Here is a 71,709-nt window from a genome sequence, read left to right as displayed (position 1 = left end):
AGATTCAAGCTTTTGAAAATGAGCTTTCCCAAGCATCCATTGACCCTAAAACTGGTGATTTAGGAGATATTAATGCTGATGACCTTCCTGGAAGAGAACATCTTAAGGATCCTGGTAAGTTATTGCACTGTTGTCAGGTTAGATATACCTCCAAATGTTAGTTTTGGGTTACTGAAACTTTCCATAGTTTTCAAAATTTAAGCTTTGATCCCTTTCAGAAGAGTCACTGAAGAAAACAGCTTAATTTTGCTCTACTATCCTTTCATTAATTCTTTTGAAGGCAAGGCTTTAGTTTAAATATACGGGGTGTTTTTTTGTAGACTAAAATGGTATAAGATATTTCTCTTATGAGAGTTTAAAAGAAGGTGGAATTCAGGATACTGTAGCGTGTTTGAGATGTTTTAGATCTGTTATGTCATCTGTGCCAGTAGTATATGAGACAGTTACGTAATTTGCCAAAAGATTACTGAATGTGGATTTTTTATGCAAACTGTCTGCATTAGTTTTTGGCTTGCAAAAGTTTGTCTTACCTTACTTTACACTTTTGAGGTACTTGGGAGATTACTAGGAATACAGTGGAAGCAGTGGTAGTTAAGATTACTCTTAAATAGACAAATACTTTTTCCCAAGGCGAAGTAACCAGTGACCTCAGCCCTTGGCTCTGATCAGCAAGTGGCATAAAAATTACAATCGTATGAAGCTTCCCATCATGTTAGACCATGGGAGAATATCACCTTTCTTGATTGTCATCTCCCTGGGAAAATGGTAAACTTTTGAAATACTTGACTTAAGGATTGCTTTTGCAACTTAGTCTGGTGGCAGTTACCATTACTGTAATTGTGAAACGCTGATGTCGAGATTTCTGCTATTCTTGTTGTGACATCTATTATCTAGTTACTTCCTGTGCCGTGACTTTATATGTTGGTGAACTATCCTTTCATCTTTAAATGTGAGCTGTATTTGAACACTTTTTTCTCTTTTAAAGTAAATCATGTTCTTGAATTTGTTCAAACTCTTAAACACTCCTGTCTACAGGAACAAGAGATGGACAGACACGTCTTATTAAAGACAATGGGAAAGTAGAAGCATATCAGTGGAGCGTTAGTGAAGGAAGATGGATAAAGATTGGTGACGTTGTTGGTTCTTCTGGAGCCACACAACAAACATCTGGAAAAGTTTTATTTGAAGGAAAGGTATATGCGAACTTTAATTGATTTTATTGCTCTCTATAAGATACTAATTTTATCTCTCACCTGATTTTAAAAAAAACTTAGGAATTTGTTGTGGTTCAATATTTGAAGCGTGCTTTTAAGACTGAAGTTTTTCGAGGCATCTGAGTGCCCTAGAACTTTGCAGGCAGCCAGAGCTGTCTGTGAGAGTTGTCTGACACATCTGTTATTGTAATGTATCTGCACGCACCTTATCATAATAGGTTGTTCTAGCCTGCTCTTCTTGAGACAGAGAATTCTGGAAACACAGGGTATGGTGTATGTATTTTTTACTTGCAGCCTGTGGAGGAGAGTGTTATTGATAAAATCTCCAAGTAGCAGCATTAAAGTTCTTAGGCTTAGCCCTATGCCATTATTAGTCTGCATTTGATACAGCCTGATGTAAAAAGTGTTGACAAACTTCTATTTTGTTTTTGTTTTTAATGTCCTTAAAGGAGTATGACTATGTTTTCACTATTGATGTAAATGAAAGTGGGCCTTCCTACAAACTGCCATATAACATCACTGATGATCCTTGGCTGACGGCATACAACTTCCTGCAAAAGAATGATCTAAATCCTATGTTTCTGGATCAGGTGGCCAAGTTTATTATGGACAACACTAAAGGGCAAACTCTGCTGAGTACAAGTGCTCAATATTCAGATCCATTTACAGGTAAAAATTATAAACTTAAATTATGACATCAGGTCTCCTCCTGGCTTTGTGTTATCAGCAGACTTGCTGAGGGTGCACTCTGACCCATCTTCCAGATCGTTAATTAAGATGTTGAACAGGACCAGATGCAGTACTGACCCTCGGGGTATGCTTGGCCTCCAACCAGGTGTTGTGCCACTGATCACCACTCTCTGGGTCTGGTTGTTCAGACAGTTCAATCCACCTCACTTATCTGCTCAGGCAGATTTCACTGTTGTAGCTCGTGCGCTTCTGTAGGGCTTTTGTGTCCTTAAATGTTTGAGGGCAAGGTGCAGATAGATCTGACAAAACAAGACAAACTTGTGAAGTATTTGTAAGAACAAATCTTCAACAAAACTGTAATCAAGCCAGTTGTATTTTTCAGTGTAGTATGGGTTTTTTTTTTTCCAGTGGAAGAAAATGCCACTCTTCATATTCGTCGAAGTGGTGGCTAGGTGCTGTTAAGGCAATCAGTTAAATACAAAAATGTAGTTAGAGAATGAACTGAAACTGAGTGAAATACATAAATGACCCTTTTTCAGGGAGGATATGGAATGAGTTAGTTACTCATAAGCTGAACCATTTTGATCAATTACATCCTGTTTATCACATTTACAAAAGAAAGAAGTCTTATTTCCACTGGTTTCACTAAGATGAAGGTAGGAATAAAATATCATAAAATAATTGAGCTAAATCATTTTATTGCAATGAACTAGAAATGCGACCAGAGGCTGATTGGGTTCAGATGTATCTCATGGAACTGCAGTCATCTGGACTTATGTGCATACCTTTGATTTGGCTGCATGCAAATGTGTACTATGTATGCCCCAGAAAACAAATTCCTGACTCTCAAATAATTAGGAAGAATTTGTTCAGCATCAAGGGACTCTTTTGTGGATAGGATCAGATTTCTTTTCATAAAAACTTAACAATAAGACATATTTGATGTTTGGCTTTATTTTTGAGTGTTTCTGTCTGAGAAGTATTGACATTCTAATAACATCAAGCTCTGTATAGTAGTCATTGCTTTTCTTACTGTTTTACCAGGTGCTGGACGTTATGTTCCAGGCTCTTCATCTGGATCAAGTACAATACCTGGAGCAGATCCATTTACAGGTAATGGTAAATTCATAATCTGTCTCGTTAGCATTTAAGATGCATATTTTAATCATGTTCAGTTGCATTCAGTGTTCAGCACGAGAGCACTGGTTTTTGCAGTTCTCCACTTGGGCCAGGAGTGTGGTACAGACTGATAAGGTGGACTCCACCACTGTCGAAGCATGTCCAGCCCTGCTTAGGAGAGCCCTCTGCTGTCTCATCTGCCTCCTGTCACTGTTCTCTACAGCAGAGCAGTAGGTCTTAAGCCTTATGTTTTGTCAAACTCTCAGATGCACGGCCAACACGGCAATCGGTATATTCATACAGTAGTTTTCTTTTTTCCTCTTATTATTCCTTTTCTTATTACATTACCTTTATTGGTACCTTGCACCCTAAATTTTAGATTCCAGCTCTCCCTGCTCTCCTAGCTAGCTTGAAGTCCTACTCAGTAGTTTAACAAGCTAGTTTGCAAAGGCATTCCAGCCCTGCTTTGTCAGACAGATGCTGAAGTCCTGCCTGCAAAAGCAGCAAGGCAGTGAGTTGCTGACCCACTTGATCAGCTGACTTCCACTTGATGTGGAAGAATACCAGGGTAACAGTCTGAAGGCCAGGCAAGCTTTGCAAGCCTCTCTGCAACATCCTGACCTCCAGCAGACACAAACCTCCCATGATACCAGGTCATGCCTCCATACCTTGCAGGAGGAAGCCTCCCATCGCTGCTACTTGCCTTTCCCCTTTTTTCAGCCATGAGGTGCCATCTCAGCTGGCCTGATGCATCCATCCCCTGTTGTGTGGCCTCACCAGTGCTGGGGCACTGTGCTTGTTCTGCATTTGCAGATCTACAGGTGGAGCAGAAGGTTATGCTCTATTGCCAAAAGCTGTAGCCTACAGTCTTCCCCATCTTGACAGTCTTTGTTCCTGTTCTGTGGTCTCCATCTGTCTCTCCTCCCTTGCTTCATGTGGCTCCTCAGGCTGTGGTCTCTGCACATGCCAAGACCCTGCAGTTGCTTCATGTGAGGACTCAGTGCCACAAACAGAGTACACCTCCCACAGGAGAGGCCACTGCTCGCCCCCGTACAGTGAGAGGCCAAGCCTGGGCAGCAGTGCCATCCCCCTGTAGCTTCTTGTGCATAAAGTATCTACTGTGCTGGTGGCCTTTGCACCAGTGGGTGCCAGAGACCATGCCAGAGTGCCTCACAGCTACAGGTCACTGAGCTTGTGAATGCCATCATCACCCCCAGCACCAACCTCATACACAGGCATAGATTTAATCCCTACATTTCAGGAAGTGTTGAAGACTTCTCTTTAATTCCTTTAGTGCAAAATAACACCTTTAATAGTGATGTTTGAAAACTGGTACCTAAATACAAATATATGTTACCCCTTTACCAGCGGTGGTGTTTAAAAAACCTAATGTCTCCGTGCAGGTGCTGGCCGCTATGTTCCTGGTTCAGCATCAAATGCAGCCACTCCAGTGGGTGGGGTTGATCCTTATACAGGTAAGAGATGATACCTGCCAATGAAAAGCATCCTTGAGCTTTTGCTTCAGTTTTTCCTTTGACGTGGAATTTTATTGATGCAAACCTATACTTAATTAAAAATAATTAGCAGGTTGAAGCTGCTTAGAGTCTCAAAATTATTCAGAAAATACGGAAAACAGAGCCTTCCTTTACACGCAGGAGTCACGCACGGAAGTTTTAAAATATATGATAATAATCTGTTTACAAAGAGAAATTTTGGTTTCCTACTTGTTATGTTGTTGATCAAAGAAATCGGTATATCTAGTTAATGGAAATTATACAATATCAGCCACTAATTCACCTAAGGTTGTAGGAAATTATTACAAGCAATGATTAAAGCTTTTTATTACTCTCATTCTGAAGAGATATTGGGCTACTATTGCATGTGACATAACTTGGTCATATCTGCAAATCTTTCAATATATAAAAACTTCGCCTATTCATTATGAAAATAATCCAAAGATTAGATTTCAGGGACAGGAGGGATCTTTGCTGTAAAATGACCCTTGCCATTTTTGTGCTTTAAGTGCAATACAAATTCCTGTGAGTGACTTTGCATTTAGTTAATATAATTCAGAAACCCCTGTTAATAATATACACTTGTATAGTAAATTTTTACATGAAAGGAGAACAGTTTATGAAGGTATTGCCTTAAGCTTTAACCCTTGAATGTAAAAATAATGCAAGGAATGGCAGCTATTTGCATAAGCAATCATATCTTTTTAAAACTACTTTTCTGACTAATGTCCAGCAGGAGAGACTTACTGGTTGGATATTGTTCTATGTCAGACACTTTAGTACACCGTTGAACTTCTTGTACTTCCTTTATGTAGGAAAGGGTGCCTACCAATCAGCTGCAGCTAAAGTTGAAAATATTTATTTTCCGAAGATGGATGCTGTCACATTTGACCAGGCCAATCCTACACAGATACTTGGTAAGTTTAATTTCAAGGATGTTTTTATTTTTCATCTGTTTGAAGTAACTTCACTTTTGATCTTTTCAAAAAGCTGATTTCCCATAGCTTTCCTACTATTTCTTGGTTTTGACCTTTTCGAATTGCATTCATCATTTTAATGGTGCATGTATTTGAAGGCTTAGGAGTGTGAGTAAATTTCACAAAATCTCTAATACAGGACACCCTTTTCTTTTTCCCTCAGCTTATATCTGCTGTTGTTTGGCATCTTTTTTTCTTTTTTATCAAGCTGGTACATTTAAATAATGTACTTTTTTTTTTTTTTTTCCCCTAGGTAAGTATGCAGGTCATGTGCAATCCCTTTCTGATTTTGCTTATGAAAGTTTTAGTTCGCCAGATAACCATACAACGTAATCTATGAAGTGCTTGTAATGCCTACAAGTATCTCAAGGACGGGCTGAGGGAGGAGGGAACCAGACTCTTTTCAGTAGTTGCCAGTGAGAGGACAAGGGGCAATGGGCACAAGTTGGAACATAAAGGGTTCCACTTCAATATGAGGAAGAACTTTTTCATGGTGAAGGTGACAGAGCCCTGGAACAGGCTGCCCAGGGAAGTTGTGGAGCCCCCTTCTTTGGAGATTTTCAAGACCCGCCTGGATGCAGTCCTGAGTGGCATGGTCTGACACACTCTGGGTGGTCCTGCTTTAGCAGAGGAGTTGGACTAGATGATCTCTATGGTTCCTTCCAACTCTAAAAATTCAGTGAAATTCAGTGAAACTCACTGCTAAAGTAAGGCACTCTGCTATTTCATAGAATGCAATGATGACTTCTGTATTTAAGCAGAACTCTCTGCATAACAGAAAAAGGAAAACAGTGTGCAATATTTACTAATTGTACACTTTTTTTTGGTAAACTATATTTTTGCCTTGTTTTTCCCTCTCAGGCTTCATTCCTATTATACTATCTCTTCCTCTATTTTTTCTGTAAATGTTCCACAAAATCTCTACCCCATTTGTCACCAGTTTATGTTTCTGAACATACATTAGTACATCTAAGGGTTTTGTAAAACTAGTTTGTATTCACAGTGTACCTGCCTTGAACATCTCCAAATTAAAACTCTCTTGCTTCCTTCTCTCCCCTTTGTATACAGAGCTTGAAAGTGTTGTAGTTATCCAGATAGTCTGATAAGGAAACTTAAAACAAGAGATTCTGCTTTTTGGAAAAAGTATACTTTCACATTTATCCAACTTCTTGAAGAGGGCAAGCTTCTGGCCTTACAGTCATGGAATCATAGAATGGTCTGGGTTGAAAAGGACCTTTAAATGTCATCTGGTCCAAGCCCCTTGCTGTAGGCAGCAACATCTTTCACTAGGTCAGCTTGCTGAAAGACACATCCAGCCTGATCTCAAACACTTCTAAGGAGAGAGCAGCCACAGCTTCTCTAGGCAACCTGTTTCAGTGTCTCTTTGGTTTAAAACCATTACTCCTTCCTGTCCAGTCCTGCCACTACAGACCCAGATAAAAAGTCTTTCATATAAGCCCCTTTTAGATACTGAAAGGCTGCAATAAGGTCGCTCCAGAGTCTTCTCCAGGCTGAACAACCCCAACTCTCTCAGCCGTTCCTCACAGGAGACGCATACCAGTCCTCTGATTTTTGTGGTCCTGCTGGACCTGCTCTAATGTCTTGCTTGTGCTGGGGACCCTGGAGCTGGACGCAGTACTCCAGGCGAGGCCTCACAAGAGTGGAGAATCGCCTCCCTTGACCTGCTGGCCACATACATTTGGTATATGGTTGACTGTTTGGGCTGAAAGTGCACATTGCTGGCTCCTGTCCAATTTGTAATCCACCAGTATCCCCAAGTCCTCCTCTGCAGGATGTCAGTCCATTTGTTGCCTATTATTGATACTGGGGATTGCCCGGCCCAGGTGGAGTACCCTTGGCCTTCATGAAATTCATGAGGTTCACATAGCTCCACTTCTCAAGCCTCTGGGGCCTTCTGTATACAGTACTGCCCTTCTACATATTGTTCAGGTTTCATTTTCTGTTTAAAAATACCATTCAGAATCTTCAGTCACCCTCGTCCTGTTTCCCTGAACTTTTTTGCACTCTGGTAATTTGTTTGTTCAGGGAGAAGATATGGGGTTCACAAACTGGATTTTTTTTTTTTTCTGGAAGTTGTTGGTAGTAAATAGATTTAGCCTCCTCTTAGTTTTGCACAGACTTTACACTAAAATTTTGTTCAAAACTTCTTAAGAGGGAGAACGGCAAGGCTGGCTGATTTTGCTGATTTTCATTCTGCTATGTTATAGCAAAGCAGAGACTTTTATTTACTCTTAAAAGCATAGTGTATCAGTTTATTTTTGTCCAATATTCTTGAAGGGTAAACATATTAGCCACAGGCTTAGTGGGTTGTTTGGTTTTTTTAAGCTTAGAATCTGAAACCTAGGTTCACTGAGTTTCCTGTGGTTTTGTTACAGCACGTGGTTAAATACTCTTTTTAATATGGCTGGACTGGGATAGATTTAATAGCTATATGGGGTTTTTAATAGGAAGCCTGCAGTTGATTTTTGTGCATACTGTAAGACTCATTACTAATGTAATGCTGCCTGCTTGTGTGTTTATTGGCATGACCGTCATCAATTCTGGAAGAACAATGATTGGCAGGTGCTTAAGGCTAGGTCTATTTTAAGCAAAATTCTGTACATTACAATAATTTTTCCAATACTTTGATTTTTAAAATTACATTGAAATTTGAATATAGGATGTGGTACAATCATATTTTTCTTATGGCACTTAAGTGAAAATATAAAAACTGATCACGCTAAGAACATACAGTTTCTTTTTTGTTTCTACTACTTAATAATAGAAAACAGCAAAAAAGGAATCACATTTCAGTTACGAAAACTAATGGTCTTGTTTTCTGCATTTTTGCCTGTGTGTAGGCTAAGATGTGAATTCTGAATCTTTGTGTTACAGTATTAGAGGGAGCTTAACAGTAGCAAACATTGTGATGATTAAAACCTTGAAATTAGAAAATGATAAAACTGGAAAAAGTAGGGTTTAAAAATCTAAATCCCTCCTAAAACAACTACAATAATTGTAACTTGTTTATAAAGTGCTTTTGTAGTATTTCATTCGAAATCTGGATTTGTGAAGTTCTGCTGTCAGTAAGCCATGCCTCTTCTATTGTCTTACAGGCAAATTAAAGGAACTCAATGGCAGTGCAACTGAAGAACATAAGCTTACAGAAGATGACTTGATAATCCTAGAAAAGTTACTGTCTACAACATGCAACAACTCCACAGAAACACCTACAGCACAGCAACTTGAGACTTTATGGAGAGCCATTAACTGGCCTGAAGGTAGACAATTACAATTATTTTTTGTATCATCTTCACCGTGAACCAAAAGTTGTCTTAAGCTGGCTCTTCCATAGAGTATATTCCAAGCAGTTTATAACCCAAGTAGAAACTAGATAAACGTATGCTAATGGCTCCAATCGGTAGCAGGGGCTGTGACATGAATTGCACAACTGGTAATTGGTCTTCAAGTTTTGTTTTTGGCACAACAGTAAACACCAAGGAGAAACCTGATATGAACATCATGGTTATTTCATTAGCAGGAGCATCCTCAAGAAAGAAGTGTGAGGCTTGTTTGGAGATAGAGCAAAGAAGTGTGAAGTTGGAGACCTAATTTTTTATCAGATGAGGGATGGAATTATGGCGATAAATTATTAAAAAATCCCCAAAGTAGCTTCTGCTTAATATAGTAGTAAATAAGTTACTGAAGCTAAGTTATGTGGTCAGAACTGCATTAGTGGAATAACATTCTGAACAAACACAAGTAGAAGTGATAACATTTCAATTGATAGTATGTTGTCATGAGCACCGATGGATTGGAAGGGCTATTTTGGTTGTTACTGCACATTCTGGAAAAAATGGATACATTGCATATACAAATGTCTAAGCATGCAGCTAAAACGAACTGCTTTCTTGAAATTGCAGTTAAAGATTTATTAACAGGAAGAATATTTTGGTGTTAAAAATTCACATTCATTATATAACATAACTTAAACTATGTTTCGCACAGCTGGGAGCTGGTGATAGCTAATGTCATCATACCTTTCAGATTCTTTATGTTGTACAAGGCATTAATTCTCAAGATTCAGCATATCTGCAGGCCAAACTGCTCAATAAGTAGCTAACCAAGTTCAACTCTGGTTTGGTTATAAACATGGGTAACCAATAGTAGACTTAAGGAGCCAGGTATATTTGACATTTGGGAACATGATGGGGAACAACTAAACAAACTCTTCAGTTTGGTTTCCTTAAAATGATTTCCAGCTGATCGGTTGAGGACATCCTTTTTTTTCTTGTTGTTCTTTGCAAATTAAGTCTGAGAGTTGAAGGTAGTCTAAATTTTTTTTCCTCATTTTTCTTTCTGTAAGCAGTTTTGTACCTATGTATATTGTAAGATACGGAAGGAGGACAAAGGGAACTTGTAGGGGTGTTCAGTCACTGAGAAGTTTTCAGAGACCTTTTTGGATTAGTTACCATATTTTCTACTTGTCTTCACTGTTATCAGTTAGAGCTTTTAGGAAAGATTTTAAGATTTTTTTGCAAAGCACTGTGTTTATCCGAAATTAAGGAGCATGTTTTTTATGATTGAAGTGTTACTAGAATGGGTTTGTCAATACTTGTGTTTATGAATTTCAAACAACTTGTGCTTTACCTGGATCTCTTTCTGCATGAACTTGTTACTGTCTGTTCCCAAAGCAAGGGGTTTAAGAGTGTCTGTATCTGAAAGAAACTCACCAGTACATTTGCACATAACGCAATATTAATAGAATTTTTTTTGTTGTTTTGTTTCTTAGATATTGTCTTCCCAGCCCTAGACATTCTTAGATTGTCTGTCAGGCATCCCACTGTGAATGAGAACTTCTGCAGTGAAAAGGATCACGTACAATTTATCGTCCTTCTCCTTAAATTTCTGAACCCTAAAGGGAAGCAAGCAAACCAGCTGTTGGCACTTAGAGCTCTTTGCAATTGTTTTGTCAGCCAGGCAGGCCAGAAGCTCATGATGGAACAGAGGGGTGAAATCATGACTCAAGCAATAGAAATGAAATCAGGCACTAATAAGAATATCCACATTGCACTTGCCACGCTGACGCTGAACTACGCTGTATGTTTACATAAAGTCAACAACATTGAGGGCAAAGCTCAATGTTTGTCAGTAATCAGCACAGTTATGGAAGTCGTTCAAGATCTTGAAGCCGTTTTTAGACTGCTTGTCGCTCTTGGGACGCTAATCAGTGATGATACAAGTGCTGTGCAATTAGCTAAGTCTCTTGGAGTTGACTCTCAAATAAAAAAGTATGCCTCTGTATCAGAACCGGCTAAAGTAAAGGAGTGCTGTAGGTTTGTTCTTAATCTGCTATAATTGTTTGTTTTCCTTAGCAATTGGGAGACACAATGTATGCCGAAAAAAAAAAAAGATACTTTTGTTCATATTTTGTGACAGACTATAATTGGGGATGAATTACACTTGATTTGTTGCAAGATACAGAGCAAATAAAACTTTTTTCACTGTTTGTCATTTGACTGCTTTTCTGAAGTCTGTAGTGCACAGGATCTTTGCAAGAAGTACTTCTAACATAGCTTAGATCAAAGTAAATCACCAGGATGTCAAACTGTCTCAGTATTTAAAGGTCATCTATATGGAAATGTAGGAGATGGCTGTGATTGGGTGACTGTCAACTCCGATGCCTACCCCAACCATGTTTCTGTGTTTAAGTGCCATGAGTCTGTTTCTTGACTGTGTTTTTTTTTGTTAGCAGACAAGGGGCCCTGAGAACTGTTAAGTTCAACCGTGCTTTTCACAACCAACCTTTTTCGTTAATACTGGTTAATATTAACCCTTGTCAAATATCCTGGTAAGAGAATGGCTTGTACCTAATTTTTCATCAGCTTTTTTTCCACTTCCTTTTTGAAACCTAGCTGTTTTATGACTCTTACTGTTTTTAACTTAGAATTAGGTGACTTTTTGAGGGGTAGACTCTTTAACTGCCGTATAGATGTCATGCTTCACTGATAAGTGAATATCTTTTAGCTTGTAAAATGGCGTGACCTTCTACAAAAGCTTTTACATGACTTTTGACTTAAACGACAGGAATATTACATCAGTTGATAGCAAGTGTCTTACTCTATGTTGTAAAATATTAGATGATGTAAAAGGAAAAAAAAAAAGAGTCATCCTGAAGAGTGGGAGAGAAATTTAGGTATGGAGAACAGATTGAGCAGCAGAAACTGGAACAGTCTTCCTAAAGAGATGGTTGATGTCCCCAGCCTGTCAGCGTTTAACAGGCATTTGGACAAATGCCTTTCATTTGTGTTAACTTTTGGACAGCCCTGAGTGGTCAGGCAGTTGACTAGATGATCATTATAGGTCCCTTACATCTGAAATACTCTGTTTTAAACTGTAAAAATGTAAAGTCAAGTTTTATGAAGTAGCTTTAATATTACTGTGGTGACTATTCGAGCAGATCTAAGAAGTTCAGCTCAAAATGGGGATGTTATTTCTTACTACTGTAAATGTTACACTTTGGTTTAGAATTAAGATGAAGCCAAGATGTCCATGTTCAAAGTTACATTCTTCATTGACTAATAGAATGGCTTTTCTGGCATGTGGGCTCTTCATGACATGGTACCTGTCTGCCTCATCAGTGTCAGACAGGAAGGGTTTTGTGACCAAGAGCTCTAACTTTTTTTGTTCCATCTAACTGAACTGTCTGAATTACTGCACTTGCTTCCAGCAAACCTTGCTTGTCAAACTCTTAGTTGCACACTTGTACTGTTATACTTCTGATGAATTTCCAGATGCATACCCTCAGAGTCTTGATCATGGCTTAGTTGCAGGTTTTCTCATTTGATCCATTGCAGGTTGATGTATGAGGCAATCCAAAAGATTATTCAAGATTTACAGTGCTTAACAATAGATCAGTCCCTTCCTGGGAAAACATCTAAGAAGCTACCTTTAGGAAACATGTCTGTGAAATAATGTGCCTGTCTGTTGAATTTTGGTTGCCTACTATAAAATTGTTCTTGAAGCTTTAGCTTTTTAATGTTGTGCTCTTTAACTGTGTTTGTACATGTGCTATTTTAAGAAATTATATTCATCTAACATTTTGGTTTTGTTATTGTGGGATTGCTCTGTTACAGATTACCTCTTTACGTGATAATTGTCATTAATTTCCTAGACCAAAAATTATGTTTATATTAATAAACATATTCTGGCAACTCAAAGAAATGGTATATTAAGAGATATTACGAAATTCACTTAAATTTGCAAGGAAATGATGGGACGTAGCAAAAAATCCTTCATCTGGGGACAGGAGCACTACATGTTAGGCAAGGTATACAAAGCAGGGCATGAATACTTGATAGCTGCTGCTACCAGGGTACTTTGATTCCAGACCATTCCATGATTTAGCATTGTCTGAGGGAACTGAGGGAGTTGGGGATGTTTGGTTTGTTGGGTTCCATCCCCACAGGGATTGTCCTTGAAGGGTCATAGACATATGCAGTGGAGGTAATGTGTAAAGGAGGTAATAGGAATAAAAAAACCAACAACCGAAACTTAAAACACACAGCCAGATCTTGCAGCATGTTGTAAGATCTTACAATAATGAAGGTTTTTTTAATTGATGCAGAAGCCTGTTGGTGTTCTTACACCCTCATGCGTTTGTGCGGTAGCTTTCAGTGAGGATTTTCCCAAGCTAGCAGAACTGGGTACGTGCTAACACCCAGTTGAGTGCAAAGGGGGGAGAAACACATCTTTTACAAAGCAATGGGCTTTTTTCCTGTCTTCTGATGTATAACAACGGAATACCCTCTTTCTGTCAGTATTATCTTGAAAACGAATAATCACTATGCTAAATTATTTTATCAGCATATCTACTTAGCTTCTGTACTGTGTGAATAGGTGCTGTTTGCATTGAAAACGTAGTCCACACGAACAAAGGTGCAGGTTTTGTATAAAAATACCAGCACAGGCAGTTACTAGGTATTTGATTATTCTTGATTCTCCTTTAACACTTGTCCTGTTTGTGTGCCTAAGCATATATTCTTTAACCTTTTATTTTCTATATAGTTGCTCAAGGGATCTCATTTTCCTGTCAAACTTCTACATCCCTAATTAACATTTCCCAATTACATTACCTCTACCATCTTCAGAGAACACTAAGGCTGTCATTTTGTGATGATAACAATCTATTTCCACCCACCCAGGTAATCTAACAACACAGACTAATTAGGATTAACTCTGATCCTTTGACTGCACCTTATCCAGCTCCGCAGGGACTCAATGCTTACTGAAAAAAGAAGAGATAATAAATTCTTTTAACCCTTTTAAAAACAGTGTCAAACACTGCGTTACCTATCATCTGGCCATAGTGCTTTTGATCACTGTTAGTTTTGTACAACTTGCATTCAGTGGACTTCTACCTAAATGGGGCAATACCACCAATGCTGTTGGAGGATCCAACACAATGGAATATATCAAACTGGACTGCAACGTGTTTGAATTTTGGGGAAAAAAAGACCCAGGAGAAAGACAAAGGGACGCTTTGGTGGAAAAGGAGGTTCTTAATACAAATTATTTCTGTGTAATGATGGGCACTGGTCTACTCTGGTCTTCATTTTTGTCTAACTATCCTCTTTAATTGGCATGTTCCTCTATAGCTAATCTTGGCTATAGAGGAACACTAAATTGCACAGTGTGGTCACCTGCCTTGAGTCGGCTTCTCTGCCCATTCCTACTTGTTTCCATCCCATGGAAAATAGTTTGTGTCAGAGTTCTGCAATATTCGTGAAATAACACAGAAAAACTAAATTTATTGTCAATGTTAACATTCACTGAGATATGGATATTTGATTTTTTTTTTAATTATGGGTATTTTCATGCTTGAACCATTTTTAATGGAGTGCGTCCTCAGTAGAAGTTAGCAATACATCAACCAAATCAGTAAGAACAGATTTCTTGGAACAAAAAGTTACACAAGAACCAAGTGAAGGTGTTTACTGCGGTGTCTAGCCTGCTGCTTAAAGCTTCATACCAGGGGCTTGGAGTGGCAGCTCTAATAATGTTTAAGTGAGTCTGAGAGGTGACTCTCTGGACCAACAGACAGATTAAGTCTAATGTTTCTCTACTGGGCAGGCTATGTGGACTAGAGCACAAGTTTTACAAGGAGCAGCCGAGGGAGCTGGGGTTATTTAGCCTGGAGAAAAGAGGCTGAGGGGAGACCCTTTCACTCCCTACAGCTGCCTGAAAGGAGGTTGTGGAGAGCTGGGACTCGGTCCCTTCTCCCAAGAGACAGGACAAGAGGAAATGACCTCAAGTTGCGCCAGGGGAGGTTCAGGATGGATATTAGGAAAAATTTCTTCACATAAAGGTTTGTCAAACGTTGGAAGAAGCTGCCCAGGGAGGTGATTGACTCACCCTCCCCGGAGGTATTTAAAAGATGTGCAGAGGTAGTGCTGAGGGACATGGTTTAGTGGTGGTTTTGGCAGTGCTGGGCTGATGGCTGGAGTCCACGATCTGAAAGGTCCCTTCCAACCCAGACACTTCAATGATTCCATGACTATAGCGAAGACCAGAACCCAATCACAGAAATCGCCGTTAAAGATTTCCACTCCTCCCCCTGTGCCAGGCAGAACACCCCGAAAACCTACTGAGCTGTTCTGCAGGTGCCGCTGAGCTCAAGGGGAGGTGCTGCCTGGATGATGTAGTTTGCTTGGATTTTATGTCATTTACTTGAGCTTCCACATGGCTCCGGACAGGATCCCTGGTTTGGAAGCGCTGCCAAGGCAGCAGCACTCCCACAGAATCACAGAATCACCATGGTTAGAAGGGACCTCTGAGATCGAGTCCAACCTTAAAAAAAAAAACCAACAAAAAAAAAAACCCCAACACACCATAACCAAACAACATCAACAAAAAACAAACAAACAGACAAACCAAAAACCACAAAACACCACATCACACCCACCCACAAACCAACAATCCCGGGCACTAGAGCATGCCCTTAAGAGCCATGTCTACAAGTTTCTTAAATACCTCCAGGGATGGTGTCTCCAGCACCTCCCTGGGCAGGCTCTTCCAGTGCCTGACCACCCTCTCAGTAAAGTAATTCTTCCTAAGATCTAATCTAACCTCCCCTGCCACAACTTCAGACCATTCCCTCTGGTCCTGTCATTATTCCCTTGGGAGAAGAGGCCAACACCCACCTCTCTACAACCTCCTTTCAGGGAGTTGCAGAGGGCAATGAGGTCTCCCCTCAGCCTCCTCTTCTCCAAACTAAACATGCCCAGTTCCCTCAGCCTCTCCTCGTATGACTTGTTCTCTAGATCCCTCACTAGCTTGGTGGCTCTCCTCTGGAAACGCTCAAGCCCCTTAATGTCCTTCTTGTAGTGAAGGGCCCAGAACTGAACACAGCACTCAAGTTGAGGGCTCACCAGTGCCCAGTACAGAGGCACCATCACTGCCCGACTCCTGCCGGGCACGCTATTTCTGATACAGGCCAGGATGCCATTGGCCTTCTTGGCCACCTGGGCACACTCTGGCTCACGTTCAGCCGGCTGTTGATGCCAAATTTACCCCAAAAGGCGAAATAGAAACTGCTCAGAGACTAAGTTTTCAAGTCCATAAGCAGGAGGTATTTATTAGCAACGCGTTGGGGAACTCTCCAGGCCGCCCTAGACAAAGAGTTCCGTCGGTTAGCAATCAGTGCAGCTTTTTTATACAAGTTTGAGTGTAGGTTACATCATCTTTACATGCATATTCATATCTTTACATGCATATTCATATATAGGCGGAGTCTCCCATTTTGGGGAGTCATCTGGTGGGAGTTCCGGTGCCTTCATCAGGGCGGGGGATCGTCTTGTGAGTCTTCCTCAGGTTAAACTTCTGAACTCTTCCTAATTTGGGTAGCTTCTTGGTGTACTTGGCAAGGTCGGAGTGACCTTGGTTCATCCTAAAATTGCTGAAGCTACTACTTCATCTTCTGGTGTTCTTTCCTATCAACTCGTTCTGTTCTCTCAGACAATTTATTACCTTCGTGATTTGGTAAGATCTAGCAAATGTAGCCTGACTGACCACAAACGGGGCCTGCAACTACTCAGAGCTATGATAAGTGACAAGAGAGGAAGGCAGGAATGTAGGGAGTAGTCCTGAGACCAGCACAATGATGTCTTGAAGCAGCAAAACAGTGTTGTCGACCTTGTTGGGAGATAGGGGATTTAAAGAAGGAACCCAGCTTACATTTTAACTCCTTATTTGCTTCCTTTTGAGCGGTTTCACGGTCCAACAACACTCCTAAGTCTTTTACTCCCGCGGGGGTGAATCCAGAGGTAGGAGCCCGCTCCCGTCGGCCCCCATTCCCACCCTGCCGGAAGCGGCGCTGACGTCTTTGCCAGGCGCCGGAAGTAGGCCTCGCCGGGGGCGCGCGGATGTGAGGGTGGCGCAGGGGGGTACGGTGGGCCCCGGCGGGGCGATGCCGGGCAGGAGATCGGCCAAGGAGAAGAAGCGCCGCCGCTCGCGTTCCTCCTGTCCGGAGGGAGCCTCGGGGCCGGGCGGCAGCGAGAGGAAGCGGCGGAGCACCGAGTCCAGCCACGGCGCCGTGGAGGTGGGGCGGGGAGGAAGGGCGGGCGGCGCTGGCCGTGGCTTTCCCCCGCTCTCCGCCTGGCAGTGTCCGGGTCCGGGCCCGCCCCGGCGGACGAGGCCTGGCCGTTGTGTTACCGCCGTGTGCTCGCTGCGGGACGTTTTGCGAGGGGCAGGCGGTTTGTGCCCGCTTGACGGCCGGCTGGTCGGTGCTGGCCGCCGTCCGGAGCACAGGGCCGGTTACCTGCTGTCACAGCCAAGACACCCGCGGCCGGGTCGGGCCGTGCCGTCCGTGGTGCGTGCGGGGGAGGCCGCCCTGTGTTTTCCCAGGGGTAGGAGATGTGGGGCACAAGCTCAGAGGTGACCCCGTCGTGGTGCTCGTGACGGCAGGATTGTGGGTGTGGGTACAAAAGTTGGTGTGACATGCAGTCCTGAGTGGGTCGTGGGGCTGTCAAAATGTGTTTCTAGATGTTTTATTTTGTTTTGTTTTGGTTTTTGATTTTTTTTTTTAAATTGTAGAGGTCTTCCACTGATGTATGGAAGATCTATTTTCTGATGCAAAGCCTGCTTCTATTCTCAGAATGTGCCACAAGGGGAATTGTGCACCAATTTCCATAGCAGGTTAGCAGTAAATTATGAGATCAGTGATTTAATTGCACAACAAATCAGAGAGACAGATGTCTTCTGCCTTAAAACATGCTTTCATTTATAAGCTAGGTTATTTGCAGATAATATTTTCCAGTTACTATTTAAAAGCATAAGAATGGTTTCAGTAGCCGAAAACTTAGATTCTGTAATGCAGTTACCTTGCAGACTAAAGCACTGTTTGGAAACTCAAAGGTCTGCCCTTAAGATGTCCCTTGCGATTATGAAAAGAAAACTATTGCAAGCACAATTGAAGCTGTAAGTCTCCTTCTTCTCTAGTTCACTAGAATATGTGAAAAATGTACTTGCCCTCCTTGATTTTTAGGAAGCAAAATGCAATGTACCCACTGGAGAGAAAGTGGAAGAAGCTGAACAACCCAGTGATATAGAAGAAGGAGGACTAGATCTCAGCGTCTCACTCAAACCAGTCAGCTTCTACATTGCAGACAAAAAAGAAATGCTTCAACAGTGTTTCTGTATCATAGGGGAGAAAAAACTACAGAAGATGCTGCCTGATATTTTAAAGGTACTGAAATACACTTTTATATATTTCTTGCAAGCTTTAGTGCTTGTGTAACAAAGCACATTTCTCTCTCAAGTCTACTGGACTTCCAGTTTAAAAGCTGCCTATATATTCCTTAAATAAAGATTATATCAAGTCTCCTTAAGTGAGGCTTTTTGAAGATTTGATACAGTTATTCCAGCTTACTCCTTTTTCCACTGCTCAGCCATTGCTGAACTGCAGGCTGCTTATTTTTTATACCATCTGTCTGTACTGGTTAGTTATATGCAAAAAGAGTTTCATAATTGCATGGAGTAAATTCAGTAGCATTGTTCACTAATAAATATGCTGATTTGTTAATAAAAGTTTAATTTCTTTTTGTGTCAGCTGAATTTCTTTGGTATTAAATTAATGTCTGAGATAAGACAATACAACTACTTCTTGATAAACAGCTTCTGAAGCTGTAAATTCTGTGGACTTTAGTGGTAGTATTGGTAGAGTTTTACTGGCTTGGACATACACTTTTTGAGTCTTGTGAATGTCAGGACTTTCTAAAAGTAGACTTAACAGCCTCTTCAGAAGAAGAGGCTACAGGTGAAATGCCATCAATAGTTTTCAATTTTTTGCCTTTAATTTTATCCTTATGAGTCATATTATTAATGTAAGTGAGGCAGGACTTCTTAATTTTAAACATGTAGTGAATTGCATACAGTTTAATTCATTTCTCATCTCTGGGAGAAGAAAACTGGTCTGGAGCAGCTGGAGGCAAAGGTGTTAATGAGTTTAAAAGTGGTGGTGTAGAATCAAACCTCCATCAGCACCGGGAATGTTACAATCTGCCCTGCATTTTCTAATTTTGGTACTTGTATGTGGTATCGTAGTTCATTTGAAAGCGTGAAATTAACACTCTATTTCACCAAGCGGACACCAATATGAAAGATGTGAAGATAACTGGAATACCATAAAACCCGTGGCAGTGTATATATTAAGCATGAGAAATGGATGACAATTTACATATTCCTTATGTTTTCTTTATGGTAACATACAGCTATTAGTGTGTTGCCAAGAATAGTGTTTGCTTTGATTTGTGAACTTGGATTCAACAGTCGGCAATCGCTTGGCAGGCTTAATTAGGAAATCTACCTGGTCCTGAGTGATGGAGAGTTAGGAGTAGTCAGGGCTACACTTGTTTGCTGTTCCATGCATCACACATACGGTCCAGTACTTTCACTGTTCAGTGTTACAGCTGCAGTGAAAACTCCAAGCCATAGGTCAAGTAACCGATAGTGTGCATTGCTTAATTTTTTCAGAAAAAACACCCCACATGCACTACTTCTGGTAGTTGTCAAAACTGAAATGCCTACCTGGTGTTCTTCAATAGTTGCATCAGGTTGGAATAGGGAAGGAACTTGCAACCTTAGTTAGCTCTTTGCTCAGTACAGTTAGGGGTACTACTTATCGTTCATAATTTCTCCTCAGAAAGTTTTAGTAGCTTGTGGTCTGTCTTATCTGTCTTCTTAGAACTGTTCCATGGATGAAATCAAAAGGCTTTGCTTGGAGCAGTTGGAGCTGTTATCGGAAAAAAAACTGTTGAAGATACTTGAAGGTATGAATGAAACTTCCAGGCACCGCTGTAAACCAGGGCATAATCTGCCTCTAAACTGGATTTTCACTCCATTTCTAGCTACTAATACATAATTAATTAGTGTGTATATACATATTAGTGTATATATATATTCTGGTTTTGATCTCTTAAGCTTGCATGAAATTGTCCATTGATTTAGAAGCTGCACATTCAGAAGACAGTAGTATAAGCTTCTTTTCCTCAGTATGCAAACTAAGAACAAAGCATTTGACTTGGTAGAAAAGATGAAAGTAGGACTGGAGAAGTATTTTAGGTAAACTGAGAAAAAGTTGCCTCCTGGTTCTCTGCAGGGGAAAACTGACATAATGCAAGACCAGTTCAGTTGTATGACCAATTGCCCTAAAGTATTGGGTGTTGTTAAAGGATTCTTGGTGGGTTCCTCTGCTCTGCTGAGACACACAGTTCATGTACTTTCATTAAGGATATGACATACCAGCTTTTCAGTATCTTGCTGAACTTCCACTTGAAATTTAAGGGCTGTAGTATTTATTTGTAAGCATGTAAACTCAGTTAAGCGGAACTCTTTGAATCCTGAATGCTGTGGAGTAATTCTGTTAATTCTGTCTCCTGTGCTTTAGTGCCTATAGTATTGCACTAGCAATAGCTAGTCTACTTTTTTTTTGTAATATGGTGTAACTGAGAAATGCCAACCATGTGTCTACCAGAAAACTCATAAGTAAGGTTTTGGGGTTCGAGTAAGTCTAATTTTAGAACATCAGCTTTAACTGGGGAAAAAACCCTCTTCTGCTGATTGTAGTAGAGTTAATCATTAAGATTAAGCCAAAATATGTAGTATTAATTATATTGCCTAAATTTTAATGTTTGAAACTGTGTACATCTAGGCAAGATTGGAGCTGATTCTGATACTGACGAGGAGGCAGATGGAGAAGACAAGACTGGAAGTGAATCAGTCAGTCAGTGAGTAAAAGATAAAACACTTAAAAACTTAATTTAAGAATACTGAGATTTTTCATGAGAAATGATCAAAGGTTGATGACCTGAAGTGTCATGGGCCCACCGAGCTAAAAATAGTTCACCTTTATGTTCCCAGTCCAAATCTGTCTGGAAAATCTTAGCAGCCTGGTCCACTTGCTGATTGCTTTGATGTTCCTCAGTGGCTCGGCTCATGTGTACATGAGCATGTACATGAGCATCTACATGATGTACCTTTATGACCAGTTTCTCTAGCCGTTTGGCAATATTTTGCCACAATTCAGCAGCCCACATGGGTTTACCTCTGTGCTGCCAGTTGCTCTGCTTCCACTGTTTCAGCCATCCCCACAGAGCATTTGCCACCATCCAGGAGTCAGTACAGAGAGAGAGCATTGGCCACTTTTCTTGTTCAGCAATGTCTAGGGGCAGCTGGATAGCTTTTACCTCTGCAAATTGACTTGGTTCACCTTCTCCTTTAGTTGCTTCTGCAACTCGTCATGTAGGACTCCATACAGCAGCTTTCCACTTTCAGTGTTTTCTTACAATACGACAAGATCCATCAGTGAACAAAACATAACTGTTTCTCATTATCTGAGAGTTCATTATATGGTGGGGCCTCCTCAGCACATGTTACCACCTTGTCTAGTGGCATTGTGAAGTCTCTGCCTTCGGGCCAGTTTGTGATCACTTTTACAATTCCTGGATGATTTGGGTTTCCTATTTGAGCTCGCTGTGTGATTAAGGCAACCCACTTACTGCAGGTAGCATTGGTGGCATGATGAGTAGAAGAAAATTTACCTTTGAAAATCCAGCCCAGCACTGGTAATCGAGGTGCCAGGAGGACCTGTGCTTCAGTGCCAGTTACCTCTGAAGCAGCTCTAACTCCCTCATACGCAGCCAATATTTCTTTCTCAGTTGGAGTATAGTTGGCTTCAGATCCTCTGTATCCCCGACTCCAAAATCCTAGGTGTCAACCTCAAGTTTCCTGTGGTGCTTTCTGCCAGAGGCTCCAGGTAGGGCCATTGTCTCTGGCTGCAGTATAGAGCACATTTTAAATGTTCTGTCCTGTTCAGACTGGTCCAAATGCTACCACGCGCACAATCTCTTGTTTAATTTGCTTAAAGGCTTGTCATTGCTCAGGATCCCATGTAAACTCATTTTTCTTTTGAGTCACTTCATGGAGAGGTTTCACAATCTGACTATAACCTGGAATATGCATTCTCCAGAAACCCACAACGCCTAAGAAGGTTTGTGTTTCTTTTTTGTTAGTAGGTGGGGACATAGATATTATTTTGTTAATCACATCCATTGTGATCTGGCGATGACTGTCTTGCCATTTAATTCCTAAGAGCTGGATCTCTCGTGCAGGTCCCTTGACCTTACCTCTTTTTACAGCAAAACCAGCTTTCAGAAGAATCTCTATTACTTTCTTGCCTTTCTTGAAAACTTCTTCTGCTGTATTACCCCACACAATGATGTCATCAATGTATTGCTGGTGTTCTGGAGCTCCACCCTTCTCCAGTGCAATCTGAATTAGTCCACGGCCAATAGCTGGGCTGTGTTTCCACCCCTGGGGCAGTTGATTCCAGGTGTACTGGACCACCCCTCCAGGTGAAAGCAAACCATGGCCTGTCCTCTGCTGCTAAAGGAATAGAGAAAAAAGCGTTAGCAATGTCAATTGTAGCATATCCCCTGGCTGCCTTCGACTCCAGTTCATAGTGCAGCTCTAGCACGTCTGGCACAGCAGCACTTAGTGGTGATGTGACTTCATTCAGGCCACTGTAGTCCACTGTTAGCCTCCAGGCTCTGTCAGACTTTCGCACTGGCCATATGGGGCTGTTAAAGGGTGAGCAAGTCTTGCTGATCACTCCTTGGGTCTCCAGCTGATGACTCAGGTTCTGGATGGGAGTCAGGGAGTCTCGGTTAGTGCGGTAATGTCGTCAGTGCATTGTGGCAGTAGCAATTGGCACCTGCTGTTCTTTAACCCTCAGCAATCCCACAACGGAAGGGTCATCTGAAAGGCCAGGTAAGGTAGACAGCTGTGTAATGTTCTCAGTCTCTACAGCTGCTATACCAAAAACCCACCTATAACCTTCTGGGTCTTTGAAGTACCCTCTCTTGAAAAAGTCCACGCCAAGGATGCATGGAGCATCTGGGCCAGTGATAATGGGGTGCTTCTCCCATTCATTCCCAGTTAGGCTCACTTCAGCCTCCAGTACAGTCAGTTCTTGAGACCCACCAGTCACACCAGAAATAGTAACAGATTCTGTCCGTCTGTGATTCAATGGCAATAGGGTACACTGTGCACCTGTGTCCAGCAGGGCTCTATACTTCTGTGGCTCTAATGTGCCAGGTCATTGAATCCACACAATCCAATAAACTCAGGTTATCCCTCTCCTCCTCCTCGCTGGAGGCAGGGCACTTCTAACATCTGTAATTAGCAGATGAGTTTCTGCCTGGACCGGAGAACCACCCCCTATGAACTGGAGCAGCAGTCTTCCTGGAATAATTCTGTCTTCTGTCTGCTTTTCCTTGCAACTCACTTACTTGTGCCTACAGGGCTGAGGTAGGTTTTTTTATCCCACTTACTCATCTCCTCTCCATAATCACAGAGGCAAAACCACTGGATATTTCATACTGTGTTCTGTCTCTTCTGAGTCAGTCTCATAGGAGGGCATCTTCTCCTGACAGCTGCAGCATTGGTCCAAGGAAGGGAAGAATAGGATCTATCCTCTATCCTAGACAGTTTATCAACAGTTTCTCATTTTTCTCTATCATTTTCTCAGTTTTATCAATCTTTCTACAGCTGCTACAGTTAGGGGATGAGAGAGACTGTCGTCATACTGTTGCATTTTGCTAGACACTTCACTTACAGTTAATGAATCATCATCAGCTCCTGCCCAGCTCAGTACCAACAAAGTGTGAGAATACACTGGTGGTGCACTCTGTGAAAACTTCTGCAACATAGGTTGTCTGCATGGCGTTTCGCCAGGATTTACAGTTTTATCCCAGTCACCATAAATCACCTCTTTCACAGCCATTTCTCTCAGGTTCTTAATACCTTTCTCTACGTTGGTCCATTTACTTGGGCAGCATTCAGTAACATCCTTAAAGGGATATCTGTCCTTTACAGCTGATATGAGTTGCCTTCAGAGACTGTGACTTTTCCCCAAGAGCTTTATCTATACCAGTCTCTTTGGACAGGTTTCCTAACTGCCTAGCTTCTGCACCGTCTAATTCCATGCAACCAGCTCCATTATCCCAGCATCGGAGCAACCAGGAGACAAGTTTAACTCACCATCATTATGGCTAAAATCCTTTCTTACATTTCACAAATCCTTCATAGAAAAAGATTTAATGATTATCTCTGTATCTGAGTCCTCTTCCTTTGCTAGTGCAGGAGCCTCTCCCTTATCGGCTTTAGAAGGACCCTCTTCTGCATCTTCATCAGAAAAGTCCTCTCACCTGCTGTCTGGCTTTACTTGGTCTTTATCACAAGGGACAGAGGGCTGAGCTGAGCTCCTCCTTTTCCTTCTGGTCACCGGTACAAGTCTGAGTAAGGTCAGTGTCAGTGTATATTGCATTTCTGTTTCGAGATTTAAAGAGAAAGCACCCCTGCAGCCCATGCAGCAATATCAACACTACAATAATGATTTTAAGAATGCAGCTCTCATTCATGCTATCTAAAGGGGGTCTGATGGTGACAATTTTGCCTCAGCAGTAAAGGGTGAAGTAAGCATTCCCAAGGTAAAATGCGAAGTATGACTAGCAGCAGAATTCAGTCGCACTACTTCTGGTAGTTGTCAAAACTGAAATGCCTACCTGGTGTTCTTCAATAGTTGCATCAGGTTGGAATAGGGAAGGAACTTGCAACCTTAGTTAGCTCTTTGCTCAGTACAGTTAGGGGTACTACTTATCGTTCATAATTTCTCCTCAGAAAGTTTTAGTAGCTTGTGGTCTGTCTTATCTGTCTTCTTAGAACTGTTCCATGGATGAAATCAAAAGGCTTTGCTTGGAGCAGTTGGAGCTGTTATCGGAAAAAAAACTGTTGAAGATACTTGAAGGTATGAATGAAACTTCCAGGCACCGCTGTAAACCAGGGCATAATCTGCCTCTAAACTGGATTTTCACTCCATTTCTAGCTACTAATACATAATTAATTAGTGTGTATATACATATTAGTGTATATATATATTCTGGTTTTGATCTCTTAAGCTTGCATGAAATTGTCCATTGATTTAGAAGCTGCACATTCAGAAGACAGTAGTATAAGCTTCTTTTCCTCAGTATGCAAACTAAGAACAAAGCATTTGACTTGGTAGAAAAGATGAAAGTAGGACTGGAGAAGTATTTTAGGTAAACTGAGAAAAAGTTGCCTCCTGGTTCTCTGCAGGGGAAAACTGACATAATGCAAGACCAGTTCAGTTGTATGACCAATTGCCCTAAAGTATTGGGTGTTGTTAAAGGATTCTTGGTGGGTTCCTCTGCTCTGCTGAGACACACAGTTCATGTACTTTCATTAAGGATATGACATACCAGCTTTTCAGTATCTTGCTGAACTTCCACTTGAAATTTAAGGGCTGTAGTATTTATTTGTAAGCATGTAAACTCAGTTAAGCGGAACTCTTTGAATCCTGAATGCTGTGGAGTAATTCTGTTAATTCTGTCTCCTGTGCTTTAGTGCCTATAGTATTGCACTAGCAATAGCTAGTCTACTTTTTTTTTGTAATATGGTGTAACTGAGAAATGCCAACCATGTGTCTACCAGAAAACTCATAAGTAAGGTTTTGGGGTTCGAGTAAGTCTAATTTTAGAACATCAGCTTTAACTGGGGAAAAAACCCTCTTCTGCTGATTGTAGTAGAGTTAATCATTAAGATTAAGCCAAAATATGTAGTATTAATTATATTGCCTAAATTTTAATGTTTGAAACTGTGTACATCTAGGCAAGATTGGAGCTGATTCTGATACTGACGAGGAGGCAGATGGAGAAGACAAGACTGGAAGTGAATCAGTCAGTCAGTGAGTAAAAGATAAAACACTTAAAAACTTAATTTAAGAATACTGAGATTTTTCATGAGAAATGATCAAAGGTTGATGACCTGAAGTGTCATGGGCCCACCGAGCTAAAAATAGTTCACCTTTATGTTCCCAGTCCAAATCTGTCTGGAAAATCTTAGCAGCCTGGTCCACTTGCTGATTGCTTTGATGTTCCTCAGTGGCTCGGCTCATGTGTACATGAGCATGTACATGAGCATCTACATGATGTACCTTTATGACCAGTTTCTCTAGCCGTTTGGCAATATTTTGCCACAATTCAGCAGCCCACATGGGTTTACCTCTGTGCTGCCAGTTGCTCTGCTTCCACTGTTTCAGCCATCCCCACAGAGCATTTGCCACCATCCAGGAGTCAGTACAGAGAGAGAGCATTGGCCACTTTTCTTGTTCAGCAATGTCTAGGGGCAGCTGGATAGCTTTTACCTCTGCAAATTGACTTGGTTCACCTTCTCCTTTAGTTGCTTCTGCAACTCGTCATGTAGGACTCCATACAGCAGCTTTCCACTTTCAGTGTTTTCTTACAATACGACAAGATCCATCAGTGAACAAAACATAACTGTTTCTCATTATCTGAGAGTTCATTATATGGTGGGGCCTCCTCAGCACATGTTACCACCTTGTCTAGTGGCATTGTGAAGTCTCTGCCTTCGGGCCAGTTTGTGATCACTTTTACAATTCCTGGATGATTTGGGTTTCCTATTTGAGCTCGCTGTGTGATTAAGGCAACCCACTTACTGCAGGTAGCATTGGTGGCATGATGAGTAGAAGAAAATTTACCTTTGAAAATCCAGCCCAGCACTGGTAATCGAGGTGCCAGGAGGACCTGTGCTTCAGTGCCAGTTACCTCTGAAGCAGCTCTAACTCCCTCATACGCAGCCAATATTTCTTTCTCAGTTGGAGTATAGTTGGCTTCAGATCCTCTGTATCCCCGACTCCAAAATCCTAGGTGTCAACCTCAAGTTTCCTGTGGTGCTTTCTGCCAGAGGCTCCAGGTAGGGCCATTGTCTCTGGCTGCAGTATAGAGCACATTTTAAATGTTCTGTCCTGTTCAGACTGGTCCAAATGCTACCACGCGCACAATCTCTTGTTTAATTTGCTTAAAGGCTTGTCATTGCTCAGGATCCCATGTAAACTCATTTTTCTTTTGAGTCACTTCATGGAGAGGTTTCACAATCTGACTATAACCTGGAATATGCATTCTCCAGAAACCCACAACGCCTAAGAAGGTTTGTGTTTCTTTTTTGTTAGTAGGTGGGGACATAGATATTATTTTGTTAATCACATCCATTGTGATCTGGCGATGACTGTCTTGCCATTTAATTCCTAAGAGCTGGATCTCTCGTGCAGGTCCCTTGACCTTACCTCTTTTTACAGCAAAACCAGCTTTCAGAAGAATCTCTATTACTTTCTTGCCTTTCTTGAAAACTTCTTCTGCTGTATTACCCCACACAATGATGTCATCAATGTATTGCTGGTGTTCTGGAGCTCCACCCTTCTCCAGTGCAATCTGAATTAGTCCACGGCCAATAGCTGGGCTGTGTTTCCACCCCTGGGGCAGTTGATTCCAGGTGTACTGGACCACCCCTCCAGGTGAAAGCAAACCATGGCCTGTCCTCTGCTGCTAAAGGAATAGAGAAAAAAGCGTTAGCAATGTCAATTGTAGCATATCACCTGGCTGCCTTCGACTCCAGTTCATAGTGCAGCTCTAGCACGTCTGGCACAGCAGCACTTAGTGGTGATGTGACTTCATTCAGGCCACTGTAGTCCACTGTTAGCCTCCAGGCTCTGTCAGACTTTCGCACTGGCCATATGGGGCTGTTAAAGGGTGAGCAAGTCTTGCTGATCACTCCTTGGGTCTCCAGCTGATGACTCAGGTTCTGGATGGGAGTCAGGGAGTCTCGGTTAGTGCGGTAATGTCGTCAGTGCATTGTGGCAGTAGCAATTGGCACCTGCTGTTCTTTAACCCTCAGCAATCCCACAACGGAAGGGTCATCTGAAAGGCCAGGTAAGGTAGACAGCTGTGTAATGTTCTCAGTCTCTACAGCTGCTATACCAAAAACCCACCTATAACCTTCTGGGTCTTTGAAGTACCCTCTCTTGAAAAAGTCCACGCCAAGGATGCATGGAGCATCTGGGCCAGTGATAATGGGGTGCTTCTCCCATTCATTCCCAGTTAGGCTCACTTCAGCCTCCAGTACAGTCAGTTCTTGAGACCCACCAGTCACACCAGAAATAGTAACAGATTCTGTCCGTCTGTGATTCAATGGCAATAGGGTACACTGTGCACCTGTGTCCAGCAGGGCTCTATACTTCTGTGGCTCTAATGTGCCAGGTCATTGAATCCACACAATCCAATAAACTCAGGTTATCCCTCTCCTCCTCCTCGCTGGAGGCAGGGCACTTCTAACATCTGTAATTAGCAGATGAGTTTCTGCCTGGACCGGAGAACCACCCCCTATGAACTGGAGCAGCAGTCTTCCTGGAATAATTCTGTCTTCTGTCTGCTTTTCCTTGCAACTCACTTACTTGTGCCTACAGGGCTGAGGTAGGTTTTTTTATCCCACTTACTCATCTCCTCTCCATAATCACAGAGGCAAAACCACTGGATATTTCATACTGTGTTCTGTCTCTTCTGAGTCAGTCTCATAGGAGGGCATCTTCTCCTGACAGCTGCAGCATTGGTCCAAGGAAGGGAAGAATAGGATCTATCCTCTATCCTAGACAGTTTATCAACAGTTTCTCATTTTTCTCTATCATTTTCTCAGTTTTATCAATCTTTCTACAGCTGCTACAGTTAGGGGATGAGAGAGACTGTCGTCATACTGTTGCATTTTGCTAGACACTTCACTTACAGTTAATGAATCATCATCAGCTCCTGCCCAGCTCAGTACCAACAAAGTGTGAGAATACACTGGTGGTGCACTCTGTGAAAACTTCTGCAACATAGGTTGTCTGCATGGCGTTTCGCCAGGATTTACAGTTTTATCCCAGTCACCATAAATCACCTCTTTCACAGCCATTTCTCTCAGGTTCTTAATACCTTTCTCTACGTTGGTCCATTTACTTGGGCAGCATTCAGTAACATCCTTAAAGGGATATCTGTCCTTTACAGCTGATATGAGTTGCCTTCAGAGACTGTGACTTTTCCCCAAGAGCTTTATCTATACCAGTCTCTTTGGACAGGTTTCCTAACTGCCTAGCTTCTGCACCGTCTAATTCCATGCAACCAGCTCCATTATCCCAGCATCGGAGCAACCAGGAGACAAGTTTAACTCACCATCATTATGGCTAAAATCCTTTCTTACATTTCACAAATCCTTCATAGAAAAAGATTTAATGATTATCTCTGTATCTGAGTCCTCTTCCTTTGCTAGTGCAGGAGCCTCTCCCTTATCGGCTTTAGAAGGACCCTCTTCTGCATCTTCATCAGAAAAGTCCTCTCACCTGCTGTCTGGCTTTACTTGGTCTTTATCACAAGGGACAGAGGGCTGAGCTGAGCTCCTCCTTTTCCTTCTGGTCACCGGTACAAGTCTGAGTAAGGTCAGTGTCAGTGTATATTGCATTTCTGTTTCGAGATTTAAAGAGAAAGCACCCCTGCAGCCCATGCAGCAATATCAACACTACAATAATGATTTTAAGAATGCAGCTCTCATTCATGCTATCTAAAGGGGGTCTGATGGTGACAATTTTGCCTCAGCAGTAAAGGGTGAAGTAAGCATTCCCAAGGTAAAATGCGAAGTATGACTAGCAGCAGAATTCAGTCCGAAATGCCCGAGGAATCTAGGTAAAGAAACCAGCCATTCAATCACAGTACGGATCAGAAGCAAACACAATACCAGAATACCACGTTTGAACCACTGCATACAGACACAAAGAGCAAGTAAATTATACAACACAGAAGGCAAATTATACAGTGCTGAATCAAGTAACCTGGAAGAAATTCCCATCAAGATACGATACAATATTCTGTCTAAAAACATGATGTGAGCTGTCTTTTTTAATTTCTGAGGTTGTCTGAATAGTTTGAATTCCAGCTATCTACCAGAGCTTTAGTCATATCACAATCAAGCCGCACATTGGGCGCCAATAAATCTGTTGTGGTTTTGACCAGATTGACTAATCAGAACAACACATAGCCCCTCCCTTTCCCCTCTAAGCAAAAGAGAGGAGAGGAAGAGATAAGAGATTTATGAGTTTAGAAAAAAGTGAACTACTTTAATGAAAATATTAATAAACAATGAAATAATAAAAAGAAAAGGAAAAAAAAAAGCATGCTGTATATAGAAAACCGTATCAAGCTCCCAGGATGACGATCACTTCACCAGTAGGCACAGGGGAAAGTCCCAGGCTGGACTCAACAATGGACAGGAGATGGATTCCAGGAGAGATAAGAGATTTATGAGTTTAGAAAAAAGTGAACTACTTTAATGAAAATATTAATAAACAATGAAATAATAAAAAGAAAAGGAAAAAAAAAAGCATGCTGTATATAGAAAACCGTATCAAGCTCCCAGGATGACGATCACTTCACCAGTAGGCACAGGGGAAAGTCCCAGGCTGGACTCAACAATGGACAGGAGATGGATTCCAGGTCTGGAGTCAGGAACGCTCAGATTGGGATCAAAGGCAGAGGAACAGACAGGGTCCTCCTCGGACGTCGGCCATTCCAGGAAGAGAGTTGACCCTTTGATCCCTCAGCTTTTATACTGAGCATGGTGCAGATGGGATGGAATACCCCGTTGGTCAGTTTTGGGTCACCTGTCCTGTCTGCTCCTCCCTACAGGTGTGACCCCTCAACGCTTTTTCTGCTTCTGACCCTCCAACGGGGCAAATAACACATTTACCTGACCTTGGCCGTTATAGCAATAAGTATAAACAAGAGCCTCTCTGCACACCATTCCTTGGTATAATCAGGTCTTACCACTGTGAGAGTGAACAGTTTCTGAACAATATCCTGCTAATTTCAGAGTTTAGTTAGTTAGAAGAGGCCCAGGTAAAAAGTAAAATTACTGAGCAGAAAATTAGTTCTTTTTTACCTAAATCCAGGACAAATATTAAATGTGTCTTGAGCACATAACTGAGTTTTGTAGTGATGTTACCACCCATCACTTGAATTGTGGTAATTGAACGTGTGCGAAGTTCTAGCCTGCAGCAGAAGTGAAGTAATATGATTTGGGTTAACCCTCTCTGAGTGAGCTAAAGCAGCTTGAGTAACTCCTTCCCACTTAAGCCAGTGAACTGTGTTAAGTGTGTATTTTCAGTTCAGCTGAGTTCTATCTCTTCTCTTCCACCTTTCTTTCTGGTCCTTCATTCCTGCCCCAGTTGAAGCAAGGAGTACTGACACTCACCTGTTCCTATATTCACTGTTAGAGGTGTTGTAGAACATCTAGAGTTTCAAGAACAGACTTCTGTACTCTTACTGTTAGGTTGGCATCTGTCAGTTTTGTAAAGACCAATATCTTTTAACCTTTTCTTAAAATACTTGCCTGTTTTTTAAAGAGAAGTCTTGTGTCATATGTTGCTAAGTCTATTGAAAAGGTGAACTCTTTCTGATATTTCCTATGGAAGAAGTGAAGGAGAAAAGGAAGTTGCTAGTTATCACCCACAATGGATCAAATTTTATGAGTCTAACTTGTTTGTAGGGTACAATATAAAAGGCTTTTCTTTTTTCATTGCCAACCTGATTACAGCTGGTCTGCAAATTCAGTGCACAACCATAATAAACCTCTGAGACAATACACCAGTGTTGGGCAGATTAAAGTACCTCTTGGTTGCTGTTTTGGTTACTTCATCTAGACTTGCCAAATAGGAACAAATGGATGGGAAAGACAGTGATAGTAGCCCAAATTTCACATTCTGGTCTGTATTTTTGACTTATGAGAGACCTGGTTTCTGATCCTGTCTTTAGTTAGAACAAGCTATGAAGTTACTGAGTGAAGTAATTTTCTTTGATCACATCTTATACATTATACAAATACACTAGAAAATGGAGTGATACTAAGTTCAATGATGCTTCAGTTTTCTCGTGTGATAGATTTTTAATACCCTCTGACACTATTTCTTCTAGGGTTCCATGTGGAACTGCTTTGTGACTGTATCGCCCCCCTTTGCTATTTATTGCTTACTTGTTCTGAAAATAGTGTCAGTACACTCATTTATGTGGACTAATTTTCTTATTTTGGACATTGCCCTCTGCTGGCTATTTAAAAAAGCAAAATAAAAAAAATATGATGAAATACACTAAATAACAGGTCTCTTTATCTGAAGGATTCTCTGTTAAGAGATTGATGTTTTGCCAGTGAACTTCTAAATAGAATTAGAAGACAAACTTGCTGGCTAAGGAGTCGATGAAAAATGCCCCAGGATTTTGATGTTTGGAGAAATTACATGGTTTGGGGTTTTTTTAAGGCCTAATTCACAAGCTCTTACTATTTCAAAATACATGAAATGTTCTTCATCTCAAAGAGTCATGGCAGAGTTAGTGCTGCTAGGTTTCAGGGAGGCAATTTCATGGCTGCAAGGTGCTATGAAGCTACTGTTGAGGCATGTACTGATGTCCCTCAGCTACAGCAGATTGAGTAAAGTCTTGTTTGTATGCCAATAAAGTAAGGATTTGAGCTGGTAAAAACAAAGATGACATTGTTATTGTCAATTAATGAATAAAACAACAAAATAAGAAGAGCAAGCAGAATTTACCATTTTTTAACGAGTGGGTATCTGAAGACATTTAAAAGCCCATTTGCCCTGGTAAGTAGGAAAGTTTCATGAAAACAACATCTATAGCATCTAAATTGCAGTTTGGAAGTCTGCTGTTTTTACACTGTAGAGATGACATTCCAGGCAGAAGCAGCGAGTAAACCAAAGTTGGTGTTGTCTACCTTTTTCATATGAAGCAGAGTTAAAACCGGCCAAGTTCTTTAACCATTTCTGCAGTTACCAAAAGCTGACAAAGCTAGGTTGCCTTACATTGCTGATGAGAAAGATGTGAGCAGTAACTGACAGCAAACTCAAGAAGAAATTGTGTTTAAAAAAAATGAAAAAAACCAGGAGATGTTGATCAAAATTGTAGAGCAGATTGCTTCCTTTGACAAACTGAGTGGTTGAGGTGCCCTTGTTTTCTGCATCTCTGTCTCTGTCCTGGTAGTTCAGTACTTCACACCTCTTCAGACTCGCCAGCCAATTGATGTAGGAATTGTAGCTTGTCTTCTCCTTTTAATGAAGTGGGTTAAAAAAAACTATGCTACACACACAGGACTGCTGTCTCAGAACTTTGGCTCAAAGGTTCAGCTGTGTGCTCGCTTTAACAAAAAACAAAAAGGGAGTGCTATTTGGGTGAAACAGAAATAAAGGGATAAAAGAATTGTGAAATGAGGAAAATTAAGATTTTATTAAGCCCACTGCTCAGTGAGTAGACCAATATGCTTTTACAACTGCAAAAATGTCACAAGCCCTTTTTAATAAACAGGTCTAATTTCTGGGCATTTAGGTTAACTTTTTAGCAACCTGTGTGTAAAAAAATAAAATGCAAGTTTGCAAAACTTCAGAAAACTGTTTCAGCCAACAAGTCAGTCGGTAGGCAGGGAGGCTAAAGTGAAAAACAGTGAAAACTTCATTGCTGAGCTAAACTTTTATTGTTTGTAGTCATTAATATGTTTTTAATTATCATCTTAGTTTAAATGGGTGAATTTGTTTGCCCTGGAAGAGAAAAGACTTTTCAGAATGTAAACGACAGTTCTTTGTTTATATTCAAACTGTCGGTTCTTCATAGTTTGTCTTCATTACTTGTAGTTTTCTTGTAAATGACTACTTTATTCTGCATTCCATTAATAATGCAACATTAAAGCTTTTTGGTTTTAGTCTGACTTGTTTTAGTTGTTTTCAGGAGATGTAAAGATGGGAAGGGAAAATGTGAGTAGCAAATCTTACTTAGTCAAAAACTTGTTAAAACAACAGTTTGTTTTTCTCATCCTTGTTCTTAAAAAAAAATCAACAAACTTATACCTTGATCAATATCCATACTTCAATAGAAATCCAGAAAGCTTAAACCAATACATCTGAAGAAATTAAAAGTGTATCAAAATACACAGGCTTTCTTAGAAGAGTATAGTTTGTACTTTGTCTTTTTTTCCCCCAAAATATGCAAATACTTCTATGTCTTTAAAGACTTGCTTCCTGTCTGTACAACTGAAAGTAGCAGGGATTTAGAGAAGTTCTTCCATGTACAGGGAACATGGCAAAATTCACATCTTTATCTGAAGCTTTTGGATAGTAATGCATCTGTAATTGTAAATTGAACTTTCTTTTTTTCTGATGCACATATGAAGTTCTCATTTACCAAAACCATAAGTCCTGAGGCTTTTCCTGAAGTTCAGCTCTGTAAAAGCTTCTGATGCTTTCATTAGCTTGTAAAACACTCGCTCTGTTATTTTGTCATTGGCTTCTTCTGAGTTAAATGCTAGAAGTCCTGGAATAAGCCTGCAGAAGAACTTAGCAGGGTCTGTGTTTGCCAGTAACTGCAAACCACTGTTACAATAGATAGAGTTCATTACTTGTGAGCTCTGTCTAGATTTTGAACTATGCAGTTGTCAGATTTTTGCAGTTGTTTCTGTGTCACTCTCTGCTATAGCATACTGTTAAACCAAGAGAATTGCTGAATACCAGAATTTCAACTAAAAGATATTTAATTGAAAGGAATTAGCCACTTAATGTCTTGCAAAATCAAGTAGGCCTTCTTCCCATCTCGTTCAAAAGGTATTATCATGTTCTTGAGCTATTTCTTTCCTGTTCCTTGAGTTAGCATTTTAAATAGTCTCCAAGAGAAGGACTGAGAGGAAATTATTTTCTGTAGTAATAAATGTGTTAAAAGAACAAGCATGCTAATACCGTTACAGTGACACCATGTTTATGTGTATAATGTGAGTATAAATGATCTTTTGCTTTGAAAAATTTAATGTACTAATTTTTTTCATTGTCTGAAAATCTGCAATTTAATATTTCCTCTTCCAAGACTTTATAGGCTTCTTACTGCTTTGCAGTCATGAGTGCAGTTTTTGCTTGTTTTGTTTTAAAGAGGGTAGTAGTTTAAAAGATTACCTTGTTTTAACATGTTTTGCTCCTGGGTACCGGGCTGCCATCTGATATTTACCCCTCTAGGGCAATTTTGTTACCCTCACCATTCGCAATCGCTGGAAGAATAGGCTACATGATTCACTGAACAGATAAATTAGCACTTGGCATCTGTTCAGAGTCTTCTGTTCTTGTGGTGTCCTCAAACTTCCCCTGTTATTGGACTTAGGAACCTTTTATAGCACATTAAACTATTTGATTAGCATGTGTTATTTGGGATACCTTTCCTGAGGAGCACTACTTCATATGATTTTTTTTCTTTTTTTTTAAAAAAAAAATAAATTGCTTGGTGTTCATTGTCTTAGTTCTGATCTGTAATGGAAAACTCCTTGGAACAGAAATTCACGGGAAGCTTATGAGGACTTGAGACTTCTAGAAATATTTTTAGACTTGTAGCTGCAAAGGCAAATTTTAATTCAGTGTCATGCTTTGGGCTGGGCCAGCCACTGAATGAAAAACAGATGCTCTCTTTGACCTCCATCGCTTCAGAGAAGGAAGAGCATCTCCCTTCAGTAGAGAGAAGAGAGAGTGAGAGGAAGAGAGAACTTACAGGTTGAAAAAGAAACTAATGAAATATTAATAATAAAATAATAAAAAGAAAATATAATATTAATAAGAAAATAATTAAATATATACAAAATCATATCAGGATGACAGTCATATCACTGGCAGGCACTGGGAAAGTCCCAGACTAGACTCAGTGACGGAAAGGAACTAGATTCTGGGTCTGGAATCAGGAGTGCACAGATTGAGATCAAAGGCAGATGAAAAGACAGAGTCCTCCTTGGACGTCAGTCACTGAAGAAAGAGTTTTACCCCTTTGATCCCTCAGCTTTTATACTGAGCATGGGGCAGATGGGATGGAACACCCTGTTGGTCAGGTTTGGGTCACCTGTCCTGTGTGCTCTTCCCTGCAGGTGGGACCCCTCTATGCTTTTCCATTTCCAACCCTCCAGTGGGCCAAATAAGGAAGTGAGCTGACCTTGGGTGTTATAGCAATAAGTATAAACAAGAGCCTCTCTGCATCCCGTTCCTTGGTAGTAACTGCAAACATCAGGCCTATCACTCTGGTAGCAGGCACTGTCTAAAGAATATGCTGTTAATTCCTGAGAATTAGAAAAGGCTTAATTGAAAAGTAAAATTGCTGAAAAGAAAATTGGTACTGTGTTACCTCAAACCAGGATATTTATGAAGGTAGATCGTCTTTATGTCAGAGTAGCAAAGGTACTGATCTCAAGCCTCATTCCAGAGACTTTGGTGAGTGTTTCTTAACAACAATTAAAAGCCCTGTAAGGCCCAGCATGACTGGACCTCATGTGTCAGACTGTCTTCTAGTCTAGCATTTAGGTATTTTTTTCTGTCACAAAACTTTTCCTGCTCCAACCACAATCCCAGCTTCCAGTATTGTCTTGTCCTTAGCCACCCACTCCTCTGACCAGTACAGCTTTTCCTAACCTGTGCTGCTGTCTTACCACCCTGCGCAAAATCTGCTGGATTTGTTACACCAAATCACTCTCAAACCTAGATTTCTTTGACAGCTATGCAGATTCCTGAAAGTAATAAGAATCCATATGTGTGATCCCAGGTAAGCATTGCACTGCTGTGGAGTACACCAAGATGAAAAACTAGCTTAGGTCAAATTTAAAAACTAGGTCAAATTTAAACTTACAGCATTTCTCGTCAATAAACTTCCATAGTTAGCTTCTTTCTGCTGAAAAGAACATACTGTGCAAATGTTGCCTATTTAAAAAAAATTAAAAAGTGGAATTTATTTCTCGGAAGAGTGACTTTTAATGTAACTGTTATCCCGAGGGAAAAGTATCTTTAAAGACTGATGAAAAGAGGGAGCTCCAAATTACTGTGGCCGCTTACTAGCATGGCATGGCATGAAAGAAATTTGTATGCTGTGCCTTAATTTTAGATTAATGTATCTTCTGCTCTCATTGTTTGGAGACATGATGTTGTGCTCCCCTTTCTTAAATTTATATGGCAGTATAGATAAGTAGGAAAAATTTTCTTACTAACAAATGAATAAAACAAGGTTTGTAAGTTGAGAACGTAACTGAACTGTGACCTGCAATGCTCCTGCGTGACCACAAGATGGTGCAAAATACCCGCCGAATAAATGAGGTAGTGGAGGTTCATTAGCAATACAGTCAAATCCAATCAATCCTGAAGTGTAAAACGTGCTGTAAAAGTGCTTTTGGGTTCTAAATATTCTTTTGCTCTCAGTAGGTAGTCTTGAAAGGTACATGGTTTTCTATAATCAGTAGTAGTGTCAAGGCAACAGGAGGAGACTTTGCAACAAGTTTTGATGTGTGATTTTTCAACTGATAATTTCTTTTTATGCAGTTCTTAAAATAGGTGTAGGTAATTTCACAGCCTGTGTTTGAACCACAGAAGTCATTGAGTTCTCTGTCAAAAGGGTGATTATAATCCCTGAGTGAAATTTGGTGTCGGAGCTCAGGATGGTACCAGAGATGTGAAGTTTCTTGCCTGGATACTGTTTGTGGAAGATGAGGCTTTCCCAAGTGACACAGTGCTGTCTCGAGGGAAAAGTATTTTTAAAGACTGAAGGAAAGAGGGAGCTCCAAATTACTGTGGTCACTTACTAGCGTGGCATGAAAGAAGAGGGTATTAAATTTGTATACTGTGCCTTAATGTTTGAAATGATGGAGTTTGTGTGTGAGAGAGGATGGGGTAGGGACAGCCTAAGCACCTTTTACCCTTAATTGGTGAGCAGAGTATATCACAATGTTATTTTGGTTAAGATTTGAGTGACTAAATATAATAAATCATTAGGAATTCCTCAATTAAAAGATAAAGGAAAATTTTAAAAAAACCAAGTGGATCCTTCCAGATCAGTTGACCAGTAGCTGGTCTCAAATCCACTGCTCTCCCCAGTTGCTGGCACTTGGACATACAAGCCTGCAGGGTTTGCAGCCTGACTTGAGTTGCTGCAAAGACCTCCTTGTGCACACAGGCTGGTGCAGACACTATGACTGTTCCCAGTATCTAACACTCAGACTGTTGGATCTCATGGGTATCTAGCAGAGCTGTAGTCCCTCAATCTGCCTTCTTGCAGACCCTGGTCTCTGATCTTAAGCGTCTGTGTGGTACCTGACTCCCAGATGTCTCATCCTGCTTGCTGGCTAGACTAGCCAGAGGTTTGCTGGTGAATTATAGGGATCTGGATACACACTGATACGTGACATTGAAGTTTGCCTAGGGAGTGTGCGTGTTTTTCATTTTGTCTAGTTTCTGGCAGCACAGTCCTGCAGGCCCCTATAGCCTGTGATTTGCAGTTGCTGGCACTTAGACACATACATGTGCATATATACAGAGAAGAATGTTCTGTTATTTGGAAAAATAGTATAACAATAACGTTCAATAAGAAGGCAGGACTGACTGTGATGATCAGGTTCAGGGCTTAACCAGACAAGTGTACTGACCAGCAACATTTTTATGCCTTGCTGGCCCTTTATCTTTTTTTTTTTTTGTTCCTACTTTTTCCCCCTCTGTGTTTGTTCTTTCTCAATCTGCCTCAGTCTCTCCCTTTTCCCACTTTTGGTTCTTCCTCTACGTGCTGCCCTGCATGTTTCTACACTCCCCTTCAAAACATATGCCCGTATATTTCATGCAATCCTGCACTGCTTTCCCTGGACCCCCTTGCTTCTGTGGACAGTAACACACTTTACTCTGTAAGTTGAGTTCTCTAGCTGACTGCTCGTACGAGGTTTCAATCCCAGAAAATGGGCTGGTTGCTCTCCTTTCACATCCCAAGGTGCAACTCAAGGCAGAGTGATCCTGCTGCACTGATGAAGTAACTAGGGTTCCTCTGCTTGCACTTTTTGTCTTCTCTTCACTGGACCTTTGTGCTCATGGTGACTCACCATTAAACGCATAACCTAATGGACAGGACAATACAACGGAGAAGTGAGTGTGATAAGCCTTGGCCAGTGACAGGAGAGCAAAACCTGACATTTCTGAGAAGGTGTCCTGTGACAGCTTCATGGACAGATTTAGCTGGTGGTCTGTGGTGGCCGCTGGCCTAATCCCAGGAATGGAGCTGGGTGGGGAAATGTTGCTACCCAAGAGTCTGGCAGTATTTAAAAGCAGAGTTATGCTTTGGACCTAAGCTGTGGCCTGGAGCCTGTCACTGGGAGTGCTGGGAGGGTGTTTCCCCTGGGTGCAATTGTGCAGGCTCACAGGGTGGTAATTGGGGTGGGTCTCAGTTAACTGTGACCCTACAGGCATGTGTAAGGTGATTTAAGGGATTGGAGCACTTCCTTTACGAGGAGAGGCTCAAGGAGCTGGCACTCTTTAGCCTGGAGAAGAGAAGGCTGAGGGGAGACCTTATTTATGTTTATAAGTATCTAAAGGGTGAGTTGAAGGATGCTGGAGCCGGACTCTTTTCAGTGGTTTCCAGCAATAGGACAAGGGGCAACGGGCTAAAGCTGGAACATAGAAAGTTCCATTCAAATATGAGGAAGAACTTCTTTACGGTGAGGGTGACAGAGCCGTGGAACAGGCTGCCCAGGGGTGTCGTGGAGTCCCCCTGGAGATCTTCAAGGCCCGCCTGGATGCAGTCCTGAGTGATGTGCTCTAGACGTTCCTGCTTCAGCAGGGGGGTTGGACCAGATGATCTCTAGAGGTCCCTTCCAACTCTGACAATTCCGTGATTCCATGTATGAGCCCAAAGAGTTTCCACACAACCTGTCCTCTGCTCCATACACAGATTGAATATGATAACGTCATGTTGTCTGGCATTCCTCTTCCCCCATGACAGCAGGGAGATTGAGGCTCTTGTTAACATGTTTAAAATATCACATACAGCAGACCTAATTTTATTTGTTGAATTCCTTATTTTATATCTAACAGGTGAGGGCTGCAATCCTTCTTGCAATGCCTCTGGCCATTGTAGTATAAGAGTGATGACTGGAGTAGAAAAGAAATGGACAAACTCTGTTTGTGAAGAGGCAAAGTTTAAATAATTTTCTGAAGGGGTTAGCCACGTACCACAGAATCACATGGGGTTGGAAGGGACCTCTGGAGATCATCTAGTCCATATACATCTAGTCCACATACAGAACTTCCCACTCAGTATAGCTATTTGAACGTTTAGTTTGTATCCATTCCTTCTTATTCAGTCCTGGCTGGGATTGGAAAGTTCAACAGAGATTAAAAGCTTGGGTGAATACTTGAGTTGACCAAGTAGGAAAGCAAACTGAAAGGATGCATACCATTCAGTTCTGAGAAAAGTGCATCACAGTAAAAAGTCTACACCTAGTTTGGCATTGGACAATACATTTCTCTTGTGGTTTCCTAGCTTAAGGTGCAGAACATTTAAAAGTCTTTTTTTCAGGTGCTTTGTGCATATGAAATAGCTACACATTTTCCTTAATCAATTAATTGCATGCACATTAATTGCATAACACATTTATGTTGCAAGGGGTACAAAAAATGGGAGAAACAGAAGGGTCTATTGATTCATAACTTTTGTTACTACAGAAAAGGAAATAGCACTCAAAACAACTCTGTCTCTCAGACCAAGATGGTTAGAAGTAGTGTGATGTTCTCCCTCTTGACATAGCCATTGGACACCTTAAAAAAAATCTTTGAACGCATAGGGAAATTAGATCTGTATTCCATTTTAGGAAAAGCTTTCAGGCCATTACTGTAAAGCAAGTTGTTAAAGTCATTGTGTTTACATCTGTGATACCAGAACACTACTGTCCTTTATATAGTCCTGTTTAACTCCCACAGGCAGGATAGTTGCATTGATTCCATATTAGTATGTATGAAACCAATGCCATGCTGACATTCAGGGTAGGGAATTGGCAAGTCTACTGTCAAAATGCTCACTAAACATGGCAATTGAACTCTTCCTGTGATTCTGGGTCCTTCTGTCTTCCTTCTTCCTGTATATTTCACAATATTTTAATCGTTTTTATAACCAGTACATGCAAAATGTCTGAAGGACATGAACATTTCACAGAAGTATTTCTTCCTTTACCCCTTGTATAAAGCAGTTGAAACTTTACAGGCGAAGGGTACAAATCCTTAAATAGAAGAAATTAAGAAATGCAGATACGGAATACAATTTAATGGTTGAATTGTGTTTCGTTTTAAAAATGTTATGAAACTATGAGATTGTGATGTAGGAGGTGTGGATGTCAGTGGGGTGACGTTAAGCTTATGAAAATAGCTTGTCAATTTCAAAAGAAAACAGTAAATAGTATTTGAATGCAACTGAAACTTTTTTTTTTTTTAAATCATTTAACTGTGTGACAATTGTGAGTTTTAAAGAAAAGCTCCTAATACTAGGGAGAGGCTACCAGTGTGGATTGTTATTCTGAAGGGCTAGGGTATAATAGAACTATTTGCTTTATCCTTGTGTATTGCTAAAAAAAAGCTCATTATAAAATGCTTAGATTAGCACTCCGTGCCTTTCTTTTTCCTTTAATCATACTGTAGCTGGCCTATTGGCCTACCATCACATAATTTCTTTAGTTAAAGTAAACATTTCTTAGAAAAGTTCTCTTTAAATTATAAAAGACGTAGATTAAAATACCTTTTTTTTTTTTTTTTTCCAGGCAGGACAACAGTATAGACTCTACTTCTTCTCTGAGAGAGGACAAGCTGGAAGGTCAGGAATCAAAACAAGGTATATAGTGGGGAAAGCTGAAATTTTGTATTCTTGATGTTGGGTAGTGGCTAATTCCAGGAAACTGATAGCTGTCTTTTGAACAGTGGCTGCAATCACAGAGAATCATCATCTTAGAAATCAGCTGGTGTAGGGCTACAACCCTTGTACCTAATTCCAGAAAAGGAGAAGAGAACGTTGAAGAAGACATGAGACTGGAGATTTTTTTATGGCTAGAAGCAAATTGCAGCTCTTCAAAGTTTGCTGGTTTAGCTTCTGGAACATGACTGAAGCTCTTGCAAAGGCTCATTTGGCTCTTCGTATCTAGCATTTCAGCTGAAGAGGAACTTCAGTCATTTCAATTTCTTGGTGTATAGGTGATTGCTAATGTTGCTATTATCATTCGCTGAATTCTTTGAGAGTTTTACTTTCTGTTGAGATCATCATAAGAGTCTACAGTACTCTGTTTTGACATTCATAGAAATACATTATAATAATTGTTTGCCAAAGGATTGCTTGTAATTTAGTCATTTGGTTCAGTCTTGATTTGTTTGACTGTGCAGAGCTGAGATCCAACGGAATGGTGTTTAACACCCACCACTTGTGATAACTGGCTTATTTTACTTGAAGTGAGTGCCAGTGGAAGTACACACTCAAATCTTTGAATCTCAAGCATGAACATCTTGTCTTACATATTTTCTCTTTTTATATGCAAAAATGTAGTGAGTGAGACATTCAGGGAATACAGTAATTGGCGGAATAGAAAATGCAAAAGCAGATAAGTTAGTGGTACACATTTGAGTACCTGCTCCGTAAGGAAAAAGTTTTCTTAACCTGCAGCAATATTTGTTTTAGTCCAATCATTAAATCAGCACCATATAACAACTGCCAGCATTATTTTCTACATGAAGCACTAGAATTGTAGTTATTTCTGTCTCAGTCTATTCGTTTTTATTTGGACTAGCTGTATGCCATACCATCAGAAATAGCTTTTCCAATCAAATTGTGTTGCCAATTCTTATAAGCTATATTTCTTTTCTGTGAAGATATAACATTATTTGCTTCCTGAAACTCCTATTTCAGAATTCAGAATGTTGTCTGAAAGATGAAGTATGTTTTTTTCTGAAGTAATTCGTGAGGGGAGTTACACAGAGAAGTAAAGAGTGATAATAAAAGCATCAAAACTTTCAGGAGCAGGTTGCTATGGCTTTGTGAGGAATGCTTTAAATGTTACTTGTTGTACTATATGGAATGACTTTAGAACTGACAGATTTCTGGCAGATCTCTTCCACTTTTGCATTATCAAAGGGAATTGATGGCTCTTGCAGGTGATTGCTTCATTGTTGTTTTTTATGACTTAATCAACCAGAGTATCATGATGGCTTTGGGCTATAACAGTGGCTCCACTCAAGATGTTAGCTTTAAAGAGCTTTTGAGAATACCAATATAAATTTTAGAATATAATTCTAATCATTTTGCTGAGTTACAGCCTGTGATGCTAAAGGAAAAAAAGAGAATGAGAGGATAAGCAAAAGTGGATAAAATAAAGTTATGAAACAGAATTAAGTGTGCTAAAATGAATTTCACAAGTGTAAATGAAGGAAAAAAGTTACCGAAATGAAAAAGATAATGAGAAATGCCAACCATGATCCTTATTACTAGGTAAAACTACAACTGCAAAAGAGGGAAATAAAGCCCATCAGCTAATTAAACATCTGTAGGCCAATGAGCTTGTATGAACACTGTGTTATAGTTTTGGAGGCTCCACATTCTGAATGGAACCCAAGGTGGCTTTTCCCAGCTTCCTGGTCTATACTAATTCTGGGACAGACATGAATGACTGTTAATATGTTCCTGCTTAATATGTATCTGGCACTGAAAGGAATCCTCTGGTGGGTTGACCCAGCCAGCAGTAGGCACTCAGCAGCTGCACAATTCGTCTTTCCTCAGTGGGGTGTGGGGAGACAATCAGAAGAGCAAAAGCAAGAAAAGCTTATGGGTCAAGATAAAGTCATTTTAATAAGTGAAGCAAAAGTCGTGCACTGAAACAGAGCAAAATAAGGGATTTATTCACTGCTTCTCATTGGTGGCCAGATTTTTAACCACTTCTTGGAAAGCAGAGCCTCAGCACACATAACAGTTACTTGGGAATACAGTGCCATAACCATGGACATCCTTCTTTCCTTGAGCTTTTATTGCTGAGGACAATGTCTTATGTAGGAATATCCTTTTGGTCAGTTGTGCTCAGCTGTCCTGGCTGTGTATCCCTCCCAACCTCTTGCCCAACCTCAGCCTACTGGCTGTGGTGTCAGAGTGAGAAACAGGGGAAGCCCTCAGGCCCTGCAAGCACTGCTCAGCACTGGCCAAAACAGTGGTGTGTCATCAACAGTGTTCCAGAAACCAATCCAAAACACAATCCAATTAACTCCTTGCAAATCAGTACTCCTAGCCCTCAGATTTGAGGTTTGGGAACCAAAGATGTGGGTGCATGAAACTAGCAATTAACAAGCAAATTAAGAGTTTGGTGAAAGAGAACCTTTTAAGACCAGATGTCCACATACTAATTTTAAGAATCAGAGAGTCACAGAATTGTTTAGGTTAGAAGGGCTGTTTTGAAATCATTGAACCCAGTCCCCCTGCTTAAGCAGGTCAGCTACAGCAGGTTGCTCAGGACCACGTGCTGTCAAGTTTTGACTATGTGCAAGGGTGGAGATTCCACAACCTCTCTGGGGAGCCTGCTCCAGTGTTCAACCACCCTCACAGTCAAAAAGTTTAGGTGGAATTTAATGTGTTTTAATTTTTGCCCATTGCCACTAGTCCAGTCAGTGTGCAGTACTGAGAAGTTTGGCTCCCTTGTCTTCATGCTGTCCCATATTTATAAAGGAGAATTAAAAGAAAAATTTTAAAAATAAGATTTGGAATACTGTCTGAATGTATGTAAAATAAAGAGTACTTTTTATATAGAGAGGATCATTATAGACTAAAGTAGCTTACATAGAATACAAACTTTCTTTGAATCTTCATGGTAAAAAATTATATGTATTTCAAACCCACAGATCTTTAGCTCTAAACCCTCATTATTAATTAATAGGGGAACACAACCATACCTTTGGATAGTGGCATGACCAAAAGCAATTATCAAGCCTTTAGAATCAGTAACTTTACCATCATCTGACTATAAGTTGTTCGTTTTAACCAGGAACCAATCCTACTGTAAGATTCCATAGATAGACACGTTGGTGAAGGATTCATAATTTCTGAGGCCAATATATCAAAATCAATCATCTCTCTGTAGCCAGATTGTGAGAACAGTTACTCAGGTTCTGTTAAGAGTTTTGTTTTAATTTTATTGCACTGGCTCTTCTAATTTTTTTTTTAATAACCTCCAACTTTAAACCAGCATTAAAAGCCATTGCCATGAGTTTCCTAATGTTTTTACTGAGTTAAATACATGTGAAGTACTTGTGATAGATTTTGAATAGTTGCACGTTAAGTGGAGTTTCTATCAATTTTTAGTACTATGCCTGACTATAGTGTCCTACTCCTTTTAAAATACATAAAATGGTTTTAAAGTATCATTCTTTAATTTGCTTTTTGCAAATTAAGTTTACTTTAAAGATAATAAACAATAATAAATTTTGCACTGCAGAGATTTTCTTATGATATAAACCTTATGATATTTTAATTAGGAAAATAGATCATGTAACTGCACAGGATGGAATAAATTTTCCTGGCACTGCTGCTTTGCAATACTGCATATTCTTCTAAATTGGGATAAAAATGCATTAACACTTGTCTAAATTAGATCAGCCTTAAAAGTTGGAGGAGAAAAAGAAGAGGAATCAATTGTCTTAAATTTTTGCCACTCTCCTAATCAGCAGAGAAACACTCTAAGCAGAAGTGATTTTGTGAAGTTGGAAGGAAAATGGTTCTGTTAGGCAACTGTATGATTGTTACATTTGTGTTACAGGCAAGGGAGAAGATAGTGATGTCCTCAGCATAAATGCAGATGCATATGATAGTGACATAGAAGGCCCATGCAATGAAGAAGACGGCCCAGATGTGCCAGAAAACACTGCCAGAAGTGGAGCCAGTCAGATAGATGACCTTCAGAAGGACATTGAGAAAAGCGTGAACGAGATACTGGGGTTGGCAGAGTCCAGCCCAAAGGAGCCCAAAGCAGCAACCTTAGCCATTCCTCCATCAGAAGATGTTCAGCCATCAGCACAGCAGCTGGAGCTTCTGGAACTTGAGATGAGGGCCAGAGCTATTAAGGCTCTCATGAAAGCTGGTGATGTGAAAAAACTGCCCTGAGATTGTTTGGATTTAATATTCAGTATTTTTTCTGGAGGATGTGATGTCTGTTCTCTTCAGTGCTAAAGTATATTTGGGTTGAGTATGACGTTCCTCGTTCAAACCCTATTGTGAATCCTGACCTGTGGCTTAAGCCATTGATATTGGTTTATTGCCTTTAAAGTGCTGCCTCCGTGACATGCACAGCTTGATGCTTCACTGAGATCAGGTCTCTTTGTGCTGGGTTGTCTCTTCAAGGAGTCACACAGTGTACACAGCGATGACAGGAACCTGGTGCCTTTCAGAAAGGTTAGGAGAATCAAGTTCTTTGTAATGCTTATGGTTAGAAATTACCAGCTGTTTTATTTATTAGCAACTTGTTAAACTACTGGAGAAACTTGGTTTATATGTGCTTCATTAAAAATACTATTTTGAAGAGGTCTGGTCTTTTGTCGTGTGACTGCCTTCAACATTCTGTGATGGGATTTGAGATTGCTTATTTCTCCTTGGGGCCCAGCTCATCACAGTGTAGCTATTCTAGTTAAAATGAATGATGATTCACTTAAAAGCATACTTAATTTTTAGAAAGTTGAATTCCTAAGGAGAGGAATTTTTCCCTTTCAGATAAACAGTTGAACTATGTTATTTTCAGAGTTATGGAAGTGCCTGAAAGTGACAAATACCAGAGTCTTTATACTGTTGGTCATTTCATTTTGTCACTCTCCACTGCTGTTTGTCTTCGATGTCATAAATGAAATAAAGAAAATAGGATTTTTTCTTGACTATGAAGTTTTTTGTTGACTGTTTGGCATGATACTTAGGGCAATGCAGCAAATCAGAGTGTTTAAAAGACCTTGAGTTTTTAACATTTAACTGACGTAGTAATTTCATGTCCCCTGTAAATAGGAGAATCCAACTAATTTCAGTATAAATGCTTTTCAGAAAAGGCATTTAATTTATTTATATCTATTATATAAGGTTTTAAACTCATAATTCTACTTTTATCCATTTCAAGGGTATTTTTTTGTAAGTTAATTGCATTATAGGATTAATTTTCCTGCTAGGATTTCTTACAACAATTAAAATAGTTCTGATTTTGTTTAGAATTAGTGGTGGTTTTATACTTGGCTGATAATCAAATGCATATTAAAATATTTCTATGTGTCTTTGTTTACATAAACACATAGAAGTAATTTTTTTTTAAGGTGTGATGTTTACAAATGTGGTCCTTGTTAAATAAAATGGTGTATTATATATTGCTACTACTGATTTTCCATTAGTTGTTAGAAACCAAATTAGGTACTTTGCAACAGTAGCATAGATAATTTCCACACTCTTATTTTGTAATATCACTGCAGACCTTGTTCTAGTCAAGTATTATGTCTTAAATTCTCTTGCAAGTTTTATAATTTTTTTTTGTCCTTCCTTTTTTTGCTTTCCTTTTTTCCTTTTATTCTCTTTTGCCCCTTTCATTTTTTCACTTTTTCTGCTTTTATTTTAACCCCTTTTCTACCCTTTTCCCTTTCTTTGTTGGTAGTCAAGTGCATTGACTTTAGTAGCAAGTTTCTTACATATTTCTTAAATATATTTCATGTATATTTCTTAAATTATGATTGATTTCCTCTAGAATCAACAGTAGCCTGAGTAAAATGGTAGGAAAATATTGCAGTGTAAATTTGATTATAAACTAAAACCTTCATTAAATACAGCTGGGAAAATGACAGTGTGCATGGACTAAATGATGGCAGTGACCTCAGTAAATTTCATCTGACTGTAATCAGTTATACTCGGCAACAAAATTTTTCTATTATTTTTTAGCAAATGGAGGATATAAGTTAGAATATATATATTCAATTCAAAAAGTAACTGTCTCGGAATATGTGTGCGTTGTCTTCAGTTAATTTCATCTGGCTGTTTGGTGAACTTGTCATTTATTTGAGTACAGAGAAACAAATGCAGGTAACGAGAGGAAGATAGTTGGCAAAACCTGGGTGTGCTGCCTTGTTCTTTGTAAAGTCATGGGCTGATGGAACTATGTTAAACTCAAACAAAAAAAAGTTTTACTGCTGTTATATTTAGATCCTTAAGGCACTGAATGCCTCGCCTTGCCTGCTGTGGGAACAAAAGAGCTCACCTGCAAGGAGATCAGCTTCCTAATCCTAGTCCTACTGTGCAACCCCGTGTATATCAACCAGTAGGAAAACTTGTTCTTTATTGTTTGCCTCTCTTCCTTCATGTCAAGGTTCATTTACCAGTTCTGCAATCTATCATAACATTAATGAGGCCTGCAAAATCCCAAGCAAAACGAATAAACAGAAATCAGTCCTTAATATTGAGGATAAATATACAGTGCAGTAGTAGTTGATTGATAGACCTGTGACTTTCCTTCTCTTTTCCTGGTATTCCAGCACATTGGCTGTGTCTCCTGCAGAGGTGGTTCCTTGCTGACTGCGTGCTCCTCTGTGGCTCCCGTGTATTTCTGCCAGCCACTGAACAGGAAGAGGTTACTCCCTGCAGAAGCTGTGCCTTGGTAAGGCGTAATTTAGGGTGTCCTAGGAAAGCTGAATGTAAATCAGGTTTAATTAGAGGCATGTATCCTGCCCCACCTGAACTGATACAGGCAAATGTAGGAAGTCCTTTCAGTAATGCTGCAGAACCATACATCTGCAGTTGTCTAGAAGCAAGGAAATACTGCTGGAAGTAATGATAAACTAGAATGTAGTTCTCTTTTACTTGCTGGAGATGTATTGCTGAGCTGAGCTTATCTTCCTACTGGTTTTCCAGGTCACCTTTAAAAGTTCATTTTGTAGTGTGTTGAACTGTCAGAGGTTATTCTTTCAAGGTCTGTATCAAGAAATTGCATATACTAACTTTAATGTGTCGTGGGACAAAGGTGAAACAGCTTAATGTGCATATGACAGAAAAGATTCGTAATTACAGCCTAATTAAACTTCAAGTTAAGAGAGGAGAAAGAGGAGAAGGATCCCAAGAAAATTAAATTAAGCTGTTTACAAAAAAAATAACAATAAGTATATCATAAGAAAAACTTCATGTGATTGATTACACAAGTGCTAATTCATTTTTAGGGTAGCGTACTATTGCTGCTTAGGTTAAAAGCAGAACAGCTAAATTACATGGGTTCTTGCATTGATTTGTATCACTGCACAATTAAAAAAAAACAGTGTATTTAAAATATTTATTATACATCTGTTTTGTTGTTCACTTTTAAATATCTCTTTGATTTTTTCCTTGAAAAATAAATTTAATATTGCACTTGGAGGAAGAGGCAATTTGTATGCAAAATGCAGTAATGAATTATTAATGAAACCTTAAAATAATTTTACTGGTATTTTGATCAAGTGCTTTGTTGGGAAAAAATATACACTGGGCGTTGGTCAGCATGAGGAAAAAGATCCTGATTATATTGTGGACTGCAACAGAAATATTTCCTAATGAATTTTGGCTGTCCTTATAGATGAAGCACAGTGCTTTTTTGAGGAGAAGTGTTGATTGTGTTTGTACTGAGTAAATAAAAAGGCGTAACTCCCCAGAGAGCCAAAAGCATCTATTATTTCTGTTCAGAGACTTCGCCGTTATTTTTACGGTGATTTCAAAGAGAATAATAATTAGACTTCAAGGTGCCACTTTGGAGAAACAAATCACAGGCGTTTCCTCAGAAAAGAATTAGTTCTCTTTGTAACACTCTTCATTACACTATTTGCTCCCAAAAATATTTTGCCTAAGATAATAGGCAAACTATTATCTCGCCTAACTTAAGCTATGTCATAAAACATGTTCTTTGCTGTGTTAAAATGGTTGTAATTATTAATGGCGGTGAGGGAAGGTTTTGATTGCTGGCTTCGGGTTGCTTCTGTGGAGGTAGAGAGGTGGCAGGCAGGGAACCAGATCCTCCGTGTGGATGGTTTGAGACGCTTGCTGTTCCAGGTGGGCAGAGCTGAAGTGCCCGGTGAGGCAGGGGCAGTAATGGTCCCACCCAGGCCCTCCTCCAGACCCCTCCAGATTGGAGGGAGCCCAGGTTCACAAGCAGCAGCCACCGTGGGGACCCTGTCGTGGGACACAGCCTCTCTTCACCCTCTGATTCCTTAGAACGGTCAGAGCTATAAAGATCATAAGTGGTTGCTTGATTATTTCCCATTATTTTTTAAATATTCGTCTACCAAAGCTCCTGTCGTAACTCAAGTTACTTTTGTTTTAATCTGTGGGTAAAGCCTGGCAAGGGTTTTCTGAAAATCAGCAACTGGAAAAAGGTTTTGTGCACAAGAATGCGTTTTAAGTTGTTACATGGCATTTTACATGCCCATCTTAAAATTATCAGCACTGATTTAGCCTTATGAGATCGCTGACATTGGTAAGTGTGTCCTTTTCACAGAAGATAATTGAAGATTAGTTGCGAAATAGCTCCTTTAGCCAGGAAGGAGGACGAGGTGGTTAATTGATGCAGAAACATAAAGAAGAACAGCGTAACTTTTGGAGCATAGACACCAAATTGAGAACTGATTATGGAATCCTGCAAGTTAGTCCTAGTAATATAAACCATGTTTATTGCTAAGTCAATCTGCAATACATGGAGAGAAAAAAATTGGTTTTGCCTTATTTATGGCCAAATTTCAATATTAAAATACTGGATCTTTTTTTGGTCAAGTCTCATGTTTCCCTGGGCCTTTCTTGGCATTAGTATACTAAAATACGTAAACAGAATACATAAAAGGTAAAGAAAAATATGAAGCTTGTAAGAAGGTTTATCCAGTTAATCAAACTGACTCTGTATACAGGCAGGGATAGACCCCAAAAGCATAAATGTAAATATTGCGTTGTTATTAAATTGTAGAGCACAACTGAAAAAAAAATTGCCCCATGTTCACTGCATCTTCACTTCCTTAAGCACATGGGAAAATGTCATCTTTTTTCATGGGATCTGCTTTGGTTGTTGTCAGACTCAAAACTGAATTTTCACCTCTTGTGTCTAATGGTTCTGCAAAGTTGTTCTAGAAGAGCAGCTTCCACTGTGCATTGTCAAATCTACGATCTTTCATCCCATCTCCATTTTCTGACCCTAGTACTTACAAAACCTCAGCTTTCCTTCCCTGGAGTACTGTGTGCAGTTCTCCATGTCTGCATGGAACAAATGCAGTCGAAGGCTTCTGAGGTCACCAGAGGAACAGAGGGCGTGAGACGTGGCTAGAAAAGCCTGTTTAGTCTAAACGTGTTGAAACTTGCCTGTAAAGACAAGCAGAAATGGAGTAGTGGGAAAAAGATGTTTAAGCTGAATATGAATACTGGTGAGGACCCATGAATGCATTTTCATTAGGTTCCTTGTTCCCAGGCTGCCTCCTTGTCTCCTCCCTCCTGTCCCGCTGTTGTGCAGGTGGTGTGTACGTGGGTGTGTAGAGAACCACATCAGGAAGCTCATTTGAGCAGGCAATCCTCTCCGTTTGCTCCTTCCAACCTGGATCAGCATCCTGATTGAATCTATTGTGTTGGCACAGTGAGCAGTGAAAAATCTAGCTGCTGAAAATGTGGCTGGATTATCTCACATGAGAAACAGCCCAGGTTCTTCCAGTCCTTGAGGTATGAGACGTCAGAATTAAGGTCCATGATTTAATTCCATCTTGTTGAAGTGATGCAAATCTTCACTTAAAATTAGTAGCCGAACTGCTCCAAATATAAACTCTTTTAGCTATTAAAATTGCTAGTCTACATACTTCTGATTATTAGTATTTATTTCTTTTTAAGCAAGGTCACTGTGATTGCTACTGTGTGTAGTCTGGTTATAGTACCTCATAACTGTATGGAAATTAAACTTTTGAATTGCATCCACACTAGGGGGCTGTGTTGCTTTAATAATGTCTGTTTCAGAGCTATATACCAAGAGCAGAATCCAAACTGCATAAACAAGTTCCAAGCACTAATTTTCCCTACATAAAAAAAAAAAAGGGATGGGAGCAGAATAGTAAAGGGGAGTGACTTGCAATTTAGACAAACATAAAGTAGGAACAAAGAAATTTTGTTATATATGTACCTAGACAAAATGTTGAAGTTTAAGGGTGAAGCAATGCTCTCATTGTCATTGTCACGAGTGGGAAGGCTGAGACCAGCACCCTGGTTACTTAAGTCCTAATGTGCTGCTCAGACTTAGGATGGATAACCCAGTTTGCTGGAATTGGGGACAGGTAGGTTGCTTTTCATCAAGATTTAGCAAAAGTAGCATTTTTTTCCTCCATGAAGGGGAATTTTTATACACTGCATGTCCCAGTGCTTCTGCTTTAGTGTCATATTTCTCTGGCTGCACCAGTTACTGTGTCACCGCAGGTTCTAGGATTGCTTTATTACTAATACAGGCCCTCCTTAAACTATCTTTTTAGGATGCCATCTGCAGTATACCCCAAGCAAAATTAATTGATTGATACCTTCTCCAACTTGCTTTCCAGGCTCCATCAGGACCGTGATGTATAGATATATGGGAACTGTAGTGGATGCAGTACAGGAAAATTAACTGAAGGGATCTCCTGCCATTGTAAAGGCAGGTAATGTCTTTTCTACCTTCAATTTCTACTAACCCTTTTAAATACTCAGTGGATCTAAGCAACTCTAGAATGGATTGCCTTCTTGTTTAACTGTGTAAAAAAGGGTATTTTAAAGAACTAGGATCCAAATTGATCTTTGTAGTAAAATGCCATAGAGCTATTAATATTGTTCCCAGAAAGTTAAAATAGGCACCATCTACCATAGTAGGGCCCTATTTAGATGATCTAAATTCCCTTTAAATTCCTGAGACTATTCTTTCACATTGTGTGGGCACCACTGAGGAGGTAGAACCTGCTAATAGATGTAGTTAAGTATCAGGATTCAGGTAAAATATAGGCCATTCTAGTATGTCTTTTCTTGCTAAATATTGGTGTCAGGTCACATAATACTAGGGCTTCATCAGTTGTTTCACTAACTAATCTGCATATTCTTTACAAAAGTACAATAGTTGTATCTACTTTGCAGAAGAGCCCATTGAGACAGTTTCTGTGCTTTTATTGTTTTAAGAGTATGCCTCTATACATGCCTTGGCATGATGATATTTATCATAAGTAAATTACTTATTTGCTAAAATAAACTAATACAGGAATTGGTAGATCATGGTTTTACTAAACCTCCAGTTGGCAGATCTTAGTCCTGTAGACTGAGAATAATGAGGGTGTGCAGGCAGACTGTTTGTGTGCTAGGGTCATTCCAGTGTGGTGGATCCTGCTCCTTGCAGTTTTTCTGCATTGGGGTGTTTTAATAAAAGCATTGGCTCTCTGAGAAATGATAAATGAAGTTTACTAAGATTTTGAGTGTCTCGTGAAAAGTAGGGCGTGTCAAAGAGGTGAATGACTGAAATGTTTTTTAGTGGACCAATTTTTGAAAATACTTTATTCACTGGCAGAGCCCCAAATTAACACTGAAATTTGTATTAGGAATCCAAGCCATAAACAGCAGAAGGGGGAGAAAAGGGAGCCACTAGGCCCTGAAATATACCTCCGCTTGCTGCAGAAAAAGGTGACCTTGCCAGTATTGTTTACTAAACATCAACAGGCCCAAGGGAATGAACTTTACTGAAGTCAGGGCTGTGGTCAGTGAAGAATGGCAGCTCCTGAAGCTATTGGGGTATAATACATGCTTATCATTGAAAACTGGAATTGGGGTCAGGAATCAGCGAGTGGTGTTTGACACAGTCAACATGTAAGCCTGGTTATAATGGCAATTCAGACTATCCCTTTGATGTTGGAAAAGGGCCTTGAGTATAGAAACTTTTATTGTTACTTTAGCAAAGATATGTATTAAGCAAATCTCCAAATGCCAAATTTTCTATGGACCAGTAAATTTTATATTTATATTATTTATGTTTCATGTTTATAATTATAAGGAAGGCTTTCCATGTTAATTATACTGTTAAGCAAAGAACAGTGAATCATCTCACAGGGAACAAAAATTCTGTTATCTACCCTTATCCTGCCTTAAACAAAGGACATGGATGCAGGAGAAAAGGCAGTACTGAAATGTATGTGAGTTTTTTTGTACATCTGTGGTTATACTATGAGTCAGCATGTACCTTTATTACTAACTTTTGCAATGACAGACACGCCCATCTATAAAAATTAAGAGTTTTCAGTCCTTACTCCTTTGTTTGAAAAAGGGATAAAATGCTTGCTGTTTGCAGTTCCCTGTATTTTTAGAGATAAAATGTTGTAATCAACACTTTGTCTCACTACTTCATTTCATTTTTTGTGTTTCTCAGTGGGGAACTCTAAACTGTACTTCTATAGTGTCATCTCTCTCTGCTTTTATCTTTAGCTACCGAAGAAGATTAATAATCCCCATACCTTAGCTGCAGAAGTTTAATAAACAAAGCTTAATTAAAACAAGAGAAGCACAACAAACCCAAAGGGTTCTGCTTTAGCCCTGCAGATTCATGTAATTTTTCTTGTTTGTTGTGTGTTTTTAAAAATTGGGGTGGGGGGAGGGCTGGAAGAGAACTTCAGGTTTTTTATATTTAATTGAACTAACAGCATGTGCTGACAAGTAATAAATAACAGCGACACAGAGTGACTAAATAAATTGATTTCCTCAAGCAATGATTCATTTGCTGTCTTTCATTGCCATCAGGTTAAGAGACAGCTTCTTTTTGTCAGCCTACAGGAGAAATATTTGATAGTGTAACAGCCTCCTTTCCATTCCAGCCACAGCAGGCTTTTAAATGCATTGAATGATATAAATAAAAATGCAGCAATTAAACAAAACTTGGGCTGCTCATTGACTTACAAAAAATATCCCTGCAGAATCAGTTATCAAGAAAGCATCTCGCAGTGATTCAGTGCACTTTGCAGGAAGGAATCACTGCTGATAGGAAAGGGTTTCTTGTACTTTTGCAGAAAAAGGATTGTTGGTATTGAATCATGAGTATAGTCCCTGATCTTAGTAGGCTTCTGCTAAGCACTTATCATTCAAGAGTAGGATAAATACAGAGAATGTTCTTGCAAAAATTGTTTGCTGTCAGATCTATACCCACTTACGAAACAGATTGGTCAGTTCTTTAAGTGTGCAGCATTTGGAATATTTTCTAGTAGCTTAATGCATCGTGTGATTTTACTAACCTTACGTGGGGTCATTGCTACAGAGATGGGAAAACAAGAAACTAAACAGAAAACCTAAAATCCGGCTTTTCTGACCTTCCCAGCACATGGTCCAAGAGCAGGATGACAGAGTAGCCTTGAAGGGATACTGCCAGAGTTGAAATTTATGGGGCTACTGTAACTTGCATATGTAGCTCAAACTGAAGAAATCATGGAATTTGTTGTACTGATACTCTGCTTTTCTCTTTAACTGGATTCCTTTCAGGAGTCTGGGTCTGAAGAACCTAGCTGATCGTTTTCCACCAAAGATAATGGGGACAGCTGGGGGAATATGCTTATAGAGGAGATGGTTGCTCATACAGCAGGCTCCTTGCTGCACGGTGCTTTGTGAGGAGCCCTACCCTGGCAGACCTTCTGCACGGGGTGGGACGTGACTGACACGGTACCGCCTGGCACCCGCGGCAGCTCAGCCTCTGTCCCACCAGGTATCCCTGCAGGAAATTCCCTTAGGAAACATTAATGAAAGGGCGGGAATTACAATGTACTAGGCTTTTTAGATATAATGAATCTTGCCACTTGACTGCTTAGGTGTTGTGAAAGGCATTTTTGATGCCCGGAAGGCATCCTCAAACTTTTTCACACTAGAAACCACACCTACTAGGAATTTTTTTTTTTTTTTTTGGTCTGCTCTACAGTTTCCCTTGTTAGACCTCTTTTCTCCACTCACTTACCATACTAACACCCCCGAATGTAACTAACTAAAGCAAGGTCCAGCATAGGTGATAATACAAAGAGAAATGTTTGCTAGTTATTTTCTGTGTCTTTTAAAAGGGTGAATCTGATTTGATCAGGAAGTACGTTCCTGATTGCGCCAAAAACTCACTATTTGTAATATATTCTTAATGCCACTATGGTATTAGGACAGGTGCTGACTATAGCTTCTGCTTCTATCTCAGGACCAGACCTTCATGCAGGTTTGAAATTCCTCGTTAATTATGCCGTTTCTCCCAAACAGCTATGCTTTATACCTACAGGTATTGCTTGTGCATGTTCAGCTAATTTTTGCTGTCTTCTGTTGGGTTTGTACTACTTAGAGACAAATGTTAACCACATAACAGGCTGTTACCTCTCTCTGTCATTTATCTCACCTTCCGATTCACTTTTCTACCCGGTTGTCATGGATCTGTAAAGCCCAGTTCTGCCCTGCACAGCGTTGGTTGAAGTTTGGGAGACAACAAAGGGCTGCTGTGTGTGTGCATCTGGAGTCGAGTGTGCTGCTGTTACGCCTTGGCTCCCCTAATGGTACTGATAGTGGCAGCGCAAGTGGCATAACACCTTCTGAACACAGAAACACGGTTTCTGCTCCACACAAATTTCCTTCTCATTATGTGCTGCAAAATTATAGACCCAAGGCCTGATTTGCTGGCGATCTGTGTGTTTGTTAACCCTGCAGAGCTGCCACAAGAAAGCCAGAATGAATTGAATTAGGGCGAGTCTCTCTTTTTTCGATCTTCCACGTAATGTCAGCGTATAGCTCTCATCTGTGCAACTCCATACTTTTATTTCCTTTGGATTTAGGTTTCTTTTGCTCCATAGGCTCTCTTCCTACACTTTATTTTTGCATCTTCTCAGTCCATGGCTGATATACATCTTTCTTTTTTTTTTTGTCAGAAAAGACTCTACCCTGTGTTGATCTTTTTCAAAATATAAATGTTATTCAGTGCTTAAGGTTCCCAGAATAAAAGGCCCAAATGCCAACTATAATTGAGCCTACTTACATTCTGTTGAGACTAGAGGATTTCCATAAATTAACTGCTTAATTATGTTCATTTTAAAAAATGTCCATGTTTTTTTCTTTCTGAGACTTTCTTTGTCTCAGCCATTGGATCCTGTTATACCATCTCCTGGCAGACTGAAGGGCCCTCTGTTATCAAGTTTGTGCTTCCTAAGTGGTACTTAAGGACACTGATCAATGCATCGACTAACCTGCTTCTAATGAGGTAAAAAGATGGAGATCCTTAAAATCTTCCTCTGCACTGCACCTTTTCCAGTTACTGATTCATCCTTAATTAGGTCTTCCAGGAATCCTCTTCAGCATTCTGATGTTCTCTTTGAACTGAGAACATTGGATCATCATAAGATACTTCAGGCCAGCAGGGACCTTGAGTGGTCTCCACTCAAATTCCTTGCCCAGACCAGGCTCAGCCATGGAGTCATACCAAGGCTCAGGGTGTTATCCCATGAGGTCTGGAACCCCTCCAAGGAAGGAGATGGCACCACTTCCCTGGTCCAAACCCCACTGCCCATCTGTGCTCATGGGGAAAAACTTTTTCTGAATTCTGAATTAATTCTGAATTACAACTGTCCTGGCTTTGGGATCCTCAACATTTTTTATCAGCTCTTTTATCATATTTTTGTGTGCCCATGGTGAAGAAACCTGTTCTACCTAATTTCAGCCTTTTAATTTGGAATGAATGAGAATCTTAATGAACTGCCCGGTGGAGCAGGGCAATCCTATGATCTCCTTTACTGAAGTGGGCAACTGAGGCATGGAGATTTGAAGTTCAGTTCACAAAGCTACTTGGGCGTTGTCATGCTGACTTTTAGAGTGACTACTTTTTTTAGCTGCTGCTCTGAGTTAGGCTTAAGGTTCACATTTTACTCTTTATTTTCCAAATAAAACAGGCACCAGGTATCTTCTTCACTGTTCCCTGCATGATCTCTTGCTCTGCTCTCAGTCCAGTGTTTGGTAGAAGTACCTCCTTCTTGTCTATGGGAGAAAACTAACACTCTCTTACAGGCAAACTCTGATAACCTATAAAACTTCATGGTTTGGCAGATTAATTTTGGTCCTGCAGACTTACCTCCAGGGCGAAAGCTGTTATGCAGTTACAGTAAATGCTAATGAGGTTTTCATGAAGACAGAACTCGTGCACCTTCACAGGGTGGGTGTCTCTGCAATTGTGTTCAAATTAGTTTTTCTTTTTTTGCTTTTTCTGCACCTGTTTATCATGCCTCCTTGCTCCTATCTCTCTGGTTTTCAGTTGCAGCTCAATCTCCCTGTGACGGTTTCTGCTAGCACTGTTTTTTTGTCTTAGACCATCCTGTATGCCTTCCCAGATAACTAGAAATTTCTGTTTTGTCTTTAAAAGTACAGACAGTTCTTGGGGTAATGCTGGGGCTTATATGGAGGAAAACAACTACAAATAACATCCTTACCTGCCAGACACTTTTCCTGACCCTGTCACTTTCATATCCTTTCTCTCTTCATTCACTGCTTGTGAAGAACAGCCTAGTTTTAATGACCCCAATCTTTCCCTCAGTTAATCAGAACAGAAAGGATTTGTGCTGTTCACAGCCAACAAGTGTTTTGTTGGCAGTTAGTAGAGGTTGTTAATGCAGTCTTTGGTCTGTGGAGAAAAAAGTATTGAACAGGTACTTTATATATATTTTGAAAAGAAATAGAGAGGATACATTATTTTGTACGGATAATTGGTTGGTTTTGTGACCCAGGTTATTAAATCCAAGGAAGCTGGTAAACTGATTTCTTGATGTTGCAATATAGCAATGTCCTTAAAACAAAACTGACAAAATCCAATATACATTTACCTCTGGAAAAATATACATTTGTAAGTTTTTAGGGCAATAGAGCTTTTCTCAAAATCGAGTATAAAGTTTTTCTGCAGTAGATATTTGACTCGAAAGTGTTCAAAACATATTTCAGTACCCAGACAGTGCGAAGTTCCAAGCTAAGAGGAAGGCTGATTATGTAGTTCGTAAGTAATGAATAACATTAAAAATCTCTTCATCATTAAAGGGTCTACATTGCTACTAGTATAGAATGGAAACACGAGGGAGAGTGTTTACAGCAGCTCGGCACCCTTCTTTTTGAAGAACTGCATGCTCCACGTTGGAGGTTTTGTATTATGTCACCCCACTGTAGCATGCCCTCTAATTCCATGTGAGACCAAATATTTCCAAATGACTAGCCTGTCATTCTCCATCCTGTATATATAACATGCATTTATCGATTATTAAATAAAATTAAAAGAATTGCCCGAACAGTGTTATGCCTGTTTACACCAGATGATGCTCTGACTCAATATTTCCTTTTCATTTGATGTATTTTTGTAATTGAAAATATTTATTTTGCTAACACTGCTAATGAATGCACTGCTGTCGTATCTGGATACGATTTGCAGTGGCCATCTGCAAAGAATGAGGAACAGCTCTTTAAGCAGTTTATTAGACTGCCTAAATTTGTATGCTAGTCATACTGCAAAATTTAATTGAGGGGTGATTTCTTTTGTCAAATTTTAGGCCTGCTATTATTGTGGGGCTGCAATATTTTCTGACTCAGAGATGCGGCAAAGCTCTTGGCTTGTGAAGATTTTACCATGTATAATAGGCTGTTTCCATGTGAATAAAAGTCAGTAAACTCACCCTGCTAATATTATTTCTTGTGTGTGCATATATGTGCAGCGCACAGAAGTGTATGTACATGTATAAATAAGAAGCTCTTTTTTTTTTTTCCTTTTTTTTTTTTTTTAGCAGAGCAAGAGTTCAGACAGGCTCGCCACAATCCCAGCTTTCATTAGGGTGAGGGATTTTTTTTTTTCTCTCCCCCTTTTTTTTTTTTTTTTTTTTTTTTTTTTTTTTTCCTTTTTTTTTTTTTTTTCCCAGCAGATGGAGGTAATAAAAGCCATCCTTGGGAAAGGAATGCCTGGAAAACAATATGGCAGGCTGGATGGATGAAGTATCCACACAGAAATTCTTGGAAGAAAATCAGAGAGAAATCACGGCAAGTATGGATGAAATCAGTCAACATTTTTCTCAACTAAATTTTTTCATTCCATGAAAAACCACTGCCCGTGTACATGAAGGCTGAATGGACTCATTCAGTGAGTGTGTCTGAACTAAAGACTTTTTCAGAAATAGAGTTCTCTTCTGAATCTGTGCCTTTTGGGCACGGAATCAGTGGCATCGTAGATTCCATGCCATATTCCATTTTTTCCTAGCTGCTTAATATGAGTCTCTGTATAACTGTAGTAGCAGGATGAGAGGGAAGAATAGACAAGGCATTACAGGGGAGTTGGTGGGCATTTTAATTTTTCCATTTTTAAGTGTAAAATTCTAAGTAAGGGCAGGAATGAAGTTTATATATGTATTTTTGATGGGAGGACATAGGCAAAGCAGGATGTATTTCTTTAGTAACAATGTAATTTAATGCCACAATAAATAAGACCCAACATCTCGGACAGGATCTCCTTAAACTGACATTTCCACAGGGACAAAAGCCCATGACACTGTGTCCTAACATCTGCAAAGCTCTATTAATAAACATGTACTTTGTGGAACATGTACATTCATCTGTCTTGCCCGATGACAGCTCTTAATGGAGGAGGAGTTAGTCCATTCCTTGCACTTATCGTTTCTGTAATATACCCAGTTGCTAAATTATGGGTAAAGTTCCTGAAGTAACAAGGGGAAGAGAAAACAAATGGTGGGAAGAGCAAGGAGGTGGCCAGGACCTGCAGATGCTGAGCTGCAAACAGAGGTGTTATAACTGCAGTGGCCAGCCCCGATGTGGGGATGGGGAGCTTTCACCCCCGGATAGCCAGCAGAAGGTGGGTTTGGGTTAGGCTGCTGGTGAGGGCAGTGGAACATGGGCTTTAGGCAATTCACAGCCTGTAGCTGGAAAACTTGTGCGTACGTTGACTGGGAGCCCATCCAGCCCCTGCAATGCTGTGCCTGAGGGGCTTTATGGTACCTCTGCAGGACGCACGGAGTGACTTTGCAGGCTCTATTTGTAGTGATGCTCCTTAAGCATTAACAATCAAAACAAAGTTGTATTTTTAGCAGGAGTATTACAGGAATTAGCTTATAAATAAATGCAGGAGAAAGACAAAAACTGTGCAAGCTCTTTTGCTTCTGATATCATTTTCTCAAATTAATTATCTTCACACCCCAGTCCTGGGGCTGTGTCTGACCCTAAGTTCCCCCCCGAGACCTGATCACAGAATCACAGAATCACAGAATCACAGAATCACAGAATCTTAGTGGTTGGAAGGGACCTCCGAGATCATCGAGTCCAACCACATAAAAAAAAACACCACACACACACAAAAAAAACCCAAAAAAGAAAAACAAACACACAAAACAAAAAAAACACCACAAAAACAACAAACCCAAAACCACCACCCACCAACTAAACCCCATACCCACAACCCCACACACTACACCCCACCACAAACGAATAATCTTGGGCACTAGAGCATGCCTTAAAGAGCCATGTCTACACATTTCTTAAATACCTCCAGGGATGGTGACACCAGAACCTCCCTGGGCAGGCTGTTCCAGTGCCTGACCACCCTCTCAGCAAAGAAATTCTCCCTAAAATCTAATCTAAACCTCCCCTGCCGCAGCTTCATACCATTACCTCTGGTGCTGTCATTATTCCTTTGGGAGAAGAGGCCAACACCCACCTCTCTACAGTCTCCTTTCAGGGAGTTGCAGAGGGCAATGAGGTCTCCCCTCAGCCTCCTCTTCTCCAAACTAAACATGCCCAGTTCCCTCAGCCTCTCGTCACAGGACTTGTTCTCCAGACCCCTCACCAGTTTGGTGGCTCTCCTCTGGATCCTGACCTTTACCCACAGGGCGATTTCCCAGCCCAACCTCTCCCATCCCTGTCCCCAGGGAGGTGCCTGATGCCCAGGACTGGGGCTGCCCTGGCTGCCCCCCTGCTGCCCTGCTCCGTGGTGGGGCAGTGGGACGATCCTGGCTGCCAGGTCCTGCCTTGCCACTCCAAGAAGAGCCCCAGTGCTTCTGTCCCCAGCAGCCCCCAGCCCCACAGCTCCCTGGAAAATGTGATTTTTTTTTACTTTTGTTTTATTTTCCCTTTGCTTTATCTGTATTCAGTGACTTCTGGCTGGACTGCATGATCACGTGGCATTTATTCATGCCTGCGCCTAAGCAATATATTGGCTCCAGAGGAAAGCAAATAGTTATGTACTAACACAAGAATCAACAAACTCTTCTGTGCCTGTCAGAATCATTTGAGAAATGTCTGGCTTCATCTTCCCATCTCCTTATACACCTAGAAAAATAACTGTTGACAGTGGGATTCAAAACCCACAGAAATCAAACATCTTCTTTCCACAGATAACTCTGATATTAGTCCACCCATGACTAGATTAACTGAGGTTGCTTCTCAGGTCTTTGCTTTGTGGTGGCACACTTGCAGCCCAGGAAAGCCTGTGAACCTGGGAGTGCTGCCCTGCAGAACTACAGCGTATAAGGAGCTTTGTACTAAATGGGTCTCTTGGGAAAATTGTTTCCTTTTTTTTTTTTTATTTTATTTTTATCAATTTGTCTTTCTAATCTCTTGAAGCAACTTGACTTTATTCTGCTTTATCTGGTGTTTGCCGGTCCTCTACATTTAGAGTAATTTGCAGCTTTCACAAATGTAACATTTATTGCCTCTACAAAACTCTACAAGGGAGGCTTTAAGTAAAACCAAGCCTGACACAGTTCCTTTTCCCCGGATCTCTGTATGATTTTGAAAATTTACACTACTATCTTTCACTTGTGGCTCTGCTATTCAGTCTCTGTAAGTTTGTCTTTTATCCAAACAAATTTGAGTGAGTTTTGACATAAGTTTTCATAAAAATATTGAAAGTTGTACCATCACCCAAATATCGTTCCTCTAGTTCCTTGTTCCCTTTATCCCCTAATCTTAGAAGGCAAATAACCAGAAAAAGCACTTCGATTTTTTGATCTTATTTGATCTTTAAATCCTCTTTCTGATGCTAGAACCAAGGAGACACAGATATGAACCACTGTGCTGGTGAAACCAGCTTTTCGAAAGCAGAGCAAAACTAGTGTTCCTTCTCTGAAGAACTGCTAATACAAGGAAACAAAAAGTTCTAGAAATACCCTATTTCAGCGCTACTGACAAGTGTTTTTCACACAGAGGCTGAACCAAGACCTCACTTTTAAACTACCAGTTCTTGAAGTTTTGGAACTTTCAACATAATTTCTTTCTCTGGTTTTTTTCATTGATCAACTTTATATGGATGAGATGGTGATTAGCAAGACAGCTTTTTATCGTAGAAAAGCAGTATGTCACTTGTTAGCTTTTGCGTCCATCGGATTTGAAAAGTAGTGAAACTGAGATCAAGCATGATGAATCAAGATTTCAAAAATCTTGAAAATTATATTCTTTAAAATGTTTAAAAATATGTTTTAAGAGATTGTTTTTTTATTTGCTTTCTGCTCCTTTAACCTTGGGTTGACATCTCCAATCTTTTCTCCAAAAATGGGAAAGTCACCAGCTTACTTTTGAAATATCAACACAAAACAAGAATTTCCCTGTGTCACATAGCTCTGGGAGCAGGGGCTTTATGAACAACACATTTTGTGATATCTGTGATAATGGCACATATCCCAGCTTGGCAATAATTCCCTTTGTGTGTATCAATATCGTTAGCTGCTACTCTGTGCTGAAAATCATGTGGACAGATGAAATCAGTGAAGATTCAAGACAGACGCATTTAAGGCAGTGGTTTGTCCCTCTGACTTTTACTGGTACTTTGAGGGCTATATCTATCTTTTTTTCCTTCTCACAGTTTTTTTTTTTTTTTTCTGTTTGCTGAAGGGGAGAGCAAATTATACAGGGAGGAGAGCATTTCTGTTACTTCTACCAGTGGTTGTTGTGTGGACTGCCTGCGTGCTTGTATGAAAGACACGTTTAAAAAGCTTGACACTGTATGTTGTGGTCCCAGGACAATAAAGAACCCTTTCCTCAGCTCAGGTTTCAAGCTACCTTTGTTTTTAATTCTGTCACCTTATACTAATCCTTGCTTTTGTTTCACTGCCTGTACACTTTTCCCTGCAAGCTTAAACTAGCAATCAATATTTGTGGCTCTTTATCCCATGTTTGGTTTTTTATTTTCTTGTTTTTCCTCTTGAAATTCTGGCTCTCTGAGCTGTTCATCTATGGGTCTTATGTTGGCTGCTCCTTCCCCTTCTTTTATTTCTTTTCTTTTTACATTCTTCTTTTTCAGAGAAGGTGGTGTCTGCTGTGTTTTGATTATAGAGGCTTCCTCCAGCTGACTTCTAGACACCCTGTTTCCCTTGACGTCCTACAAGTGTCAACATAAGGTTATCTTGCTTTACTTAGAGTTGTTGTCCACTTGACCAATAGCATCTCCTTCTGGACTTCCAGTCATGCTCTCTGAAATCATTCCTATAAACCGAGGTGTGACGGGGTTGCTTTGTGCTGTAGCCTGTCTAGAGGATTTAGCATCCCTGGTGCCCCTCTGACTCTTGCAAACAGAACTGTTTGGGGCAAGGATCATAGAATCACAGAATCATAGAAGATCATCTAGTTCTAACCCCCCTGGTTGAAAGGCCCACCTCTCAAGCCTGTTCAGGTCCCTCTGGATGGCATCTTTTGCCTCCAGTGTGTCGACCACATCACACAGCTTGGTGGTGTTGGCAAAGCAGATGAGAGTGCACTCAATCCCACTGTGCATGCCACTGACAAAAATGTTAAATGACACCGGTCCCAATACCAACCCCTGATGAGTGCCACTTGTCGCTGGTCTCCACTTGGACAGTGAGCCATTGACCACAACCCTTTGAGTGTGACCGTTCAGTGATGGACAGGGAAGCATTAGCAATTTTATGCTTTTATTTGTTTGTTGCATCTGACAAGTGAGGGCTGTTGATGGTTGAGCAGGATCATGAGACATTGCACTAAAACACCCAAAGGAGAGGAATAACAGATGACCACATCTGGAGCGCTGTGCCCAGTCCTGGGCTTTCCAGTAAAAGAGAGGCATGGAGACCCTGGAGTGAGTCCAGAGCAGAGCCACAAAGATGTCGAAAGGTTTGGAGCATCTCTTATATGAGGACAGGCTGAGAGAGTGGGAACTGTTCAGTCTGGAGAACAGAAGGCTCAGGGGTGACCTTATTGATGTGTATAAATATATATGATAGTGGAAATAAAGAAGACGGAGCCAGACTCTCCTTAGAAGTGTCCAGTGACAGGAAAAGAGACAATGAACGCAAACTGAAGGCCAGGAAAGTCTATTTAAACATAAGAAAACATTATTTTACTGTGTGGGATTTTGAACACAGGAGCGGGTAGCGTTCCCAGAGAGGTTGTAGAGTCTCCATCCCTGGAGAAATCCAAAGCCCAGCTGCCCCCTTTCCTGAGCAACCTGCCCTAGCTCTGCAAGGGAGCTGGGCCTGGTGATTTCCAGACATGCCTCCAGTCTCAGCCTTTCTGTGATTTACTACAATGTCTAAGCATCCTCACAGTGGGACTTATCGTGCTCTCAATTTATCACAGTGAAATCATCAAGGAATTTTGCTTGCAAGCAAAGGGAGTTCCCAGATGTACTTTATTATATCTGCATATTGATTTCAAATGAAGTCCCTTTGCCCTGCTTCCCTGATCCGCTGTTTAAATATGCTATAAGAGATTTCTCCAGGGAATCCTGAAGCCCTGTACCCACAGTAAGCCTTGTGATGAGGAGAGAAAGGGTCTGCAGTGCTTTTGCAGAAATGTGTAGGTCCCTTCTGCATCCTTTTGAAAGCAGATAAAATGCTTGCTTGGCTGGTAATCTTGCTTTTTTATTCAGTCCCATTGTTGACAATGTTCCATGTGGCAATAACTTCACCAAGAGATACTTAATGAACTTAAAAAAAGTTTTGAATATAAAGGTTATATTATCAACAAACGGTGGTTTGAAAGAACTAAATAGGATTATGAAGATTATCCTTCTTTAACAATGCCTTAAATTTTTATCTCCTTATCCCTTCCTCATTGCTTTCTCTCTCAAGACATTATGGTTTATTGTGTCTCCACTAGGTACCTTGCATATGATTTACACACTGAATGGCTCTGCTTTCAGAGCAAGGTAATGATATAATATCCCCATTTATATTCAGAGCAGTCAACACTTTCTAGCTCTCTGAATAATAAAACCACCTGCATTTAATATACATGGAAAAATGGGAAGGCAAATAGCAGATATGGCACAATCAGATAAGTGTAATCAGATAAAATATCACAATATTATAGCAGATCAGCATCTGGTAATGACTTGAATTTTAAAAGACTGACAAACAGCATGGCCTAAAGCAATCAGGCATACCTCATTCGGAGCTACTTATCCCAGATTTGATTGCTCTTCTCATATGTTTCTGGCAGATTAAACATTCAGGCTTTCTTACTTTAACTCTTCCTGTACTGTGTCTCTTTAAGTGGAAAAACACTAGCTTTTTACCTTTTCCTCCCAGAGTGAGAAAACAACAACACATTATGCAGGGGAGGAAGGAGCCCAGCTCCTCTCAGCAGCTGCAGTAAACTGAGCCATGCAGCCCTTCTGCGCAGCGTTGAACATCAGCCCGTCCCCTCTGCCTCTGCAGCTGCTGCCAGGGCGTTGGGATCTGCCCTGGCTACTGGGCCACTAGAGGAAACTGAAGGGTTTTTTTTCTGTATCTTGGCAACCCCTGGATGTGGAAGACTTATTCCTGCATGCTGCTGCACTTAGAACGACCCCAGTGCCCTTTTGGGCATCCTGCATTTACTGTGGCACAAACAATACGAATCAAGCAACATCATGGTAGAGCGGGTGCTCTTCAGAGGTGGGACATTGCCTGTCTGCTAGTTATTTCTGTGTGTCTGTCAGTTACAAGTCTCAGTTGTTAACACAGGTGCTGGAGTAGCACCCAAAAATGAAGTTAGGAACATGTTCCTCTCTCCTCCCCTTTCCCTTGTCTCCTTCCTGACCTCCACACAGTATATTCTCTCACTTGGACAGACACTTTTGGTCATATCAGGAGGGCTGATTATGTGCAATAAAACATAGCTGCAAGCTCTCTCTTGTACAGCTTGGTTTAATGCAAGCATTGGCAGCTGCTCATATTTCTTCCTTCTGATTTGGTGTCCCAGGAGATGCTACACCCAGAAAGCATATCCCTTGCTTCACATCTTGGGTATGGGGAGTTCATTCACTCCTGATTACTGAGCTTGTGATTGGATTTTGCATTCTGCAAACTGAAACTCTGCATCTCCAAGGTATATAGGGAGCTACATGCTTGTAATTAAAGTAAATGTTATGCAATTATCTTTTTTCTTTATATGATAGGACTCAATGCTTACTGCAAGACCAGAAAACTTTTTACTATAGCAAAAACCAGCCGTGGTTTTGTCCCCATTTGACTACACCTGAGATTAAGTAATATATCAGATATTTTCCATGTAACTATGAGAGACATTCTACAGTCAGAGGATATCAGCATGCTTTAAAATTGTAAAATCTGAAAGCTAAATGGTGCCACAAACATTGTTAACAGTAAACTGAATCAGCCCTGGAAGAAGTCGTGTCCAAAAAAGGTATGTGCACCTTGAAGAAGGACCTACAGAAGATATCCTAGTAAAGACAAGACGCTTTTAATATCAGCACAGGTTAAGTGCTCATGTTAACTCACCAGTCCTCAACAAATAATAACAAGTGTTACTATAATATTGAGCCTTCTTTTCATGAGGAACTGTATAATCATCATTTTGGCTCTCATAAACTGCATCATGTGAAGCAAGAACACATGAACTTCACCACTAATTGTGGAACTAGAAAACCACGTTTTCCTGCTTTTGTTTCCTCTCCTGTTTTCTGGGTGTTATAGGTGGAACTAGCAGATTTTAGAACAGCACGTACAGCTTAGACCCAACATAGCTCTTCCTGTCAAATCCTGCCCCATGGCTCCTTCACCTCCTTGTTCTCTCTCCTGGAGAGTGAATTAATGATGAGTGGGGATGACACTCTACCCTCTCCTTCGACTGCTGGTGTACTCATATAATATCAGCTAGAGAGGAAGGAATAACAGAGCTAAACATGATCCAGACAGTTCAAGAAACTGGTACTGACAAAGCTTGTTGTATTCCATGCAGACTCACTTCATCTATGGGGAAAAAAAATACATAAAAAGGCATGACCAAAATGTCACAGCAAATCAGGAGTAGAGCAAGGGAAAAATGTTAAAATGTAAGTGTTGCTTCCTGTCGTATGTTTAAACTTTATGAAACACAAGTATGGACTTTTTAATTCTTTCTTTCTTTTACAAATAACACAGATTTCTTCAATTGGGAGAAGTAGACTCAAAGTCTTCCTGCCATTATATTCACTCTTCCAAGTGTATGTTCCTGTACTGCTTCATTATTGCAGGGGATCAGTGACAAAATACATTAGGCATCTCTTGTGTACAAGGAAAATAAATGAGGGATAATTTGTCATGAGTTCTTCCTTCGTATGAATAAGATGTGTGCCACAGAGATGAGATATGAGCTGTGCTTTCTTTTGTCTTCCATCCATCCCTTAATGCTTCTGATTCCGTTTCATTGTCCTCACATCTTCATTGGGCTCTTTTGGTTTGCAGTGTTCTGTTATAATGATTTTGTCTTTTGCAGGTCAGTGCTGTTACTGGCCACAGCTTGTTTTTTGGCACAAGTATATGTTATTGCAGTTTAAAAATTGACTGAAGCACATGCCAACCAGAAGACTAAATGTGTAAAGCCCTGGCTACAGTGGAAAAAGAGAGAAATCTTTCGCTTTTTTACTGGAGACAAGACTTTATGCAAAGTGTGTGTCTGTCAGTGTAATATGGCTTTAGAAAGGTGGTCCAATGAGTATCCCAGGGACGTTGTCTCTGAGTTCCCTTTCATTAGGGAGATGAGGAGAGAAACCTTTAGATCTTAACAAATGGGGAGTTCTTATTTTCACTGTATTTTTTTGTCTAAAAGATGGAAAGGGTTTCAGGCTCAGTTGAACTCCAGCAACACTTTTTCTATTTGTAATGCATACATGGGAAATTTGTCCCCTTTCACAGAGTTTATCTTTTGTCTCCCCTTTATTAGGCTGAGAAAATGAAGTATATGTTTAGTTTTAAGCACCTTGGGACTAGCTTGAGGTCTTGAATTATATATTCATAGAATCATACAATGGTTAGAGTTGGAAGACCCCCTTAAGATCATGGAGTTCCAACCCCCCTGCCATGGGCAGGGACACCTCCCACCAGACCAGGTTGCTCAAAGCCCCATCCAGCCTGGCCTTGAACACTTCCAGGGATGGAGCACCCACAACTTCTCTGGGCAACCTGTTCCAGTCCCTTGCCACTCTCACACTAAATAATTTCTTCTGATATCTAATCTATTTCTACCCTCTTTCAGTTTAAAACCATTATCCCTCATCTTATTGCTACATTCCCTGATAAACCATCCCTCTCCATCCCTCCTGTAGGCCTCCTTTAAGTACTGAAAGGCTGCTATGAGATCTCCCTGGAGCCTTCTCTTCTCCAGGCTGAACAGCCCCAACTCTCTCAGTCTATCTTCACGAGAGAGATGCTTCAGCCTTCTGATCATTTTTGTGGTCCTCCGCTGGACCGTTCCAACAGGTCCATGTCCTTCCTGTGTTGAGGACTCCAAAGCTAGATGCAGTACTCCAGGTGGGGTCTCACAAGCACAGAGCAGAAGCATAGAATTGTCTCCCTCGACCTGCTGGCCTTGTGTCTTTTGATGTAGCCCAGGATGCAGTTGGCTTTCTGTGCTGCAATCACACACTGCTGGCTCATGTCAAGCTTCTCATCCACCAACACCCCCAAGTCCTTCTCCCCAGGGCTGGTCTCCAACCATTCTCTATCCAACCTGTATTTGTGCCTGGGATTGCCATGTCCCAGGTGCAGGACCCTGCACTTGGCTTGGTTGAACTTCATGAGGTTTGAACTTCATTGCCCACCTTTCCAGCCTGTCCAGGTCCCTCTGGATGGCATCCCTTCTCTCAGCATGTCAACCGCCGCTGGACCGTTCCAACAGGTCCATGTCCTTCCTGTGTTGAGGACTCCAAAGCTAGATGCAGTACTCCAGGTGGGGTCTCACAAGCACAGAGCAGAAGCATAGAATTGTCTCCCTCGACCTGCTGGCCTTGTGTCTTTTGATGTAGCCCAGGATGCAGTTGGCTTTCTGTGCTGCAATCACACACTGCTGGCTCATGTCAAGCTTCTCATCCACCAACACCCCCAAGTCCTTCTCCCCAGGGCTGGTCTCCAACCATTCTCTATCCAACCTGTATTTGTGCCTGGGATTGCCATGTCCCAGGTGCAGGACCCTGCACTTGGCTTGGTTGAACTTCATGAGGTTTGAACTTCATTGCCCACCTTTCCAGCCTGTCCAGGTCCCTCTGGATGGCATCCCTTCTCTCAGCATGTCAACCGCGCTACACAGCTTGGTGTTGTCGGCAAACTTGATGAGGGTGCACTCAATCCCACTTGCTTAGGGTTGATTCAGAGGTTCAGCAGGACCCCTCATATAGGAAAGTCCCCTAGTGGAGCAGGACTTATTTTTCACCCAGTGTTGAATGCTTGCTGTCACTTCACAGCCAGGCAGAAATCCTGTTTGAGCTCCACATGGAGTACGAAAGGTTCATCCATTCTCAGCAGGAGGCAACGACCAATTTAAAGAAAATTTCAGATCAGCTTTATAAGAACCTCCAACATATTTTCTTTCCCAAGCTAAGGCGCAACAACTAGCAGTCAACGGAAAGATGCTACAGCTTCTCAGATATAAGTCACCAGCACTGTCTGTTTGGGCTTGGGAGTGCCCCTGAATGCCCTGCTGTGCAGCAGCTGGAGATTCATTAGCTGTAGCTGTCAAGGCCTCAGAGTCTGCTGGGATTGCTGCTTGTCTAAGACCACAGGTAAAACAGCCAGTCCCCTCTTTTTCTCCTGCTTTTTTGGAATTTATTCCTTCAGAGCTTTGAAGATGCACACCTCTATGTGGAATGCATACATATGGATTTTTCTGCCTCTGTTTTCTGCTAAAAATAGTGTTGAACTCCAGGCTTATATTTGCAGATATGCGGAACATTCCTTGTCTCTCATACCGCTGAGAGTTGTTGAAAACTTACTGAATGCAACATGCAAGTTGGTAGGATTTGAGTGCCAGATCACCCAAAGGTTTCTTTGAAAATCGGAGCCTAAATGCTTAAATTGTGGAGAATTTCTAGATTACAGGTTACAACTTGCAGAAGCAAAATCTCACCCTCTTGAAATTCTGAACACATATCCTCCCCTTCCACCTCTTCTTCGGGTGATGGTTTGTTTCCCTCTTTGTCTTGTGATCTGGAGTATTATGTAGATGTGCAAAATGAGCGTGTTCTGGTGTGCTAAGAAGTGAGATTTATCTACATCTATAAATTATTTCCTCCATTGTCAGAGAAGGGTGAAGAGTGTGATGATGTGCTCTCTCTGGCCCCCAATCTGACCTTTATCTCCCATAACCCTGCCCAAGTGATAACCGCTTGTGGTGGTCATAATGGGTGCATGTAGTGCAAGGCTGCACTTGGCTCAAAAGTGGTTTTGGGGAGACAGGTAACACAATTGCCAAGGGCCAACTTGAGCTATGCACCCACCAACCACAATACTGGTTCTGTGGTCAATACACAAATATGACTATAAGTCAATCATCTTACCTCCATAACTAATGAACTGCCCAAGAGCCCTTTGAGCTCTCCTGCACCACAACGGGCTGTACGCCAGGATCTCCCCTTAAATAGAGACTTTTCTCAAGGTTACTTCTTGAGATTCAA

At 40.6% G+C, this 71,709-nt stretch overlaps 2 protein-coding genes and 1 long non-coding RNA gene across 3 annotated transcripts in view; all 3 read left to right on the top strand.

The window, feature by feature from the left end:
* PLAA (phospholipase A2-activating protein) overlaps window positions 1–12,734 on the top strand; it is a 19,776-nt gene extending 7,042 nt beyond the window's left edge. The window contains exons 7-14 of the mRNA XM_014956409.1: window positions 1–114; window positions 1,036–1,193; window positions 1,664–1,883; window positions 2,949–3,017; window positions 4,427–4,498; window positions 5,353–5,454; window positions 8,631–8,795; window positions 10,307–12,734. The exon at window positions 1–114 is cut by the window's left edge and continues 56 nt beyond it. Coding sequence (XP_014811895.1) covers window positions 1–114; window positions 1,036–1,193; window positions 1,664–1,883; window positions 2,949–3,017; window positions 4,427–4,498; window positions 5,353–5,454; window positions 8,631–8,795; window positions 10,307–10,872 — 1,466 coding nt within the window. The 3' untranslated portion in view covers window positions 10,873–12,734. The remainder of the gene's footprint in view (window positions 115–1,035; window positions 1,194–1,663; window positions 1,884–2,948; window positions 3,018–4,426; window positions 4,499–5,352; window positions 5,455–8,630; window positions 8,796–10,306) is intronic.
* A 4,163-nt stretch (window positions 12,735–16,897) lies between these two features.
* CAAP1 (caspase activity and apoptosis inhibitor 1) lies at window positions 16,898–46,724 on the top strand. Its single transcript, XM_014956410.1, has 6 exons — window positions 16,898–17,113; window positions 18,059–18,259; window positions 19,757–19,841; window positions 20,723–20,798; window positions 41,593–41,663; window positions 45,613–46,724. The coding sequence occupies exons 1-6, from the start codon at window positions 16,982–16,984 to the stop codon at window positions 45,954–45,956; spliced, it is 909 nt and encodes a 302-aa protein (XP_014811896.1). The 5' UTR covers window positions 16,898–16,981; the 3' UTR covers window positions 45,957–46,724.
* Window positions 46,725–52,388: 5,664 nt separating this feature from the next.
* On the top strand, window positions 52,389–60,313 carry LOC106896419. Its single transcript, XR_001413632.1, has 2 exons — window positions 52,389–52,480; window positions 59,744–60,313. It is a non-coding gene; the product is annotated as an uncharacterized LOC106896419 (long non-coding RNA).
* The last annotated feature ends 11,396 nt before the right edge of the window (window positions 60,314–71,709 follow it).

The sequence above is a fragment of the Calidris pugnax genome, unplaced genomic scaffold (genome assembly GCF_001431845.1).
Source record: "Calidris pugnax isolate Ruff unplaced genomic scaffold, ASM143184v1 scaffold262, whole genome shotgun sequence".
Classification (NCBI taxonomy): Eukaryota; Metazoa; Chordata; class Aves; order Charadriiformes; family Scolopacidae; genus Calidris; species Calidris pugnax.
The sequence above is the reverse complement of the archived record's forward strand: the minus strand, read 5'-3'. Positions and strand labels throughout refer to the sequence as shown.

Bases quoted from the DNA above. Each gene is read 5' to 3' on its own strand.
- CAAP1 (XM_014956410.1), top strand. From the start codon at position 16,982: ATGCCGGGCAGGAGATCGGCCAAGGAGAAGAAGCGCCGCCGCTCGCGT. The intron at 17,114-18,058 runs GTGGGGCGGGGA...CTTGATTTTTAG, and splicing joins CCAGCCACGGCGCCGTGGAG to GAAGCAAAATGCAATGTACC. The intron at 20,799-41,592 runs GTGAGTAAAAGA...TTTTTTTTCCAG, and splicing joins GGAAGTGAATCAGTCAGTCA to GCAGGACAACAGTATAGACT.